The sequence below is a fragment of the Helianthus annuus genome, chromosome 15, assembly GCF_002127325.2.
Source record: "Helianthus annuus cultivar XRQ/B chromosome 15, HanXRQr2.0-SUNRISE, whole genome shotgun sequence".
Lineage (NCBI taxonomy): Eukaryota > Viridiplantae > Streptophyta > Magnoliopsida > Asterales > Asteraceae > Helianthus > Helianthus annuus.
Genome location: NC_035447.2, coordinates 138,825,418 through 138,897,506, shown reverse-complemented (window position 1 = coordinate 138,897,506; position 72,089 = coordinate 138,825,418). Strand labels below are relative to the sequence as shown.

The 72,089-nt window shown below is 39.6% G+C and overlaps 1 protein-coding gene across 1 annotated transcript; it reads left to right on the top strand.

The window, feature by feature from the left end:
- Positions 1–38,161: 38,161 nt before the first annotated feature.
- LOC110910546 lies at positions 38,162–45,703 on the top strand. The gene is made up of 3 exons (XM_022155180.2): positions 38,162–38,654; positions 42,871–43,262; positions 45,147–45,703. The coding sequence occupies exons 1-3, from the start codon at positions 38,223–38,225 to the stop codon at positions 45,535–45,537; spliced, it is 1,215 nt and encodes a 404-aa protein (XP_022010872.1). The 5' UTR covers positions 38,162–38,222; the 3' UTR covers positions 45,538–45,703.
- The last annotated feature ends 26,386 nt before the right edge of the window (positions 45,704–72,089 follow it).

The following is a 72,089-nucleotide window of genomic DNA, read 5'->3' as shown; positions in this document are numbered from 1 at the left end:
TTCTCTCCATCTCTCATCGGAAACACCATCGTGTGCCGCCACCACAGTGGTGGCCAGTTTATTAACGGAACGGACCGTCGGATAAACGAAATGACCGGCGGCCCGTGGCTTCTCCGGTGACCGAACAGAAAGCCGGGGGTGGCAGGTGGGTGTTTGGGGGTTTGACGGAGGTGTGAGAAGGCCGGTGGCCGGTCGGAGCTCTCCGACCACCGGTGCTCGGTCACGAGAGAGGAGCAGAGGGTGAGGGTTAGGGGTGTTGACGGGGGGGGGGGGGCACGCGCCGGAAAAACATCTCCACCGCCGCCATTGTGCCGCCGGAATTTAGAGAACGAGAGAGAGAATGAGGGATCTGTTGTTTGTCTGATTTGCAATTGTCTACACAAATGAAAAGATCAAGGGGTATAAAGTCCCTTTATATACTTGTTTAATGGGCTTGGGCCCAAGGCCCACAAGCCCAGTCCCCACGTTTAAGTGGCCCAAAATTCGTGCGAGACCCGTTATCAAAACTCGGGCTCCATGAAACGTCGAAATTTTTAAATTTAAATTTTAAAGACTCGTAAAATAGCACTGGTAGTCGTTTGTCATGTTCGTTCGCTGATTACGGTAAAAATTGCGTAAAACCGTGTCGTTGCCGTTTTAATTCGCTTTCTGATCCGGTTTCGAGTGTAGTTACTAAAATTTCATTACGGAGCTAAATATAGCGTATAATGTAAGTTCTGAAGGTGACAGGCGTCTCCGTCGCTTTCGTTTCGTTACCGATGCGTTTCCTACCATCGCGTTTTTAGTCCACGTTTGCATTCGTGTCGCACGGAAGCCCTGTAGGATCGTATTCTGACCCGAACGAGTCGTTCAGAGGCTTTCTCCTTGGTTTCAGGTGCGGAATAACAAGAAACTAAGGTAGAAACAGCAGGCAAATCACTTTAACTACTTGTTTTACTGATTTCAAACGTTTACAGCTCAAATCTCGCACCGGCAGAACTTCGGCACGATTTCTACAACTACTCTAACCAAGATCGCCTTTAGGGTATTTATAGGGATCTGGGACCGCTTATTGGACAGGCCCAATAAGCGGCCCATACAAGATGTCTCATAAGCGGTCCATAAGCTTTGCCGTTCGAGCGGTCCAAACTTGTTACCACTCGAGCGGTTCACCTCATTAGCCTAATGAGCGGTCCAGCCCATTAAATGACCACTAAAGCGATCCAACTATCTAATATGACTCTAAAAGCGGCCCAACTTCTAAAACCTATACATTTTCACTATTTCTCGTATTTCGAGCCCAGATCTAACGTTCTAAGACATTGACTCGATACAAGACGTAATCAGCAGATGCAGTGCACCAACAGACTCCCCCTCAGATGTTGATGGAGTCGACTATCGAGTCACACCAATGCTGTCTTCAGTTCTTCAGTCTTGATCAGTCTTTGGGCTTTTCTTTCTTTATCATTCTATCATTCTAAGACACGAACGAAGATGTAGTTGACAGACAACTGCACCAACAGACTCCCCCTTGAATGTTGACGGAATCTTTAGTGAGAGTCGTTCAAACAATCACAACTCTTCAATCTTGTTCGGCCTTCTTCAGGAACTTAGCCTGGAATAATATCTTCTTCAGGAATTCCTTCCTGGAATCACATGCCTGGATCATTCTCTGGCTCTAACTTTCATCAGACTCCCCCTATCATAATGCTAGGATCTCTGTCTGGAAATCGTTATCACCATTGAAATCAACTCCTGGCTTTCTCTGTTTAAGCTCACCTCTGGTTCTGATGTGTCTCCTGGCTATTCGTAGCAACAGGATCAGAAACCTGCAAAACTCAACCATACTATTACAAACTAATACAATTTGCAATTCAATTTAATGACACAACAATTTATATAAGAAAAATTATGAAGATCAAACTGTAGGTTACCATTCAACTTATTCATCAAGTTAATGAACCAAATTTGCATTTCAAATCTTCACAATTTTACACTCTCTCTCAAACCACAAGTTCAACATGTTTAGCACTTGTAATGTCAAATATCAGTTCTTCACACTCTGTTGTCGAAAATCTTTTTGTAATTTTCAAATATCTAACAAACAAACAATATTTTTGTATTTTTGCATTAAAAGAAATACAGAAATGAACACTATTTTTGAGAGATTGTGCAAGAGGATCATATCAGTTTTTAGACATATCACTAACACCGTTGATCTTGATTAATCAGCAAATGTTAAAAACAAATTTACTTCTGATTGTCAGTATTGTTGTCCACTTAAACCTCTACACAAATTTTCAATTGATTCAAGATACGTATTTAATGTATTAGCACTTAAACTTATTTGAGTGTCCCACCTCTTGAATATACTCCCGTATCCAGATCCCAATATTCTGATCTACAGGTAAGTATAACTACAAATGATATCTGTATATAAATTAGGGGAAAAAATGCGAGAACTGAGGGATCTCAGGTCAGAACTTCCGTTCAGCAGAGAGATATCAGCTTCGACTTAGCAGTGGGTCCCCTTTAGAGGATCTTTTCAGCTACAACAACTGATCATCAATTTTATTGTCTAATCAGCTGAGGGCTTTATGCTATGTTTCAAGCATATGAAGAAAGTATTAGCCAGGGACTAGGTCAGAACCACCGTTCAGCAGAAGTCCCGGAATAATACCCCAGACATTATTTGAGTACAAGAACCTAGTATTCCAGAATAAGAAACCTTTCAGACGAGATTTCAGGGGTTACCTATATATCCAAGTAGTGTTCCCCACAAAATAAGTAAGTTTTGATTTTGTGTTTATATCTCGAATACAATTTACTAACTGTGTGAAGCCTACTGACACATCATTAGTAAGACTTGTTTTAAAAACAATTTTGTCTTTACAAATCTCTAGCATGCTGTGATAGTCCACCGATGTACTATCATCTCCTCTTTTTGCAGCAAAACTCATTTTCATTTTTCAATTTTTTAAATTTTTTCAAAATTTTAATACTCCCCCTAAAATCAAAATATGTTTCAATTTTGATTTTCTGAAGAAAAATTGAAAACAAACTATACAAGAAACTTGACAACATTATGTGAATTACCTCAATTCACCATTCTCGTGCAAAAACAATCAGAACTCCCCCTCACAACAAACTATTTTCCCATAATGATTTCAAAACACTTAAGTTTGTTTCAATCAAAATGGTTTTTCCGGAAAAAATTAGTTTGTGTTCCAACCATTTGTAGATTTGGGGTTATCTCATCATCTTGTTTTCTTCAAACCTTTTAAAGATTTATCATTTCCAGTTTACCATAAACATTTGTAGAAAATCAAGTACAACTTAATGTCCCTGATTTACCACATTTGAGGCGAAAAATCACCAAAGTGAAATTTCTCAAGAAATGTGCCGATTCATGATCCACGATACCATCTTGGGATCTCTGGCAAGTCAGGTTTTTCTATTTAAACAATTTCACCCAAGCCTGACTGCCCTTGGGTGATTTTGAATTCTTGCTCAACAATGGTGGAAAATTTGCATCATCCATTGCTAAACCTGAATTCTCCTTTTTTACCTCAACCAAAGGCTCCCCTGGTTTTAACGAACCAGAATCATTGCCTGAAGGTGGCTTGTCCGACTTTGAACTGTCAGATTCATCGCCGACCTTCTCCTTTTTCTTCTCCTCTTTTGTCCCCAGATTTGTATCTGATGAATTCTTTTTGCTCAACTTTGCAGATGAAGGAGTAGATTCATCAGAATTATTAATCTGTTTGTCTCGTGAACCCGAGGACAAAATCTTCTCGAGATATTCTCTCGCTTTCTTCCTCTTCTTCCTCAGTCGGTCTTTCTGCCCCTGTGAAAGTTTAACTTTCTTTTCCTGAATTGATTGTACTGGAACTTTAGGTTTCAGAACCTTTTGCTCCTGGGGCTTGACTTTGACTGGAATCTTTGCCGATTTCTGAGAATTAGCCCTCAATCTTTCATTTGATCTCCTTGGGCAATCTCTGGCAATGTGACCTTTGATGTTGCAGTTAAAGCACCTCCTGGTCTCATAACTCCAATACCAGCAGTTAACAGCAATGTGTCCATGATATCCACAACTATAACACATTCTGTTATCGTACCTATCACCATTTTTAGTCCAAACGCTCAGATCAAAGCATTGTTTGGCTTGGTGATATTCCTTCCTCAACTTTGCTGAATTTGACTTTGAAGCACTGTGATCTGTCCTGCACCCAACAATTTTTGAATTTTCATTTTTTAAGTCTTTTGATTTCTGATTGTGATTGGATGATTTAACTGATGAGTTTTTTCCTTCATTTTTAAATTTTTGTTTCTGTTTTACAATCTTCTTCACAGGTTTCTGCTTAGAGCATTCTCCCTTTTCAGTCGAATGTAAAACAGTTTTCTGAAATTTTTCTTTTAATTTCAAAAATTTCTCCTTTTTCTTAATTTCAGCATCAGATTCTGTCTCAGACTCATCTGCTGAATAAAATTCCTCATTTTCATCATCAGTTTTCTCATCACAATCTTCAAATTTTTCACTTATCGGCACTGAATTGATTGGTTTTGGACAGGGAAAATTCAAACCGTCAGATTTAGTCACAAAACCTTTCAATTTCTTCTCAAGTTCATCAATTTTGTTCCTCGAATTCTCAGCTTCACTTTCAAGCTGAGATATTCTCTCAAAATGAGACTTGATAGTTTTCTCATTCTCAATCTTCAAATTTTCAAGAACAGATTTTTCATCCATCAAAACTTTTATCTGTTCCTGAAATTTTGATTCATTTGCTTTCAGGTTTTTGTTTTCTAACTTGATCCAGAAATCTTCATCTTCTGATGATTTCTGTTTGCTTTCAAGCTCTTTTTCCAACTTTTTGATTTTCACTTGAGCATACTCACCTTCTTTTTCAAGTTTAATGATTTTCTGAAGATGGGAATTTAACACTTTCTGTTTTTCAATGTTGTTTTTACTAAACACATTTCTCCCATCTTCAAGAATTTTCATTTGATTTTGAAAATCTTTCTCAATTTTTGATTTTTCAATTTCAAAATTCTTAATTTTCTCTCCAAAAACCTTTTCTTTTTCTTTCAATTTCTTATTTTCAAAAGTCAAACTGTTCAAACCATCCAACAGTTTGTCATTTTCAGCTTTAAGTTTCTCACAAATACTCTGAATCATAAGAATCTGTTTTTCATCAATTTGCTTTTCATCTTTCAGCTTCTTGACTTCGGATGTCAAACTTTCCACATTCTTCAATAGTTTGTCATAGTCAATCTTGAAGCTGTCACACTTAAAGCATACTGTTGCATTCTTCACAGATTCTTTAGCTTTTGAAGTGTCTTCTTCTTTTTCCCTGATTGTACCTGCACAAAATATTTTAATGAAATCAAGAGGATTCCCATTATTATCAATATAACAACCTCTTTTGATATCATATTTCATCACATATTTTGCTCCAAGACATACACATATTCTTTTATCTATTTCACCAATCACATTCAAACTTAAATTTTCTAGGTTTCCTTTTATTTTGTCAATCAATTCTCTTTTAATTTTATCATTCTCATAACTATGGGTTTTGAGTTTTTTAAAAAACTCTGATGAATTCAATTTTGATAACCCCGAGAAACCAGAATTCGATCTTATATTCGTCAAAATATCATCCCATTCTGTAGGTAAAGCATCTGCAATTTTTGATACTTTTTCACCATCTGTCAACCTTATCTCATATTTTTCCAATTTGCCCAGTAAATAGTTAAATCTGCTTTCCATCTTCTCCAAAGTCTCATTCTTTTTGCACAAAAAATTTTCAAGCCGCATAATCCATATCTGTTTATCATCTTGTTGTTCATAACTACTATATAAACCATATCCGTCATTTAATCTTTCAAGATGATAGTTCTCCTGTTCATCAAACACCATCGTCATGTTTCGCTAAAATCTGATACGTATTTGTTGACTAATACGCGAACCAGGTGTGACAGGAAAAGCGAACCAAACACCAATTTTGCCAAATAAGCGGTCCAGATAAACGAATCAAACTTGGTCCAGATAAGCGGTTCACAAAAGAATTGAATTTGGAGCGGTCCAAGATCAATTCGTCCGAATGAGCGATCCAAGATCTTGTCCGGATAAGCGGTTCAAAAATTTGTTGTTCGACCGAATAAGCGGTTCAGACTTGTACGGATAAGCGGTTTATACTAAGTCCAATAAGCGATCCAGAATGTTCCAGAACAACGATCCAACTTCGGACAATGATTTGACCCACTAATTCTTTGAATTTCAACCCCAAACTTTCAAGGGTTTGTCTTTATACCATCGCGCACAATTCCTGAGATTTTGAGCAAGTTTCGACCGTGAAAAGTATCTGAAACTGAAAAATAATGAGTAGAAGACAGAATTTTCAACAATTTCCAGCTATTTCCTGTAGAACTCCTCCTCCTGAAGCTCTGATACCACTTGTAGGATCGTATTCTGACCCGAACGAGTCGTTCAGAGGCTTTCTCCTTGGTTTCAGGTGCGGAATAACAAGAAACTAAGGTAGAAACAGCAGGCAAATCACTTTAACTACTTGTTTTACTGATTTCAAACGTTTACAGCTCAAATCTCGCACCGGCAGAACTTCGGCACGATTTCTACAACTACTCTAACCAAGATCGCCTTTAGGGTATTTATAGGGATCTGGGACCGCTTATTGGACAGGCCTAATAAGCGGCCCATACAAGATGTCTCATAAGCGGTCCATAAGCTTTGCCGTTCGAGCGGTCCAAACTTGTTACCACTCGAGCGGTTCACCTCATTAGCCTAATGAGCGGTCCAGCCCATTAAATGACCACTAAAGCGATCCAACTATCTAATATGACTCTAAAAGCGGCCCAACTTCTAAAACCTATACATTTTCACTATTTCTCGTATTTCGAGCCCAGATCTAACGTTCTAAGACATTGACTCGATACAAGACGTAATCAGCAGATGCAGTGCACCAACAAGCCCAATAAATTCCCAAAATTAATTTCATAAGCATAAAATTTTCGTGTAACATTTATACTTGTCGGCGTTGTCAGTATTTCGTACGGTATCAGTTCGTCGTCGCGTAATATTTAGCAGGTTTCTCTGTAAACCACCGTTCGCGCACTGTAAAGTCGTCTAGTCGTTCCTAGGCACTCCAAAGGCCTAATTAAGTTAATTTGCGTCTTAAACACTAGTTATTGTCGCGTTAATCATCTGTTAATCACGTAATTAGGAGCTGTAAATCACTGGTTGTCGCATTCTCCCCCTGTTAATAAAATTTTGTCTTCGAAATTTAGATTACGTCAACTCCTTAGAGTTACGTTATATGTAAGTAAATACGAATAATGTCAAAGGAAACGAGGCATACTGATACAGTCATTAGTGGGATCAAGTTAACAAGGGTCCAATAAAAGGGGAATTTCGACCAAAAGAATGCCAAATGGACATTTACAATATGTAAGTGAATGTTAGAAACAATAACATTCGCTAGGAGAAGCTTAGAATCAACAAGCCCAAACGAAATTGTTTTGTATGAAATGCTCGATCATGATTAGCTCAAGCTGCAAGTTCTACCGACGCCATAAGGTGTCGTAGTGATAAAAAAATAATTCAATAATAGTGGTGATCAAACAAGTATCACCTGTGTTTGAAGTCAAATGAAAGCGCAATAATAAATCGAAGCGGATTTAGTCTAAATCAATAAATAAATAATTAAATCCGTGCATTAGATATGTAAACGAGATTAGCGCAAGCTTTAATTTAGTGAAACGCCACCACAAGGTGTCGAAGTTAACAAACGACTTAATGGAGTCGTAGACCAAAAAAATCTACTACGAATCAGAGCAATGAAATGCTTGTTAAAACGAATTTGAACATGATGTTTTCAATACATCATATGGTGTCTTGAATTGAATATGTGTAGTGAACAAGTTCAAACAATTGAATTTGTTTTCGGCGCAAGCCGACAATAAGTACATGTATCGACAAGAAAACTTTCGGCATGGTCACAACGAAAACCATGTATGTAACTTGAAAAGAAAAGAAATTTCAAGAAAATGTGTTGACTTGATAACAAGGAAGCCAACAATTACAATAACGCGGGTCATTCGAATCACAAATCAATAATTAGATTTAGCGAAATAATATTTGAACTTTAATGAAACGCTTTATTCGAAACGAAACCACATGCGTAACAAACGATGCATGCGTAACGTATAAGTTTTCAAGAAATGAAGTAATGAGTATTCGCTATAATGAAAGAAATTATCGTGATACAATGACCATGTAAAGGAGTAGAGATGCGAAAATCTACTCACTAGATGCAAAAGTCGGAATTTCAATAAAGAAATTTAAGGACTTTACCTAGGGTTTCATGTGACAACTGGTTGTTAGGTGACTTTACCATGGAATGTCGAACATAGCGTATTCGTCGTTAATGCGATAGGGGGAATGCGAAGACATACGTCTTCTCCTTAGCATGACTCATGTCGTTTTTGCAGGATCGCGTGCCAAACTGCCGCTTCCTCGAATGTCGTATGTGACGTACTTCAACCTCCGTTGATGTATAGCTTAAGTTTCACGTATACCTGTGCACTAGCGTTTCGCTATGCGTAGGCTGCCTGCTCGGGAAGTCAAAATATCATAGACAATATGGGTAATGGTGTGTGCCCGAGTTAATATTCGCAGTTCCTACGTGATGACCTTTAATGAACTTCAACATGAGTTTCCAAAGGTCTTAAATGCATGTTTCCTAAACTCTCATAGTTTTGTGTACTGTATGCGACTGTTTTGTGTACTGTGTGTAAAATACCACTTTAGCGTATGTTTGAAAACAAAATTTTGACTGTTTGTTTTTCGGCAACGGTTGGAGACCTTATTCGAGTACTATGCTTTCTGTATGCATTCAGGTTTTAATATTCTATGTTCCCAGAGGATAGTGAGGTTAGAGCCTAGGTATTTCTACAGAAAATCTATTCGCTGTAACGTATAGCTCTGATACCAATCTGTCACACCCCGAAATATCAGAGCGTTGGCGTGACTGGACTGGTATCTTCATTGCACAGCGGAAGCAAATAAGCGAAGACTCTCAAGAAATTGAACGCCCGCTAAGTACTCGAATCCACAATGGTTCTCCTATTCCAACCGTGCCATGATTTCTGAAAGTAACCTCAGAAAGAAACATGCGAAAAATCAACATAAAGTTGAACAAGTGCATAGTTTGTTTGTAAAAGATTTGAAATAAATCTTTTTGTATAACCAGTTTTTGAAATATTGTTGAGAAAACGAATTTAAAATCATTTTCTTGTCAAGCTATATGGAAACTTTGTATGAAAACATGGTATGTATCATGTAAAACGTATCTGTAACTGAGTATGAATGTTTGTATGTATCTTGTAGAATGTATCTGTAACTGAGTACTATGAATGTTTGTATGTATCATGTAGAATGTATATGTAACTGAGTACTATGAATGTTTGAGATCGCTAGTGGTTTGCAAGGCCACTAACATGTGTCACGATATAGGAACCCACCAAACCTAGGCATTTTTGTCAACTTTGACTGAGACACAGAAGCACTCATTGGTAGAAGTAGGCCAAGAGTGGGGTTGCCTGAAACCCATTAGATCTAACCTTTTGTTCCGCGGTCTGAATGTATACGTTGATTAATGGTGCTTATGGTACCCTATTCGGGACATGATCTAGAATGTTTCACTTGAATGTTTTTGTACTCCGTCATACCATTTTGTAAACATTGTAAGCTCTTGTATTTGTATATTCCCGTAGATTAGAAACTAGAATTTGTGTGTATGCATATTTCGAAAAATACGCTTGTTTGAAAAACCGGTATAAAACATAAGCTTTTCGTAAACCATTTGTGTCTGTTAAAACTTTCTTGTAAAATGGTTTATGAATATGTAATTCTTGTATGCTTTGCAAAATGTGCATGTCTTTCCACCCTGAAAACATTTAGAAAAATGTAAAACAGTGAAAAAGTGGGCTCATGAACTCACCTGAATATTCCTGTGCAAAGCTAGTTAAATACGACTTCGTGATGTCGTTTCCAAGACTTGACTTGCTAGCGTGCATTCTGCAATATTCCTAACATGGAATATCTAATAAGTTTCTAATTAATGCGGTAACTAATCTACGTGTTACCGAGCTCTACCGAATCGAAGAAGCGAAGAAATTATACTTGTTTAGTTCGTTTACTCGTCGGTAATACTTAATAAGTCTTGAGAAACACTTAGTTCTCGAAAGGGTTTAAAATATAGAAACATTTATATAAAAATATACAAATATATTGTTGTAAACGTGTTGGCCGTCTCGTGAAGTCGTACGTGTATGTAACGAATGTTTTATGAAAAGAATATATAATAAACTCGTATTATATATATCGTATGCCGTTTAGGCGTTTGAAATAAATATAAAAGTTATATTTATTTTATAAAACAATCGTTGGGTCGTTTGATTGTTTGAAAGAAATATAGCAACTATATTTAAGTTTACAAAAGCACCTTTGTTTTGTTTGATGTTCAAGTCAATGTATAAACTATATTTCAAGTTATCGGGAATAAATATATAAAACTATATTTATTTATAAAATGATTCGAGTTTACGTTTGAAATAAATATAATAATAATTATATTTGTTTTGTAAAAATAGTTTGCGTCATCGTCGTCTTTCGTAAGTTATAAAGTATCGGCGGAATTAATATACATTTGTGTTTGTTTCTATAATAGTTGTTAGAATTGATAGTTTTCGTTTTAAAATAAAAACGCAATAGTTTTACGGATTTTATCGAAAAACGGGCAGAGTTTCCTCTGTTTTTGGGCGGCCCCGACAACTAAGGTGTCGTTATTTTGTCAAGATTCAACAAGATTCAATCATTATATATATCAAATTTGCCAAATATTTCGTAAACTATAATCACATTGGTTCGAGCTCGTTATCACGCGAAAATAAATAAAACTATAAAATAACGAAGTAATTCACGCCGTAAAATCTTTACCAATCTTCGCGTGTCGATATGCCGAACATGCTGACCGAGTTGACCGAGTCAACTGGGTTGACTCACGTTGACTGAGTCGACCCAGTTTGACCGAGTTGACTCGGTTAAACCGCTTCATGTTTTGACCCGAACCAAGCTGACCCGTTGACTGGCTTTGACCGAACCGCTGACCAAGGTTGACCGAGCCGAAACCCGACCTACTGACTCGACATCCGAACCGAATAAAAATCCCGAACCTGAACCGCGGTTGACCAGTTTTGACTGAGATCCGAACTGTTGACTGAGAAACCCGTGAGTGGTTGTCTGAGCTGAACCGAACGTATAATCTTCACCCCTGTCACCGGTACCACGGAGTTTTGTCGGATAATGGCAAGAACCGACGGTCGTTAACGCAGACCGCCGGGTAAACGAACCGACCATCGTTTCGAGATTCCGACTGTCAGTTCTCTCTTTCTCTCGTCGGAAACACCATCGTGCGCCGCCACCACATTGGTGGCCGGTTTATTGACGGAACGGACCGTCGGATAAACGAAATGACCGGCGGTCCGTGGCTTCTCCGGTGACCGAACAGAAAGCAGGGGGTGGCAGGTGGGTGTTTGGGGGTTTGACGGAGGTGTGAGAAGGCCGGTGGCCGGTCGGAGCTCTCCGACCGCCGGTGCTCAGTCACGAGAGAGGAGCAGAGGGTGGGGGTTAGGGGTGTTGACGTGGGGGAGGGGGCACGCGCCGGAAAAACATCTCCACCGCCACCATAGCGGCGGCGCCGCCGTGAACCTCCACCGGCTCAGCCGGTTTGTGCCGCCGGAATTTAGAGAATGAGAGAGAGAATGAGGGATCTGTTGTTTGTCTGATTTGCAATTGTCTACACAAATGAAAAGATCAAGGGTATAAAGTTCCTTTATATACTTGTTGAATGGGCTTTAGGCTTGGGCCTAAGGCCCACAAGCCCAGTCCCCGCGTTTAAGTGCCCCGAAATTCGTGCGAGACCCGTTATCAAAAATCGGGCTCCATGAAACGTCAAAATTTTTAAATTTAAATTTTATAGACACGTAAAATAGCACTGGTAGTCGTTTGTCGTGTTCATTCGCTGATTACGGTAAAAATTGCGTAAAACCGTGTCGTTGCCGTTTTAATTCGCTTTCTGATCCGGTTTCGACTGTAGTTACTAAAATTTCATTACGGAGCTAAATATAGCGTATAATGTAAGTTCTGAAGGTGACAGGCGTCTCCGTCGCTTTCGTTTCGTTACCGATGCGTTTCCTACCATCGCGTTTTTAGTCCACGTTTGCATTCGTGTCGCACGGAAGCCCAATAAATTCCCAAAATTAATTTCATAAGCATAAAATTTTCATGTAACTTTCATACTTGTCAGCGTTGTCAGTATTTCGTACGGTATCAGTTCGTCGTCGCGTAATATTTAGCAGGTTTCTCTGTAAACCACCGTTCGCGCAGTGTAAAGTCGTATAGTCGTTCCTAGGCACTCCAAAGGCCTAATTAAGTTAATTTCGTCTTAAACACTAGCTATTGTCGCGTTAATCATCTGTTAATCACGTAATTAGGAGCCGTAAATCATCGGTTGTCACAGAAGAAGATCGGATAGGACAACTGAAAAGAACAACATCTACTTCAAAGTATCATAAGTTGATCAAGAGCTCAACAAGATTATCAGAGAAGGTCTTTCTAATGGATCTGACTGATGAAATATCATCAGTTTCTGACGATTCTGATCATCAGATTTTTTGATGATTAGTTCACTAGAATTTCTCTGATGAAGTGGTTTATCAGTAATTCTGATGAATACCCCACTTGTCTAAAAATCAGCTCTATCCTGCCACAATAACCGAAGCAACTTGACATTATTGGATATCATGATGACAAAGGCAACTTGACAGTTGCATTCAATGAATATGTCAAATAACTACTTTATGCAGGACTTATACATGAATAAACAAATGTTTATTCATGTATTCAGCCGTCTATAAATAGAAGGCTCACCAAGCAGAGAACAATGAGTTAAGCTTAGCATTTAATACATACTACAAAACTCCATTGTCCTTTCACCCTCAGAATTCAAGTATTCATTTGTAATTGATAATAATCTTACAATCACCTTGTAAACCATTTTGTTTTAAAGTGATATAAACTTGATAATTCAAGTATTCCTGGGTGATACTTGATAGCACATTCGTAATCGTTAAGTAATTCAACCCATCGTCGTTGACGCATGTTCAAATCCTTCTGCTTAAGGATATGCTCGAGACTCCTGTGATCGGTGTAAATCGTGCACCTGGTACCGTACAGGTAGTGTCGCCATATCTTAAGCGCAAAAACAACAGCTCCCAGCTCCAAATCGTGCGTAACCCAATACCATTTACTGGCTTCCAGGTCGGAAGGCCACGCTGCGTAAAGCCTACGTAGCCCCCACGCGTACCACTGTCCTCGGGGAAGGGCACGTCACGTAAAGCCTACGTGACCCTGTACGTTTTCCTGTTCTCGGTAAAGAAGAACACATGGTCGGAAGTTAGTCTAGTAAGTACCGTTAATGAGAAGCCCTCATTAGCCAGGATAAACATGGGAAGCCCCCACCTTTAGTACACACTAGTATGGGAAGCCCCCACTAGCTATACTTATGCATGTTAGAACCTTACATTCTGTGAACTCGCTCAACTAGTTTGTTGATTATTTGCTGCATGCCTTGCAGGACCTTAGGTATACTTGGAGCTTGCACCAGAGGAGAAGCGGGTCGTTGTGGACAAGATCTCGTGAATGCTTATTAAACACTTTTACATTCATACATTGATACTTATGTTTTGGGTTCTACATTTAATGCTTCCGCTACTTAAACAGTGTTTGGTTTTGAACACCAATTATGTCTTTGATTATTATTAAATGCTATGTTTGATATAATTGGTGGCTTGATCCTGGTCAGTCACGCTCCCAAGCAGTGGTGCTCCGCAGGTGGATTTTGGGGGTGTGACAGATTGGTATCAGAGCCATTGGTTATAGAGAACTTGGTTTTAATATGGGAAAACGTTTTTATTAAAACCGGACTATAACCAGAACAGTGCTCTCAACGATCCACAACGACGCTTCGCTCCACGTGCAAGACTCGACATCCTAGGTAATAAGGTTATGTTTATTGCCTGTTTGCTAGAACTGCTTAGAACTTTGCTCGCATTACGCTTAGATACACATGCTTTGATTTCATGAGAACACCTATATGCCTACACTTTTCTGTCATCGCCCTACTCGCGAACCATTCTTATGTATGCTACTTGTTACTATGAAGATCATGTCTGGAAGAATCAACATGACACAAGCCCAGTTAGAGGCTCTCGTTCAAGCCCAAGTTACAGCGGCATTTGCGGCTGCTCAAGCAGGTAGGATAACCTGTAGTTATAACTTACGCTAGGATCTTTAGATCCTACACTCCTAAACTAGCTTTTGTATTTAAACTTTGCCCTACTCGTACACAATAGGTCAACACGCGCAGCAGCCTGTCTGCACGTTCAAGAACTTCATGGACTGTCGTCCAAACTCTTTCAGCGGCACAGAAGGAGCGGTTGGACTCCTCCACTGGTTCGAGAAGCTAGAATCAGTATTCAAAATGTGCGAGTGCCCTGAGGCTCGCAAGGTCAAATTTGCTACCGGTACTTTGGAAGGAATAGCACTGACTTGGTGGAATGCCCAAGTCCAGATCTTAGGGTTGGCAGCTGCTAACGCCACCCCATGGAACGACTTTAAGGAACTCATCAAGCGTGAGTATTGCACGCGGGAAGACATACACAAGCTGGAAGACGAGCTTTATAACTTGAAAATGGTTGGATCGGAAATCGAAGCGTATACCAAACGGTCCAATGAGCTGGCCGTTCTGTGTCCAACTATGGTGGACCCTCCGTACAAGCGCATTGAGTTGTATCTCAAGGGATTGGCGCCAGAGATTCAGAGCCACGTGACGTCGGCTAATCTCGAAAACATTCAGGAAATTCAGCGTCTCGCTCACCGTATCACCGATCAGGCAGTGGAACAGAATAGACTGCCCAAGCGTGTTAATGCTACCGCTAATGTCACCACCTCAGTTACTCCTGCTACATCTGGTGACAGTAAAAGGAAATGGGATGGAGATTCTAGCAAAGGTTCAGCATCTGTTCAGCCACAATCCCAGCAGCAGAAGATTGACCACTATCAGAGTCCCAGTCAGCAATCCTCTAGTGGTCACAGGCAGAGGAGATATCAGGGTAGTCAACCTAGGTGCCACAACTGCAACAGGCATCACCACGGCCCATGTAACAAGGGTCGTTGTCAAAGGTGTCTGAAGATGGGTCACGAGGCCAAAGACTGTAGGAGTCCACGGCCTGCAAATCAGAATCAGCAGCCTCAGCAATCAGCTCCACGGAACCAGCAGCAGCAGCAGCCACAGCGTGGAAACCGGGGATGTTTCCAGTGTGGGGCTGAAGGTCACTTTAAACGCGATTGCCCTCAGTTAAACCAGAATCGCAACAATAACAACCAGGGCAACGGCAACAACAACGGCGGGAACAACAACAACGGCAATGAAGCTCGTGGTCGTGCATTCGTGCTAGGTCGAGGTGACGCAGTGAACGATCCCAACGTTGTTATGGGTAAGTTTCTCCTCGACAATATTTACGTTACTGTTTTGTTTGATTCGGGTGCGGATACAAGCTATATGTCTGTGAAAATGTGTCAACTACTAAAACGTGCACCAACACTTTTACCCACCAAACATGTAGTCGAGTTAGCTAACGGTAAAAGTCTAGAAGCCACGCACGTAGTTCAGGGTTGTAATCTTATCTTAGCTGGTCAAGCCTTCTCTATTGACCTCATTCCCATAGTTTTGGGTAGCTTCGACGTCGTGATTGGGATGGATTGGTTATCCCAACACCAGGCAGAAATCTTATGCAGCGAAAAGGTTATTCGTATTCCTCGTTTGGGTCAGGAACCTCTAGAAGTTCAAGGCGACAAGAGTGGTGCTGTGGTTGGCATCATCTCTTTCTTGAAGGCTCAGAAATGCTTACGTAAGGGTCACACAGCCATTTTGGCTCTTGTTACAGACGCGTCAGCAAGGGAAAAGAAATTGGAAGATATTCCAATTGTACGTGATTACCCTCAGGTGTTTCCTGAAGACTTACCTGGCTTACCGCCTCATCGTCAGGTCGAATTTCAGATCGAGCTCGCTCCGGGAGCAGCACCCATAGCTCGCGCACCATATCGTCTAGCTCCATCAGAATTGGAGGAACTGTCAAAACAGCTGCAAGAACTCTTGGAAAAGGGTTTCATACGACCAAGCTCTTCGCCTTGGGGAGCTCCAGTACTGTTCGTGAAGAAGAAAGACGGTACGTTCAGGATGTGCATCGACTACCGTGAACTCAACAAGGTGACGGTGAAGAACCGTTATCCTCTTCCGCGCATCGACGACTTATTCGACCAGTTGCAAGGGTCGTGCTACTACTCGAAGATAGACTTGAGGTCGGGGTACCATCAGTTGAGAGTCCGGGATGAGGACGTCTCCAAGACAGCCTTCAGAACTCGTTACGGTCACTACGAGTTTCTCGTCATGCCATTCGGGTTAACAAACGCGCCTGCTGTATTTATGGATCTTATGAACAGGGTGTGCAAACCCTATCTCGACAAATTCGTCATTGTTTTCATCGACGACATTCTGATTTACTCCAAGAGTCAGGAGGAACACGAGCAGCATCTTCGTCTCATTTTGGAACTCCTTCGGAAGGAACAGTTGTACGCCAAGCTTTCTAAATGCGACTTCTGGCTTCGTGAAGTCCACTTCTTAGGCCATGTGGTAAACAGGGATGGGATCCATGTCGATCCGTCCAAGGTAGACTCGATCAGAAACTGGCCTGCACCGCATACACCGACAGAAATACGACAATTCTTGGGTCTGGCAGGTTACTACAGACGGTTTATTAAGGATTTCTCGAAGATTGCGCAGCCACTCACACTACTGACACAGAAGGGTGTCACCTACCGTTGGGGCAACACGCAGGAAACTGCTTTTCAGTATCTAAAGGATAGGCTTTGCAGTGCGCCTATTCTTTCATTTCCAGAGGGCACAGATGACTTCGTAGTATATTGTGACGCATCCATACAGGGTCTGGGATGCGTATTGATGCAGCGGGATAAAGTGATTGCCTACGCCTCTCGTCAGCTAAAGGTTCATGAACGGAACTACACGACGCACGATTTGGAGCTGGGAGCTGTTGTTTTTGTGCTTAAGATATGGCGACACTACCTGTACGGTACCAGGTGCACGATTTACACCGATCACAGGAGTCTCGAGCATATCCTTAAGCAGAAGGATTTGAACATGCGTCAACGACGATGGGTTGAATTACTTAACGATTACGAATGTGCTATCAAGTATCACCCAGGCAAAGCCAATGTTGTGGCTGATGCCCTTAGTCGAAAGGACACTTTACCACGGCGCGTGCGAGCGCTACAGCTTACGATTCAGTCTAGCCTTCCTGCTCAGATACGAGCTGCTCAGACAGAAGCACTGAAGCCCGAAAACGTCAAGGCTGAAGCCTTACGCGGCTCACGACAACAGATGGAACAGAAGGCAGACGGCGCCTACTATGTAACGGGCCGGATTTGGGTCCCACTCTACGGCGGTCTACGCGAACTTGTAATGGACGAAGCTCACAAGTCTCGCTACTCGGTACATCCAGGGTCGGATAAAATGTACCACGACATCAGCACTACTTATTGGTGGCCTAGTATGAAGGCCCACATCGCTACGTACGTTGGAAAATGCTTGACCTGTGCAAGAGTCAAGGTCGAATATCAGAAACCAGCTGGTCTACTTCAGCAGCCTAAGATACCTCAGTGGAAATGGGAAGAAATTTCCATGGATTTCGTTACAGGCTTACCCAGATCCCAGCGTGGAAACGATACAATATGGGTCATAGTTGATCGACTCACCAAGTCTGCACACTTCCTACCGATTAAGGAAACGGACAAGTTCTCCACTCTTGCAGACGTCTATCTTAAAGAAGTTGTCTCGAGGCACGGGGTGCCCACGTCTATCATTTCGGATCGCGACGCACGATTCACGTCAGAACTTTGGCAAGCGATGCATAAATCTTTCGGCTCACGATTAGACATGAGCACAGCTTATCACCCTCAGACGGATGGGCAGTCTGAGCGGACGATCCAAACACTAGAAGACATGCTTCGAGCATGCGTCATCGATTTCGGCAACGGCTGGGAAAAGCACCTCCCTTTGGTGGAGTTTTCTTACAATAACAGTTATCACACCAGCATTCAAGCCGCTCCTTTCGAGGCATTGTACGGGCGTAAATGCCGGTCACCACTCTGCTGGGCAGAGGTGGGGGATAGTCAGATCACGGGTCCAGAGATTGTAGTGGACGCCACAGAAAAGATAGCACAGATACGACAACGCATGGCGGCAGCACGCGACCGTCAGAAAGCCTACGCGGACAAGCGTAGAAAGCCATTGGAATTCGAGGTCGGGGACCGGGTTTTATTGAAAGTTTCACCCTGGAAGGGTGTGGTACGTTTTGGCAAACGGGGCAAACTAAATCCGCGATACGTCGGACCCTTCGAAATCATAGAAAAGGTTGGCAAAGTTGCATACAAGTTGAACCTACCAGCTGAACTCGGGGCAGTTCACAATGTCTTTCACGTATCGAACTTAAAGAAGTGCCTATCAGATGAAAACCTCATCATCCCTTACAAGGAACTCACTATCGACGAGCGGTTGCAGTTCGTCGAGGAACCAGTTGAAATCACGGACCGGGATATGAAGGTCCTCAAACACAAGAGAATCCCTCTTGTACGAGTTCGTTGGAACTCCAAACGTGGCCCAGAGTACACCTGGGAACGCGAAGACAGGATGACAGAAAAGTACCCCCATTTATTCGGGAACCAGGCAACCACTACTGAGGCTGAAGCTACTACTTCGGAATTTCGGGACGAAATTCCAGATCAACGGGGGGAGGATGTGACACCCCAGGAAAACCAGTGAACAGTACAGTTTACCTAGCTTCCTCAGTGAGTGCATACCAAATTTCGGGACGAAATTTCCAATTAGTTGGGGATAATGTGACAACTCGAACTTTAGACTCGCTTTGATGTAACGTTTATGGCACGACTATGTGAACTTGATTGATTAAGCGAATATTATTGAATGTAATGTGACTTGTGTGTTTTAATGAATGTTTTACTATTACGTGCATGTATGTATGTTAAGTGAATGATTACGTGAATGATATATCTATTTGTTGCGTGTGTTGTGTAAACGCATGTGTATGTATACAATGTAGCCCAATCACACAAATACACACTCACACAAGATCACACAAGCTAGCTATTTGGGCCGCACATCACGTGCTCGGATCAAGGGCAGCCCAAGTAAAGGGGCCGGCCCATTGCTTTATGCGTACAAGCACACATGAGGGGGAATTGTATCTCAATTGTTACAAACGTATCACACACACACACAAGTTCTAAAAACCCTAGCTCCTCTATCTTGTCTCTCTCTTTCTCTCGGCTTGATTGGAAACCCGGCGGCACAAGACACTCCCCTATTCGAATCAAGCTTCTTGTTAATCGGTTAGTAGTTTTGTCATTGTGCTCTCGTTGATTGATGATATGTGTTCGCACTAGACTAAACCGATTAAGATTGTTCATGAATTATTTATGTTAGAACCGATTGGATGTTGATATATCTTATTTGTTGATCGATGATGTGTATATAGTTATTGTTCGGCTATTATGAATATGTGATCAATCGTTTGTTGTTTACGAGTTAGATTTGTATGATGATCCGTATGTTATAATGCTTCAGCCACGATATGATCGGCTTCATGTTGTTAAAGTGATATGTTATTCAAGGTTTTGATATGTGTTCATATGATTATTAGGGTTCATGTGAGTTCTTGATAAAATACCCTACTTGATTCGATATCTTGCTAAATGGTTTGTGATATGGTGTTAATTGATAAAGATAAACACGGAAACCGATTAAATTGTGATTAATGGTGTAAAGGATGGAAACTGTGAAGTTGTAACCGATTGCATAGTTTCCGGAAATTGTTAACTGATCGCACAATTGGACCACACGCACAAGCTGACTCGATCGCACAACTGAGCTGGTCGCACATGCTGGTCCAATCACACAAGTGCAGCCCAGTCGCACAAAGGCAGCCTGGTCGCACAAGGCTGTGTATTGGGCCGGACAATCCAATTGTCCAATCGCACAAGAGTCCACAATCATGCAAGCCCAATCGGAGCGCACAAGTGTATCATTCGTTGGGCCGTGTTTGATAGTGAAACTGTTGGGCTGGGCAGCCCAAATATTCTAGTCGCACAAGCCCATTTCCTGATCGCACAATATCAGCTGGATCGCACAAATTGTTATATGTTATAATTGGGCCATAATCTGAATTGGGCCGTAAGATGTTAAAATTGGTTGTAATATGATGGACCGCACAAGTCCACCACTAAGCTTTATTCATTTGGGCCGATGCATATATTGAATCGTATGATATAGTTGGGCCGGGTATCATGGGGATTAGCCAGTCGATCGCACAAGTGAATGACTATTGCATGCTTTTGATTGTTTACGTGCATACATGATTGCCATGTTGTATACGTGCATTATTGAACCAAACCTGACTTGTATTACAACCATGCTAGGACGTGATTGACCATTTACTAGCTTATCTATACTCTTTGTGTATCTGCCGAGCAAACCAAGGTGAGTTCACACAGCCAAGGCATGGGATTCCCGGGTTGGGAATTGGGTTGGATATGATGAATGTGGAATGATTACTCGTACTTACGCATATACCAGACTATAGACCATCGTCCTCAGGTTAGTCAGGACACGTTACGTAAAGCCTACGTAACCCAGTATATTTGCCATATGTCTCCCGGGTCGGGAAGGACACGTTACGTAAAGCCTACGTAACCCAATACCATTTACTGGCTTCCAGGTCGGAAGGCCACGCTGCGTAAAGCCTACGTAGCCCCCACGCGTACCACTGTCCTCGGGGAAGGGCACGTCACGTAAAGCCTACGTGACCCTGTACGTTTTCCTGTTCTCGGTAAAGAAGAACACATGGTCGGAAGTTAGTCTAGTAAGTACCGTTAATGAGAAGCCCTCATTAGCCAGGATAAACATGGGAAGCCCCCACCTTTAGTACACACTAGTATGGGAAGCCCCCACTAGCTATACTTATGCATGTTAGAACCTTACTTTCTGTGAACTCGCTCAACTAGTTTGTTGATTATTTGCTGCATGCCTTGCAGGACCTTAGGTATACTTGGAGCTTGCACCAGAGGAGAAGCGGGTCGTTGTGGACAAGATCTCGTGAATGCTTATTAAACACTTTTACATTCATACATTGATACTTATGTTTTGGGTTCTACATTTAATGCTTCCGCTACTTAAACAGTGTTTGGTTTTGAACACCAATTATGTCTTTGATTATTATTAAATGCTATGTTTGATATAATTGGTGGCTTGATCCTGGTCAGTCACGCTCCCAAGCAGTGGTGCTCCGCAGGTGGATTTTGGGGGTGTGACAGCTGGCTCGGCTCGGCTCGGATTTGAAACCGAGCTGAAAATCTAAGCTCGGACTCGGCTTGGTTTAAACCGAGCTGGCTCGGCTCGGCTTGGTTTGGCTCGATTTTAAAAAGAAAAATATAATATATAGCTCTCAAAATTTAGTAGCCTAAAATATTACTCAATACTTCAAAAAAACATATTCAAAATAAATTTATCCTAATACATTACAAGCCAAAATTATGTTCAACAACGGAAAATAAGTTTTAAATTTCAATGAAATTCAATATTAGTTGATTAGCAAGGTAATTAAGATTCAAATATGCCATGCATATCAAATTTCAAGCCTAAATACATATAAATAATAACAAGTTTTTTGTAATATATTATAATGTATTTAAAAATAAATATATTATAAAGACAATAATCCGAACTAAGCCGAGCTGAGCTACCAAGCGAGCCAAACCGAGCCAATTTGGCTCGTTACGAGCCGAGCCGAGCTGGCTCGGCTCACTTTCAACCGAGCCATATCGAGCGAGCTTTTTCCGAGCTAAATCTGAGCGAGCTCTGAGCTGCGAGCTTTTTTGGACAACCCTATTAATACAAACTCTATTATGCTAATCTATCTAATATAATAAAAGAAACCAACTTTTGTACACGTGTCATTCATTGCAGGTATCCTCAAGTCTATACTTATCTTATATTAACTAACTAAATAAATAAATAAATATTAAATCTTATCATACTTTAATACAATATTATCCTCAAATCTAAATTGCTAATATAATATATTTTTAAAACAAATACATCTCTTTCCTACTTATCTTATATTAAATATATAAATAAAAAATTAATATTAAATGTTATCCTAATTTATTAAAAATATAACTTTTTTTTATTATTTGATATACAAAATTATATTTATTCAACTCGTGTAAAACGCGGGGTTTTTAAAAATATTTTTTTATTATTTATTATTCAAAGTTACATTTATATAATAATTTTTTATTATTTAAAAATATTTTTTATTATTTAAAAATATTTTTTTTATTTATTATTCAACGTTACATTTATAAAATAATTTTTTTTATTATTTGGTAGATTTTTCAACCCGACCATACATGGGTCTTTTTAAAGATACGGCGTTTTTAGTATTGAAGGGGTATGGTCCCAAAAATCTCGCGCAGGCACGTTGGACCACACCACATCTTCACCACAATAAACCTCTTTAAGGGAACTTTGCGCGGCATCACATTGGTTCTAAAAGAAAGAATCTAAAAGAAAGCAGTCTCCAACATCCGCGCGCTGAGATAAAACTGATAACACATCCTTGCGCAGTCTCGTGCAACTGAACAAGTTAGGATGGGTGTAAAATACCTCCGCGCAAATACCACCCATACTTGAACAGCAAGTAAACTTTCTGTTACAACAGAATTTGCATGGGACAGAGACACATAGGATTACAGCTGTAAACCTTCTAGAAGGCTTTATCATGCACAACCATTCGGTTATAACCGAATGGCCACGTGGCATCATCCCAAGCACCCCTCAAAGTCACGATGGTGGCATTAAATTGAAGAAGGATCCATGATCACTCACTGTTCACGTGGCATCTCCCCAGCCGTTGATCATGCCCACGATCCGTGTGCCTATACACCACATTAGTAATTAACGGTGAAGAAAATAACCGCTCACGGAAATTACTTTCCATGAAACATGTGGCATCTCCCCAGCCGGTAATAAATAAGGAGCTTAGCCGGTAATAAATAAGGACAATTCAGGTATCATTTCTCAAGTTACTCTCACTTCACTTTCACTATTACTTCTTCTTCTCCATTGAAACATGTACTTATTCTCACGCCGGAGGGTGGTCACGGAGAGAACCCCCATTCTCCTTGTGGCGAGTCTAATGACTGTTTTTGCAGTTATCACTCAGAGAAGGAGCTTAGCCAAACCCTGATTCAAACGAGAGGACCTAACCCTTTTATGCAGAACTAAACCCCTGGTTCAATCGATTTCGATCCTTTGAACTAGTGTTTCTTCAAGTATTTAATATACAAAATTACATTTATTTAATCTGTGTCACATGGTTTTTAAAGATAAAACTCTTTTTTAGATCTATTCAATAGGTGTAATTTTAAGGATGTAATTTTTTTTATTATTTGGTAGATTTATTCAACCCGATTATACACGGGTTTTTTAAAGATACGACGTTTTTAGTAGTTAGTATACACAGGGCCGGCCCATTAAAATTATTAGGTAAGCCTTGGGCCTAGAGCCTCTAAAATACAGTGCCTCCAAAAATTTTTTTGAAAGCTTTTATATAATACATGTATTGGGCCAGTTGTGGTAAGGATTTGGCTGTTTAACCATTTGCAAGTGAGCATGGAATTGGAAATTCTATAAACAAATGTAAATTAGAGTGGGATTGGGCAAAATCATTGGAAATAGGGAAACTGTCGATTAGAAAAAGCAATCGTCAAGATGACGTCAGCCAAGTACTTGTAAGTTTGCGATTCTGACTTTTTTTCCTCCAAACTACAGTTTTGATTTCTGGTTTCATAGTTCGATTATTCATCATTCTTATTTCGTCTTTGGTCATCAGTTCATAGCAAATCTTGTATTTAATAGGGTAAGTTTTAATTGTTTATTTGTTTGCTCTTATAATCAACAATTGTTAAAACAGTTGATAACTTACGATTTGTAATTTGTTATGATTTTCTTGGTATATTGAATCAATCTTCAGGTTTGTAATCGGATTGATTTTATTTTTTATGATAAAAGCTCAGAGTACTTAAAGCTAGAATTTTGTCTTGATACTTCAGGTTTGTTTATTTCCTTTTGCCAATGGTCTTTATTGTTTATTTGCGTATTGTCATTAATTGTTTGATTATTGATTATTGGTCCTTGCCGTTTTATAGATTCATAGTCATATTCGTTATTTATTTTAGGAATAATATGACATAAGGTGGTTATACGAATATTACGAATTAACTTTTTTTCTTTGCTTATGTCTTTTAAAAGTTATATACTTCAGATATATAATGTTTAATACAAACCAAACATACAATTCGGGTTATTTAAAAAGTAAAAAAAAGAAGAAAATAATAACAACAAAAAAATAAAGTGAGAAACTTCGATTGAATCACAAAAAAAAAAAAAAAAAAAAATCACACATTGACACGTAGAAAAGGCCTCCAAATCTTTTTTCGCTTAGGGCCTCCGATATGGTTGGACCGGGTCTGAGTATACAAAATTACATTTATTTAATATGTGTAATACATATGGTTTTTAAAGATATAACTTTTTTTTATTATTTGATATATAAAATTACGTTTATTTAACCCGTACAATATGCGAAGTTCATAAAGATATAACTTTTTATTATTTAATATATAAAATTACATTTATTCAACCCGTGTATACTTGGGGTTCTAAAATAGTTATTAATAAAATAAGTTTAAAAAATATTTTGTAATTAACAACTAAAAAAATAGTTCATAGTTAAAAATATTTAAGAGTAAATTACAAGTTTTGTCCTTTATCTTTACATCAAATTTCAGGCGCTGTCCTTTAGCCAAAAAGTTGTCAGGCGGTGTCCTTCACGTTTCAAAATCTTGCAAATTTTGTCCTTTAAACCAAACCAGGTTAGAATTCTCAGTTAAAATACCCCATGTACAAGGCACATGAGGGTAAAATGGTCATTCTCTCTCACCCCTTTCAATTCCCTTCTTTATATCCCATACCAACCCCTCAAATCATCTCATAAACACACTCGCTGTCCCTCTTCTTTCACAGTTAGGGTTTTTAGCACAAATCAAAGGCGATCAGCAAAAGCAATGTCTCAAGACGATGATGGATGGTATGTTCTTAACACTCTTGACAATGAGCAGGTCGTTGAACTTTACGGTAAGTTAAAAGTTTTGATTTTGTAACCCTAGTTTAGTTTTTTTGAAATGTTTGGATGTTGATGATGATCAACAGTTGATTAACGACAATGGTAGTTGAAATTTTGCAGCTGGGTTTCCTAATTTCTTCAGCATATGTTTTCATCATGGTGGTAGGCTAACAACATGTCCTGGAAGAACATATGTAGCAGGGAGGATTGATTTTGTGGACTTAATAGACATAGATAAGTTCTCTGTTCATGAAGTTGATCTGAGGTTGGATCAGTTGGGGTATAATAGCACAAACCCAATGTATTACCAGTTTTTAAATCCTGAAAAAAACCTAGATGATGGTCTTGAACACCTAAGTAGTGATCAAGACTGCTTGAACTTGGCTAAGTATGTTGAACAACACAAGGTGATCAATGTATATACCACACATGGTTTAAAAAACATGAAGGAACTGTTTTCCTCACCTATTAAACCTACCAAACCTGCTATCACCATTGAAGAGATTGATGAACCTGGACCACATGTTGTTGTTCCTTTTAACCTAAATGCAAATGCTAGGCAATATAGTGGGTTTGTGCAATCAAGTGGGGCTGTACAAGGTAACAATTTGGCTACAAATCAAGCTTGGGTTGAGACTGGAGTGACTATATGTGATGACATTGAAGGTGTTGATGATTATAGTGAGGATAGGATTGATAATGATAGTGAGTGTGAGGATACTAGTGACAGTGATTATATATTTGATGCAGAGAACAAACCTAGCTAATAACCAAATACATTTTCAATTTTCTTGAATTGGCTTCAGATTCTCTCAATTTGCCTTCAAGTAACACGTTTGAATGGCCCAGGTTCTGCACATCGACTTCCAACTTGTTCTTACCCTTAAGCAGTCCAGGTATGATATCGACACACCTTTGACACCTTTCTTGATCATACCATTCAATAAAACCACAGTTTGAGCCCTAGAATGCAAAAACCCATGATTGATTGAAAGATGAAGAAAACCCTAATTTGAAGAGGGATGATATTACCTGGACTGGACAAGCATAAAAACGACGACCAGGATTCTTGCTTGTCCATGACGTCTGTATTATTGCATCTCTTCCACAATGGCAAAAAACCATGATCAACGATGCTTTGGAGGTTGAAGAAACCCTAATTTGATGCTCTGCAGAGAGATGATTTTGTGTTGGTGGTTGGTGTGCGATATAAATGAGGAATTAAATGATTTAAGAGGGAATGACCATTTTACCCTTATGTGCCTTGCACATGGGGTATTTTAACTAAGAATTCTAACATGGTTTGGCTTAAAGGACAAAACTTGCACAATTTTGAAACGTAAAGGACACCGCCTGACAACTTTTTAGCTAAAGGACAGCGCCTGAAATTTGATGTAAAGATAAAGGACAAAACTTGTAATTTACTCAATGTTTAAAGTTAAGCTAAATTGAAAAACAATATAGAAGCAATATCTTTGATTAAATAAAAACTATAGAAAATAGAATTAACTTACCATTATATTATATAAATATTATATAAATATTGTTAACGAAGCACGATGAATAGGAATTTTATTTTTATAATAATATATTGTTTTTTTAATATATTATAATAGTTTATTATTATATTTACTTTTAATAACATATTTTTAATTTTTTCCTTTTTTTAAAACCATATATTTCCTATACCATTTTTAACAATTCTTTTTTCTTTTCCTAGAACATATATTAATTTATCGATTAATTTGATACTTCTTTAATAATTTACGTTTACAACTTTTTTTTTAAAAAATTAAGTACGTAGTTGTGCTTGATTCTTCCCTAACATTCTGTTATAAGTTTTGTTAAAAACGAAGTTACACTTTAAATAAAGTATTTATTTGGTATCTGTTGACGAAGAACGTTGAATTTTTTTTAGTAACTCTATTTTTACAACAAAGTTTTTTTGCTTTTTTTTTATTTAATATATTATAATAGTTTATTATTATATTTACTTTTAGTAACATGTTTTTAATTTTTTCCCTTTTTAAAACCAAATATTTTCTATACCATTTTTTTAATAGTTCTTTTTTTGATTTTTTAGAACATATATTAATTTATTGATAAATTTGATACTTTTTTTTTTATAATTTACGTTTATAACTCTTTTCAAAAAAACTTAAGTACGTAGTTGTGCTTGATTTTTCCCCGACATTATGTTATAAGTTTTGTTTAAAACAAAGTTGTACTCTAAATAAAATATTTATTTGGTATCATAAAACGATAGAATGATAAACTAAACCGTTCTAATGGTTTGACTTTCTAAACAACATGCTTTATTTTTAAATAACGTTTGTTTTACATTATTATTTGTTCGGTTTCACCGCAACGCGCAACCTAAAAAAACTAGTATCTTAATTGTAAGTGATGAGGATACGTCCCTGACCGGACCGAATCATGCCATAAACAGAGCCGAACCACGGCATACTAAGATCAGACCGGACCTTGCATCATAAAACGGGCCGGACATTATGATGGTGCGGTATAACTAACTGGGTCCCACCTCCATAACCGCCATGATAGCGACTGGTCCGACTCTAACTAACTTGCCACATCAGCACACCCAAAAGCTATAAATACCCCGCCAAGGCTTCCAGCAATGGGTAATCGCTACTCTCCTCTCTCTCTCTCTCTCTCTCCCTGACTTATTTCCTCCTCACAAATACTTATTCTCACGCCCGAGCTTGGTCACAGAGAGGCCCCCCTCCCTGTGACGAGGCTAACGGTGTGCTTGTCTCTTGTGATCTTGCAGGTTTCTTGCCGGGTCATCTGAAGCTATACTCTGACCAGCTCGTATCAACTGGTTCTTGAGTCTTCAGTGGCGCCATCCCCTCGAATTCACATAATTCATTTCTTTGTTCTCATTTTTTCGAAGTCATGGCAGAATTACCAACAGCAGTCTCCACCAGTCCTTTCCCATCTTACAATGATATATGGGAAGGAAACGCTAACTCCACAATTGCTCCAGCAGCAGTTGTCGCCTCAGCAGCCTCGATAGGCTCTGCGTCGGTTCCTCCAGCTGCAAATCCTGTGGGAGGAAGTTCTGTCACCACGCTGTCTGTTACTGCTCCAGTTGTCACGCCATTACCGAGCTTCGACAACGCTTTCCTTTTGAGGAACGCTGATTTGTTGCGACAGTTACAGCAGCAACAACAGCGAGATGAGATGCTGCAACGTCTCCGAACAAACTTGTTTACCAATGCCTACTCAGGGGGAAACCCTGTCTCCGTCGGCCCTTTCGTTTCCGGATCTCTGGTAAGTTCTATGATCTCTACTCCTATACCACACGTTACACAATTTTCCTCGGTAACAAGTGCTCCGATGAATAACGGTCTAAACGACCTGTTTCTCCAGGGATCTCTGGGTTTAAACCCCCAAGACCAAGAGCTACTCATGCCATACCATCCCACGTCTATGACTTCGCAATCAAAGTTTACGTTACGGATTGTCAATGCCCCACTCCCAGCTAAGCTAAAGATGCCTCCCACGTTGAAATTTTACGATGGTACGTCTGACCCGGACGACCACATGTTCACGTTTGCCGGAGCGGCCAAGGTCGAGCAGTGGCCAATGCCGGCTTGGTGTCTTATGTTCGCCCAAACTCTCACCGGATCGGCTAGAGTTTGGTTTGATGGGTTGCCAGAGGGGTCGATCGACCACTTTGAGGATTTCCGACGCATATTCTTGCAAAACTTTTGTCAGCAGCGTCGCTGCAAAAAAAATATTACTGAGGTACACCATATAAAGCGCCGCGATGGAGAATCTGTGGAAGATTTCATAGACCGTTTCAACCGAGAAAGCATGCAGATAAGCGGGGCGGTTGATCAGCTCCGAGTATCGGGATTCTGTCACGGAGTACGGAACAATCAATTGGTGGAAAAACTTCACGAAGATCTCCCAAAAACCATGGAGACACTCATGGAAAGGGCTCGAGCTTTTGTTCGAGGGAAGAGTGCTTGCGGCCAACCGAATGAAACAACTGCCAGGAATTCCAAAGCGCGAACCACATCATGGAGACGGAACGCATCACCGCCAAAGGATAGGAACAATAACTGGAACAGAAACCGTAGCCCGTATCAAAAGTCCGATCGAAGCAGTTTTCGGACAGGAAACGTACGATTCAACAGTTTCTCCGAGTTAACAAAGTCGCCGAGCGAAATCCTCAGCACGGAAACTACTCGTTTCCCTACGCCATCGAAGCAATGACCCACCTCGGATAAGCACTCCAAGAAATATTGTGAATATCACCGAGACAAAGGCCATACAACTGATGAATGTTGGGCTCTAAAGCAAGAAATCGAAAAGGCCGTTCGATCCGGTAAACTCTCGCATCTTGTAAAAGAAGTAAAAGATGGAAAGAAGCCAGCAACAGCAGTTGATAATCCGAACACCAAGCCTGGAATCAATATGATCCGGTCAACCGAACCAAGAGGAGTAAAGCAGTCGAACCAGCATATGGCAGCATGGATGCACCAGCCGACATATTTTCCTCCGGTCGATCCCGAAGATGCTCGGGACGGACCGATCACAATTTCAGCTGTTGTCACCGGGCACTTGGTCCGACGCATTTACGTGGATGGAGGAAGCGCCTTTGAGATCATGTATATCCAGTGTTTCCAACAGCTGAATCCCCAAACAAAAAGGAAGTTGATCGAAGTATCTACCCCACTGATAAGCTTCTCAGGAGAGGTAGTCAGTCCGATAGGACAGATTACTCTCCCAACCACATTCAAAGACGGTAACAAAAGCAGGACGGTACCACTAACTTTCCTGGTTGTTCGAACTCATTCTTCGCACAACATAATACTCGGGCGGCCCGGATTACGAGCTCTTGGAGCAATCAGTTCGACAATACACGGAGCTATTAAGTTCCCTACCGAAGCCGGTGTTGCAACCATCTGTTCAGAATCGAATTCATTTGTCGCCGAAGTAAGACATGCGGCAGAAACAAGCTCCAAAAAGTCCGAAGTACCTACGGAACTGTGGGCAATCAACCCGGATTTCCCCGAACAACAAGTAGCTATTGGCGCTCAGCTCCCCAAACGAACGAAGAAGCTTTTATGGGAATTGTTAAGCAACTCGATAGATGTCTTCGCGTGGAAGCACTCCGATATGCAGGGAGTCCCCAGATCTATGGCACAACATCACCTAAATGTAAAAGAATCAATCAAACCAATAGCACAAAGAAAAAGGCACATGGCGTCGGATCGAGCCAAAGCCATTGCAAAAGATGTTAAAAGCCTCCTAGATGCAGGAATCATTCGGGAGGTTCGGTATCAAACATGGGTATCAAACCCCGTTATGGTACGAAAAAAAGACAATTCATGGAGAATGTGCATCGATTTCACCGATCTAAACAATGCGTGCCCGAAAGATTGTTTTCCCCTACCGGAGATTGATGAGAAGATTGATTCCGTTGCAACGTTCAGGCTAAAGTGTTTTTTGGATGCCTACAAAGGCTATCATCAAATACAAATGGCGGTCGAAGATGAGGATAAGACGGCCTTCGTCACCAATGAAGGAGTGTATTGTTTTACCAAGATGCCGTTCGGTTTGAAAAACGCCGGTGCTACGTACCAGCGTCTGATGAACAAAGCTTTTAAGGACCAGATCGAACGAAACGTGGAGGTGTACGTTGATGACATCGTGATCAAAAGTCACGACGAGGTCGCCATGCTAAAAGACATACTCGAAACATTTACTCGACTCCGAAGCATCAACATGAAGCTAAATCCGAAAAAATGTACATTCGGGGTAGAAGAGGGCAAGTTTCTCGGAGTCATGGTCGGGTCAAAAGGCTTACGAGCCAACCCTGATAAGATTGATGCTGTTCTTACAATGAAGCCTCCGACGTCGGTTAAAGAAATTCAGTCCTTAAACGGACGATTGGCTGCTCTCCATCGGTTCTTGTCAAAAGCAGCAGACCGATCGCTCCCGTTCATGGATGTTCTCAGAAAAAGCTTTAGATCAGAGTTCAGATGGACGGAAGAGGCCGCACGAGCTTTCGAAGAGCTTAAAACGTGTTTGGGCACCTTGCCAACTCTCACCGTACCAGAAGAAGATGGCGTGTTAACGGTATATTTAGCCGCATCGTTCGGAGCCATCAGCGCAGTATTAGTCGCCCACCGAACTGGAAAACAAATCCCCATCTATTATGTAAGCCGAACGTTAAAAGATTACGAAACAAGATATTCAAACTTGGAAAAATTAGCCTTGGCCCTGGTCCATGCTTCAAGAAGGCTTCGCCGATACTTTCAGGCCCATCCAATTGAGGTACGAACAGACCAAAGAATCCAACACGTTCTCCGACGACCTGAAGTCTCGGGTCGAATGGCGAAATGGGCGATTGAATTGGGCGCATTCAACATCACCTTCCGAACTAAAGGTCCGTTGAAAGGACAGGTAATAGCTGATTTCTTGGTCGAAATACCGGAGGAGAAAGGAACCGAAGAGGCAGAAAAAGCTCCAGAAAAGCCGTGGTCCTTGTATACCGACGGCGCTTCTAGTGCCGAAGGAGCAGGAGCGGGCCTAATTCTCACCGATCCAGACGGAACGGATATAACGTATGCACTCCGGCTAGAATTCAAGAGTTCAAATAACGAGGCTGAGTATGAAGCCCTCCTAGCTGTCCTACGCCTAGCACAGAGAGTCGGAGCAAAGAATGTTATAGCCCATGTAGATTCGCTGCTTGTAGCAAATCAGGTAAACGGAGAATATGAGGCAAGGGAAGCAAACATGATCGAATATCTTGAATAGGTAAAGCAGGCAATGGCATCATTCGAAGCATGTAGGGTCGAGCATATCCCCCGTAGCAAGAACAAAAAGGCGGATGCGTTGAGCAAGTTGGCATCGGTATCATTCAGTCACCTAGCCAAAGAAGTGAGAGTGGAAGTTCTAGCTGCACCTTCAATCGCAGCTCCGCAAGTAATGCAGGTCGAGGCACCACCACAAACATGGATGACGCCAATAATTAACTATTTGGTTCATGACGTCCTGCCGACCGATAAAGCGGAAGCAAGAAAGATCCAAGTCAACTCCCTCCAGTATCAGATGCAGAAAGGAGGCTTATACCGAAAGACCTTTCTCGGACCATTGCTAAAGTGTCTGGACCCGGAGCAAGCAAGTTATATCATCCGGGAAATACACTACGGCATCTGTGGTATCCATGCCGGACCCAAGATGATCGTGAAAAAAAGTCAAAAACGCGGGGTATTACTGGCCCGGGATGCATGAAAGCGCCGTGAAAGAGCTCCAACAGTGTGACGAATGCCAAAGGCACGCACCAATCAGCCTCCGAGCTAAAAACGAAATGATACCAGTAACCGCTGCATGGCCTTTCCAAAAATGGGGCGTTGATATCGTCGGACCTTTTCCAAGATCAAGCGGAAGCGCTCAGTATCTGTTAGTCGCGGTGGATTATTTCACCAAGTGGGTAGAAGCTCGACCGTTTACAACCATCTCCGGCTACAATGTGACACGATTCTTCTGGGAACAAATAGTATGCCGATTCGGTCTTCCACTCTACATCATAAGTGACAATGCAAAGCAGTTTGCAGAGAACCCCTTCAAGCGATGGTGTGAAAATCTAAAAATCAACCAAGTCTTTTCCTTGGTTGCTCACCCTCAGGGCAACGGACAGGTCGAACAGATAAATCGACGCATCGTCGATGGTATAAAAAGAAGGCTAGGTTACGAGGGAAAAGGCTGGGCGGACGAGTTGCCAAACGTCCTATGGGCGCACCGAACACTGCACAAGACCAGCAACGGAGAAACACCGTTTAGTCTTACCTACGGTACTGAAGCAGCGATTCCTGCCGAGATCGGACTCCCAAATCAGAGGTACAAGAATTGGGAGGAAAATGAACGTGAACTCCGGTCCGACCTCGACTTGTTAGAAGAACGCCGGAACATCGCGGCAATCAAAGAGGCCCGATACAAGAAGAAGATTGAAAAATACTACAACGCTCGGGCTAAGCTCTACAAGTTTAAGGTCGGAGATTACGTACTCCGAAACAACGACGCGAGCCGCGCCGAGGCTCCCGGCAAGCTAGCCCCAAAATGGGAGGGACCATACCGAGTTAAAGAAGCTAGCGATAAAGGCTCGTATGTGTTGGAGAAGATTGATGGAACGCCAGTACCCCGGACGTGGAACGGGGTGCACTTGAAGAAGTGCTTCATGTGAGCGGCTGTACTACGGCTTAAAAAAAAAGATCGCTGTCTTTTGATTTTTTATTTTCCAATTTCCGTATGTAATCCGGGAGGGTAATGCCCCGGTATTTTCTCCGTTCACTTTGTAACCGGGAGGGTTTTGCCCCGGACCAACAATTCGCAAATTAATGAATAAAGCGATCTGTACTTTTATAAGTATAAAATAGCATATTTATAAGTTCGAACAAATTCTAAAAACGTGCACAAACGGGCCTCGACCCATGCCTCGCGCCGATCGAGAAGGCTCAAATAGTTCAAGAAATAATAAAATCTATTGAGCAAAAGCGGTCCGTACCTAAAACGGTCCGACTACAATCAGTAAACTAAAAACCTGGTCGAACAGTTTAAGTTTGGATGCAAACTAAAAACCAAGTAGCCAGCAATGAATAAACCAATGGCAAGATCCTATCCCGTACAAAACATGACAGTCGAGTAGTTCAAGCAAAAGTTGTAGTAGTTATATGACAAAGAAAGATAGATGTTTAAAAATGTACGGTTACAATAGCAAACAAAAGCCAAAAGCTATATGATGAGAAAGATCGAAATTTCAAACTTCCAAGTCTTCTTTCACTATGGGAAGTTCGCTTTGCTGCTTGATGACGGACAAGGGTTCGTCCACCAGATCAGCAATCTTCCCAAGAACAGAGATGTTGAAATTCTCAAAAGCCTCCACCGCAGCATCTAACTTGTCCTGAGCATCCCCATCATACCCTGGAACTTCCTCGAAAGATCGAGCAGGCCCCTTTGCGGCTTCAAAGCCATGCTTAATACCTTCGTTCGCCCCGAATGCGTTGACACTGTTCACCAAATCCGCAACAACTTTCTCCAATTCTGGGCTTTGATGTACCAGTTTGACAACCCATGCAACCCCGTCTGTTAAGAACCATTGCTTGGTGAGTTTAAGCTCTGATAATTGGGCATACGATTCAATCATGTCACGCTCACACCGAACCAACATCCCCTTTGCCTCATCGATCGTCGCTTTATGTGACTCGATCTCCCTGTCACGAGCTCTCTCTACTTCATCCTTAGCTGCAAAAGAAACACGATTCAATGGGTCAAAAAAGGGGAGTAAAAAAAAAATAAATAAGAAGGTTGTGAACATACCATCAACTAGGCGGTGATAATCAGCCAGAAGTTGATCATGAGATGTCTGCATTTCCTTCAGCTCGGCCGCATGTTTTTTCTCTACACCAGATAACTTCTTCTCCAAGTCGGCAAATTTTGACTTAAAAGTTTCCAAATCTTGAAGAGCTTTATCTCGAGCCTCATAAGCGGCCGCAGTCGAGGCTTGGGACGATTTGTTAACTTTCTTGGCTTCTAAGTTTTGCTCTTTTAAACGATCAACTTGAGCCCGAAGAGAGCTCAGTTCTTGTTTTGTTTTCGAACGAACATTATCCTCCTTTTCCAAATTGGCAATCTCGCGTCGAAGTTTATTACAAGTCGATTCCGACTCGATCCAACGCTTATACACCTCCACCACCAACGAATTAGATTGGGCCTGGTTCATCATAAGGGCATTTCCAAGCTCCGGGCCACTCATCTTCCGATAATGAGAGTGCTCAGCCGGAGTCCCAAAATGGAATAACGCCATTTTCGCTGACAAAGCATCCACTATCCGGTCCTTATTTGTCAACGACCACTCCGGAACATACTTCTCCAATGCCCGAGCTGAATCCATGTCCTCAATGCCGCCCAAACCTAACTCCCGTGATAAGAAAACAGCTTCAGTGTTAAACCATAAAGGGGATGAAGAGGCACTGTCCCCACCATCAACAGGCTTGGGACTCGGCCTTGACACATTAGAAGCAACCCCCGTGGTGAACTTACCCGAAGGAGAAGGTTCGATCTTCTTAGGATCGGAGGTACGAACATCAGCAACAACCTTGATGCCCCCTCCCCCGAAGGACAATGGGCTCAACGGAATGTTTTTCGGATGGTCCCTGGGGGTACGACCCCCATGAAGATGAGCATCTAAGTTTTCTAACACACCTCCAGCAGCAGAGAATCCAGTAACTTGGTCATCATCGTCATCCAGAGTAATAGTCTTAAAATCCATCTTCATTTTCTTCTGCCTAGGTTTCGGACCAGATTTAGACGAAGCTCTCTTCCTTTTCAAGGAAATCTGAGGCTCCCCATCTTCGTTCTCCTCTTCCTCATCACCATCATCACCCTCCTCCAAATTCGCAGCACGTTCTTCTTCATCTCCCACAGATAGGTGAACGCCCTCATCTTCAATCACAAACCTGGAACCCGATCCCTTCGACCCGATCGAACCAGTCCCTTTACCTTTACCCTCACCACTGCCGGTCGCCATCACAATCTGAGCCGGAGCAACGCTCGCTGTCTGTGCCGAAGGATTTGGGCCTGACCCCCTTGGCCGGTTAAACCTCCTTGATCATTCGGAACCTCCGGTTCTCGGATCTGATAAAGATTCTCGTTCACCACGTTTAAATACGGAGGGTCACCTTTCGGCGTCCTCGCGGCTCGGATCACAAGCTCCTTGGAGTCGAAGGATTTCAATCTTAACGCTTCCCTCAAACCCATAACTGCAAAAAAATAAGCAAGTAGCATCCAAAGTCTGGTATAATAAAAAAAAATATATGTATATATAAAAGAAGAAAGTAAAATAATTATGCAAGAGACGCGGCGAGCATCATAACAAAAGTAAGAAGCATGACTAACCCTCTCCGTTCCACCTAAGGGTAGGATACCACGCCAGCTCGGACCAAATCGTGCTGATCCGTCCCATAACAAGAATGTGTTCCGGATAACTTTGTATGCGACCCGCTTCCTTAATCAAGGTTGCGTATAAGACTTTATTAAATTCAAAGTCCTTAGGAAGAGAAGACGGGAGTTTCATTTTCTTGGTTCTCCAGACCATGAACTCCGGAACGCACCGGTCATCAACGTAGAAAAATCGTTCTTTCCAGTCCTTTATGCTAGTGGTAATCCATGTATAGCAGCAGGAGTCCTTGTCTCTGACCTCAAAGGTGTACCAGTTACCGGACCGATTCAATTTGTAGAAAGCCCGGAACACATCCAAGTCCGGGTCGGATCCCAAACCACGACAAGCCAGCTCAAAATGACACACCTTGGCAAGGCCAAAGGGGTTCATCTGAGAAATATGAACCTCGTGGAACGTAAGGACCCCGATCAAGAACTTCGTCAGAGGGAGACGATAGTTACAGTAATCGAACAAACGTGTATAAATCCCTATTTTCCCCGGAGGAAACGGAAAAATAGGCTTGTCCTTTTCGGGGAGAACAGGGTGTAGAGATGCAGGGATTGCATATCTTTCAATATACCAAGTTAAACCGTTTTTAGTCAGAGTATTAAAGCAACCGGACAGGTTGTTTTTCGACGCCATGTAAGGAAGAAGCTAACCTGTTTTGCAGACCGCTTGTTCTCAGAGAAGAAGGAATGAAAAGGGTGAAGAAGATGAAGAGTGAAAAAATGAAAAGTGAAAAGTAAAATCAGATTATTTTTCCCCCTTTAAATAGGGATAAGGGAACCGACTTCGAACCACCGATCAGACGGTGACACGTCATGACAGCTGACGCCCACCAACCGTCACATCAGGCGAAAAACGTAAAAACGACTGTCGATTACCCAACTAGGATCACCGCCTAGAAATTTAAAATTCAAAATATTTCTACGAAACAGCAAATCAGAGACTTTAAACCGCCAAAATTACGCCGTTATAGTTCGAAGCTGTTATCTAAGAAACACCACGAACTAGGGGGACTTGATGAGGATACGTCCCTGACCGGACCGAATCATCGCCATAAACAGAGCTGAACCACGACATACTAAGATCGGACCGGACCTTGCATCATAAAACGTGCCGGACATTATGATGGTGCGGTATAACTAACTGGGTCCCACCTCCATAACCGCCATGATAGCGACTGGTCCGACTCTAACTAACTTGCCACATCAGCACACCCAAAAGCTATAAATACCCCGCCAAGGCTTCCAGCAATGGGTAATCGCTACTCTCCTCCCTTAATCTCTCCTCTCTCTCTCCCTGACTTATTTCCTGCTCACAAATACTTATTCTCACGTCCGAGCTTGGTCACAGAGAGGCCCCCCTCCCTGTGACGAGGCTAACGGTGTGCTTGTCTCTTGTGATCTTGCAGGTTTCTTGCCGGGTCATCGGAAGCTATACTCTGATCAGCTCGTATCAACTGGTTCTTGAGTCTTCAGTAAGTAAATACATTATAAAATATTTAATTGACGTCTAATAGCATATCTGCTAAATCAATTATTTCATAGTAAATTTTCTAATAGCGATTTGAACGACACTATTTTGAGTTGAGAAAAGGGTGGTGACACACGTGCTTAAATTTGTATAAATTTATTAGGTAAAAGATTTTTTAATGTTTAACTTCTGTAATACACGGTTTTTAATTGTATATAATCATATCGTTTGTTTCACACATATAGACATATAGTAAAATATCATAATATGTCTTCATTCTCGCAAGAAACAAATTAAGCACACTACAACCACCATGAAACTCCTCTCCAATTTCACACACTTTTTATCCAATCTCCACCGGCGATTCATCCTCCTTCTAATCCCTTCAATCTCTCTCCTCCTCTTCCTCTTTTTCTCCACCAACGAATTCAACAACAGCAACGTCACCGAAAACAAACGGAACTTGAAATCCGAGTTGCTCCAATCAAGAATCGCCGTTTGTTTGGTCGGTGGGGCCAGGCGGTTCGAGTTGACCGGACCCTCAATCGTCGAAAATGTGCTTAAAGTGTACCCAAACTCGGATCTTTTTCTCAACAGTCCACTGGACGAGAATGCGTACAAATTCTCTCTGTTAAATTCGGTGCCGAGAATCGCCGGCGTCAGGATTTTACCGGCGAGTCATGTGCCGGAGACTGATGCGGCTGGCCGAGTTTTGACTCGGATAGACTCGCCGAATGGCATTCAGGTAAATTTTTTGTTGGATATTAAAGTTGTTGAAGCGTTTGTTGTTTCGTGTTGTGAAAACATAAGACATGCATGATGCACGTGAGGCTGGTTCAAGTGTCGTTGCCTAATGTACAAGTTCTACAATAGGTTAGTGGTTGAATTACTAAAATTAGGGTGAGCGGAGTGGAGCTCGGTTTCAGGCGGTAAACCGCTTTACTGGAACGGTAAACCATCGCCAACACTCCTTTTACCGATTTTGGTTGAGGAAGTCGGTGAACCTTCACCGATTAGGTGAGAGGGAGGGAAGAGGGGGAGAGATGGGTTTGTGGTGGGGTTCATTCCTTTTCAACCAATCACATATATTTTTTTTTTTAAATATTTTACCTAAACCCTATTAGGTAAACAACCGCCAACGTTTTTAAGCATTATGTAACTTATTTATGTGAATTGACATAGCAATGTGTGATTTGGTGAATTAGGAGTTTACCTATTTGAATAGGTAACCACTCCCTTCACCCTAACTAAACGAGTTGTATTCTCAGGTTATTAGGTTAACGGGTCCAATGAAAAGTAGACACATGAATCTGAACAGAACACGTTACAAACTCAAAAACTTTGTTTGACGTATGAAACAAAACACGACACAAATTTTTATGGGTTGACACTAACCATTTAACCCAGTATATATTATTTCCATATTACAATTTTAAAATTACAGTTTAAAAAAATAGAAATTACAAATTGTATTTAAGACAATTTTATATCAGTTTTTGTTTGAACTTTAATACTTTGATATAAAATACTCAACTGATTCAGTTGATGAAGTATATTTTTTTAATATTTAAAATAAATGCGTTAAATAGGTTTTTTTTTTTTCTTTTTCTTTCTTTCTTTCTTTTTTTTTTTTTTTTTATAGAAAACGGACCCACAAAAAGTTGTTAGTGATTATACAAGAATCAACTGGATGGTAAAAACATACCCTGTTTAGATAAATGTGCTTAGGATTTTATACAAAACCGACCCTAACCCAGTTCCACAGATTTTAATTTGTGTTAGGTTTGTATTGTGCCTGTTACTAGGACATATATGGCAATCTATATTGTGTGACGCGTGGATTCCTATCCTCAATCTTATAGGACTGCGCATTTTGGTACTAGGACGACGCATTTTAGTATAGTGATTATACATCGCTAATTTTAGTATAGTAACAGGTGTCCTCTATAACTTGCTTATATTAATGTGTGAATATCTTTAACAAAAAAATAGTCAGTAAAATTTTTTTTCACTTGCTTATAAATGTGTGAATATATTTGATAAAAAATTAAATAGTTACAATATTATTTCCTTTTGAATTGATTACTTTACCTAATCTTATTAATGAACATTGATTTCTGTAGACAAATTTTATATGCATTATTTAGTTATAGTATCTATTATATATTTTATATGTCTGTGTTTTATAACCAAATAAATTAACAAAATCCATAAATAATTTTACAAATCTGTTTTTCATACTATCTTTTTTCCCTAAATTAACTAATAGCTTCCTTTTTAACATAATGTTCACATTCTCAATACATCCATTTTAGAAAAACGTTCAATAATGCCCTTGCTGATTGTACTGACACATGGCAGAAAAAGCCCAAAGGAAGGGTATTAGAAAGAAAACGTATGTATTAAATGATTGTCATGTTTAAATGCTATTTTCTTCATTAACTATAATCTAGGCAATTATGGCATTTAGTAATGGGATTAGCTATAATTTACATTAAATATGGGTGTAATATGTTATGTTATTTAAAGATAAGAATTTAAAAAATATAAAAATATTTTTAAGATTTAAAATGTAAGAGATGATGGGTTTTAGACTTTATATCGGTTTATATGTTACTAGGTTAGAACCCCGCGTATTACACGGGTTGAATAAATGCAATTTTATATACCAAATAATAATAAAAATATATCTATAAAAATCTCGTTTATTACACGGGTTGAATAAATGCCATTTTATATAATAAAACAATATATATTTAAAAATCTCGTTTATTACATTAATAGAATAAATGTAACTTTAAATGTTAAATAATAAAAAAAGTTATATCTTTAAGAACCCCGTGTATTGTACGGATTGAGTAAATTTAATTTTATATATTAAATAATAAAAAGTTACATTTTTAAGAACCTCGTCGAGCTGAGGAGCAAGACTAAATTCGACCGTTAGGGAGACTAAAGCGGGAGGCTGTGTTATACGGGTTGAACACATGTAATTTGATATACCAAACAATAAAAAGTTATATCTTTATAAATCGTATGTATTATATTATATGTATTGAATAAATCTAATTTTATATACTACATAATAAAAAAAGTTATATTTTTAAAACCCCGACTATTACACGAGTTGCATAAATGTAATTTTGTATAGTAAAAAATAAAAATGTTATATATCTTTAGAAAACCTCGTTTATTACACGGGTTGAATGAATCTAATAAAAAATGATATCTTAAAAAAAAACTAACGGATATACTCGATATACGATGGATGGGGTGATTGTGGTGATTGTTCTTATAAATGTCACGTAAACATAGTGATTACTGTATTTGAGTTGAGAATTGAACACGAAAATATAAGTATAGAACCAATAAACACCTTTTAAACATTTTTGAAATAGATTCTACCATTAACTATTTTAGTTTAATAAAATAAATAAATCATTTAAATTAAATGAGTTAGGGCTAAAGGACATAACTTGCAAGGGTTTGCAAACATCGAGTACGTTTTCTGTAATTATTGAAGACAAAGGACACAATTTGCAATAAGTGACATACATAAATGACGATTTTTATAATTTACTCTATTTTAAATTATTATATATATATATATATATATATTATCTTCTATATGAATTGTTTAAATTTATATTAAATTTAATTGTATAATTATCTTTTAATTGATATTAATTATCTATAAAAATAGATGACTTTAATGAATGACACGTGTACAAAACTTGATTTCTTTTATTACAGTAGATAGATGTTATTTAAATATAAGAAATTAAAAGAATATTTTTAAGATTTAAAATGTAATAGATGATGGGTTTTAGATTTTAGTGTCGAAATTATTTACTGGATTAGGATCAAATACAAAAGCTCCTAAAAATAAGAAGTGTAAAAAGGCTTCTAAAAATAAACCAACTATAAAAAAAAACCTAAACACCACCACCACCCAAAAACCTAACACCCCCCCCCCCCAATCACCCACCCAAAAAAACATTTTTTTTTTGCCGGGGGGATGTTTAGGTTTTTGGTTGGTGGTGGGGTGGGGGGGGGTGGGTTTTTAGGTTTTGTGTGGTGAGGTAGTGGGTTTAGGTTTCAGGTTGTTGGACACTTATCACTCTATAAAGTCTTCTTACACTTTTTACAATTAGGAGAATTTGTAAAATAAGTTAACCTTACCTACCTTAGCTTTACTATTAGTGAAATATACTGAGTATGATGATGATGTAGAATAACTTAACCCATTATTTACATTATAGCTACATTTCAGAAAATGAATTAAAAAATTTAGGTAAATATTAATTCTCAATTTTGGTGTTGACACTACACCCAACATTTTTATCCGTATAGACTTCACGATAGTTTTAAAATTAACCTGTAATGGACATAATATGTTTTGAATTAAAGGTGGATTTTAAAAAATGAAATAATTTAAAACTAACTTAGTATTAGGCTGTGTGTAGTGGCGCGTCATGTGTGCCTATAAAGCCCCAATGGCGCTTAACACACTACGATGGTGGGCGTTATAGGTCAAAAAAAGGGGTCAGTGCTATCTCCATAGCAGCGTGATAGAGGGAAGTTTTAAAACTTTGACCAATCAAAAATTAGTTAAGGGTTTTTATAATTATTTAATAAAATTAAAAATTAATAATTAGGTAAAAATAGGTAGGGGCTTTATGACTACGGGCTCTAGTGATATAATGCTCTATAAAGCCCTTGTGTGACGTGACACGACACGTGTCACATAACGCACACAAAGGGGCTTTATGACTACGGATGACCTTAGTAGGAATCATTTTGATATGAAGGGTCTTCGCTACAAGGTGTATAGCTAACCAGTCATAGTTTTAGTATTTTTTTTTGTTGAAAATCATATTTTTTAAATAATTTGTTAAATTATTAACAAAAAAAAAAAATGATACCTTTTGTATTTGACATTACACAATCATCTCTATCAGGGCCTATTGCAGTATTTCAATCTGGTGGAGGGTTGCTTAACCATGATTCAATCATACCAACACCAACACAACTTCACGTACAACTGGATAGTTCGAACCAGGGTCGATGGCTACTGGTCGTCCCAACTACCACCCGAACTATTCATCCCAAAACAATATGTCGTCCCATCAGGATCCTCTTACCACGGCTTCAACGACCGTTTTGGCATCGGCGATTACAACACCTCCATCGCCGCCCTCTCCCGCCTCTCTATCATCCCAGAACTTGACTCGGCTGAGTTTCGTTACCTCAATTCCGAGTCAGCGTTCCAGGCCCAACTCAGCGTTCGTAACATCACATGTGTTACAAAGCGGTTGGTCCCGTTTTGCGTCATATCCGACCGGAGATACAGGTACTATATTTTTTTTGAACGGTGATTTTCTTTTTGAGTGACCCAATGTCACACCGCCTAAACGGCGAATAGGAGTCTAGGGGTTATTATTCGAACCATATTCGAAAACTGAAATTATAATATAGTTTTTGAATTAAGTGTTTGGATTAGGTTTTCAAAATTCTGAATGAGATTATCACTCAAATCGATTCATGGGTATGGTTTTCGAATCTGTTTCGTGTTAGTGAATTTCAAAACTGATCTAACTTGAATATTTGAATTTATGAGACGTATTTTTATATGAACATACATATACAATATTTTTCTTAGGACACAGGATATTTGAATAATTTTCTTAATACATAATTAGAGCATTCGCAATCAATTTCTTGTTCTCATCTATATAATTTAAATAGAGCAGGTTCTCTATCTCTATCATTATAATTTAACTAAAATACACATTTTGTTCTTAATTTTGTTTATTTATTTAAAAGCTCTCATGTCAAACTCTGTATCTCTAATTCTATCTTCGGTTTATTTAAGTTATACTTAGATATGAATAGTGATTCTCAATACTTAAAAAATTAGTGTAGGTTTTTAAAACCTAATTTCTATTTTAAAGATGTTGATGAAGTGTACAAATAGAAGAAAATCTTACATTTTTTTCTATAATTTTGAGAAACAGACTTAATACAGAACCTAATGTGAATGCTCTACAAACCAAAATTATCCTTAAACGTTTCCTCAACTTTTAAATCTTCCAACATCCCATTCCCATATTTATCACTATTTAATTAAATAAAAATCTTTTATTTAAAATTTTAAAATCTTTCTTCCAATCACGAAATATAGGAAAAAGGACGGGAATGAATGAATAGTAAAATCTGAAATATAGGGATTTACTTCAGTTTTCCTTTAAAAGTTAGAGCATTAACTCTTTATTTTTATTCAATATTCCATTAAAAATTACTATTTTTTTTCTCTCTTTTTTTTAATTAAATAATTCTTTTTAATACCTTTATCATTACATTTTATCTTTCTTCCATTCACAAACACTTTCAAAATATATTAATAAATTATAAAGGATGAACAGTGTTCACTCAAATTTAAAGATCAATAGTAATATTTTCTCTCTACTCTACTCACAACCACCTATAACCACTTTTCATAAAATAAAAACCCCGTTCACATAATTTGGTGGAAGGGTTGTGAATGCTCTTAGGGATGGGAATGAAATATTGTATTTTTGATGCTTTCCTTACATTTTCCTAAATAAATTTTTGAATACGGAATGGGGATAGAGAATGGGTTAATGATCATTTTAAAAAACTGAAAATCTAATAACCTGATTCGAATAACGGTCTATTTTCACCTTCAAATAAGTTTGATTTATAGGCATGGTTGCAAAAGTCGCTAGGCGCTCCCTAGTCGGTCGACCGGGGAGTTGAGAGTACTCGGTCTAGGCGGAGAGTACTCCGGGAGTACTTGGACATGTTAAATTATAAAAAAATTACTATTTTGGAGATTAAATATATGTCAAATAACATAAATTTACTAATATTTATAACAAAATACGTGAAAATGATATTTATTCTTTAATATGATAGGCACAGAAATTATGTTTTTATTATTATTTAAGGCAAACTAGACCCGACTTGACCTACTTGATCCAATTCTGGTTGAGGTTGACCGTGTTTGACCGACTCCGAGTAATTAGGCGGAGTCGAAGAAAGTCGGCTCGACAGCCTACCTTGTAGCGACTACTCAGGGAGTACTTGGCATTGGAAACCTTATTTTACAACCATGTTTATAGGAGATTATTAGTACTTATTATAACATCAACGCAAATAAACTCTAATCTTGAATCTTGATACAACCCTAACGTACGTCATTTTATAATAACAGGTTCCCGCCAATACGTTCGGATGTACCGGTGGCGGCGATTTCAAGTACAGGGCCATTGAACGGGGCTAAGTGCAGGCCATGTACACCGGTATGTTCAGGGCGATGTGCAGAAAGGGTTATGAGTGGGTTAGATAAGGGGTGGAGCTGGGCGGACGATGGTGGCGGTGGGATTGAGCTTTGTGATGCTCATGAGAAATGGGAGGATGGCTGGCCTGAGAATTTTGATCGGGTTGTCGGAAGTAAGATGGCAGCTGAAAGGAAAAGGATGTGGGAACTGTCGGTTAGTCGATGTGTGGCGGATTTTGAAGAGATGAGGCGGAGGGTGCCGCAATGGGAGGTTCCACCGGCTGTGAATGTTTGTAGCTATGGTTTGGGTTCTGTACTTACATAGAAACCACACTACAATTGCTGGTTGTGATCGTTTTTAACTTGTAGTTTAATGCAAGAAACATGAGATTTGTAAAATGATTAGAAAACAAGTCAAGCTCGAATTTTAAACATATATCTTGAGTACTTAGATCTTGAGACAGGACGGGGCTAAGAATTTTATTTATTTTTTAATCTCGGATGTCTCTTAGCTAGACGTTCGAATTTTCATTTCAGGTTGGGTTGCATAAATAATGATGTTTTGCCATTGCAACTAGTAAAATAAAAACTTAATTAATGTGGTTTGGACTTAACGAAGATCAATGGCAGGCCCATGGTTTTAGGATAATTTTTTCACCATTGTTGGTTTTTTCGACGTTTGGACGCATCTTAACTTGACATCTAAACTTTTGGTTCGGTTCAGATCTGATCAAGTCACGTAAATAATAATTTATCATTTAAATAAGTAAAACTAAGAGCTATAAAACAGTAATAATAGTCGTGAAAAAGGTAATGCACTGTTCATTAACCTTTCAAAAAGAATAATTGAAGTATTTAATCAAATTCGATATTCATTTCTTGTTTTTCACTGGTTTTTTTTAATGAAATATGTATAACTGATTTTTTTTTTTCAACTAAGTTCAAAATTAATGGGGAGGTATTTGAAAATCTTGGGGATCGGTGTACAAGTGCCAAGGTAATCACCATTTAGCAACAATTTAGAGATAATAATTAAAGTACGTATTCGAATTCAACACTTTATTTTTAGCCTTTTTACTTTGTTTGAATTTTAGCCTTTTTACTTTGTTTTTCAAATATAAACTGATGTGTTTCAAAAGACATATATATTGCCCTATGTTTTGAGTTGTTTATATTGCAAATTTGATAAGAACTGCATAATCGAGTTTACCTTTTGATTTGCATGCTTTGATGTTGACTAAAGACTTATGTGAAGTTCTGGAGGGGAAGAGAAGAAAAGTCAAAACCCATGATCATACATCATATGAAACAGAAACCCTGACTTTGCTTATTAAAGCAAACATGTGCCCATCACTTATTAGGCTATGGGATGTGGTTATGACCCTCATGACTATCATAACCCTTTACGTCAGTGTCATGTCACCCACCTCTAATCTACCATTCAAAACCATTACCTTAAGGGTGTGGTCATGACCAAAACCACTAGCCCCTTATTTATTTTAATTTATCTTTGTCTAAAGAAAAAATGAAATGATTTCTTGAAAAATGGAAAGGAGAACCATGGTTGTCCTGGTTTAATCCATGCAAACCATGGTGGATCAAGCAAAGGGATGGTGTAGCCTTTCCATTCATGTTCCTAGGTGGCGAATCATGTCCCAACCATGACTCCCACACCCTTTAGCCTTAGAGAAGAGGAGATTAAGGAAGCTAGGAGACTTGGAAATTGAAGGGCGGCCTAACCCTCGGTTAGCCTTTATTCTTGTCGTTCGGTTCGAACTATTTTCGTTTTCAGTTTTCTTCACCTTTTTAATATGTTTGGATCTAGTTTTGTGTTCTTTACATTACCATGTCCGACTAAACTTCTTATAGCCATTTGGATGAGATGATTCTTTTTTATTTGATTCATGGATTGATTTGTGTATTATTGCGTACTTTTAGTAAAGTATTGGTTATAAATCTGGTTTGTGTGGCTGTGTCGATCTTTCTATGAGTTTATGCATGTTAGATTTGATTCATACTATCTTTAAATTATATAGTCTGACCATTTTTCTGAATGACAAATATCACACACCAATAATCCATAAATACTCCTCTTCTCCAGGTTAGAACCTAAGACCTCTCCCATACGAGGCAAATGTCTCTACCAAGTGGGCTACCCCACATTGACATATAGTCGACCATCTAGGGCTTGAAACTTTGATTGATCAATAATTTAATTGGTGAAACGTGTGAACTACTTAGGGAATAGAACTAAATAAAAAGGTCTTAGAACTAGTTAGGGTTTTTTGTGTTAATCTAATTACGAGTTGCAAATCACTAATCGCTAGGACACTTATTTGTCCAGTCTATTTGTGTTATGCCATTTTTCCCATTACAGCTTGGAGATTATGTTTAGCTCGAGATGAGAAGGTTGTTAGCTCGAAATGAAAAGGTGTTTAAAGGGGTGGGTGACTCGTGTAACAACCCGACTTTTTGAAGTCAAAGTACAAGTCAAATTCAAAGTCAAAGAAAGAAAATATTGCTAATCAGATCTTTCATTCCTTGCTTAATTATTACTTGTACTCCTTGACTTGATAATCGATACCTTAGTTTACGTTGATTTCGTTGTATTATGTGAAGTAACAATGCAATAAACGCTATTAAACGCTAACCTACTTAACGCTAACTCATCGCTATCGCATCGCAACTTGAATCGCAGTTCTGGATATTGTTTTACGTGTGTGTGTGAAATTATGTGTTACTTGTTCATGTTTATTATATGTTTTGAGGTGATTAATCGCAAACGCAATCGCAACTCTATCGTAACGCAATCTCATCGCGAATTGGAAACACAAGGTTACTTATGTTGTTGTATGTTAGTTATGTTATTTGTGTAACTATTATTTAAAACTATCGCATCGCTTATTCGACACTCGCTAAAACGCATCGCAACGCTCAACGTACGAAACGAAAATCGGAAAACCAACTCACTCGAGCCATCCGATCGGATGGCCATCCGATCGAAAGGCCCTCCGATCGAACCACACTACACCGCCTTCCTCTCCTTCCCCTATAAATACTCACCTGTCACATCACTGTTCTTGTGAAGTGACAGCTCTCCTCCGACCAGTGCATTCTCGGCCCTTTTTCTCTCGATTCCTCGCGAGTCTTGTAAGTTTTCATCTCAAAACTCGTACTTCCTCAATCAGCACACACTTTCTCATCAATTTCACCCATAAATCACAACTTTTAACCATGAAATCATCTGATTTCGGGCTGTTCAAGGGTGACGTCATCACGGGTTTGTATAAACTTCGGAGAATGACTTCATTCCAGCAAGAACAATCCGAATCTAACAGATTTCTACAATTTTTAAACACTGATTTCACCTAAATCTAAACATAGCTCAAATGTTTCAAACTTTTCTTCAACATTCTTAACTTTCTACATAAAACCGATAGAATCTGAGCTCGTTCGGGCCCTCTACTCATTCTCTAGTGAAGTGCCGGTTTGAGAACGGATTTCTATCAAAGAGACAACCGATTCACGGGTTGAACATGGAAAACCGTCATAAAAAGCTAGTTTGGATCGAACGGGGTGATTCCCGTCCGACCGGATGAGTTGGGCCTGATGGGGTTTCCGTTGTTTAACACGTGTCATACCACCTCGGTTAAACCACAAACTTTCTAAACTTAGCAAATTCTACAAGTTTTCAAAACGAATAGGTTACCGAACGAATCGCCATCCGATCCTGTCGCCATCCGATCGAACGATGATCCGATCAGGTGACTTGTGATTTCCAATACTTAACCATTTTACAAAACTTCGAAGAATATCAGTTCCAAACGAATAATCATCCGATCGGATGACCATCCGATCGTATGACTATCCTACCAGGGGACTTGGATCTTTGAAACATCTCACTCGAATGGATCGCCATCCGAGCGAACGGTCATCCGTCCGGATGACCGTTCGACCGGACGACCTGATAGGTAGAGATACTTCTCATCTTTTAAAATGCTACAACGAAAACTTCAAAGTTCACATTGTTGGTGCATATGTCTGTTGACTTTGTCTTGTATCGAGTCATGTAACAGAATAGATAGACCAAGACACGTAGTTCGAGAAAAATGGGAAACAGGTCTGAACCAGCAGGTTCACACGAAGTGACCAGTTCGTGCGAACTGGACATGCTTGGTTCATGCGACCTGGCAATCCCTATATATAGAGGGTCTTGGTTCTTCATTTGTAACTTTGTGATTCAAGTAGCGAAGCTCTGCTGAAATGTCTCCAGCTCGTGTAAAGTTGTTATATCAATACAATCGACAGTTAATCTACTTCTAAGTGCATATCAAGCTGAATGAAGATCAAATCAATGAATTTCGCCTCTGATTTGGTCTAGAACTCTTCTGATCGACTCATTTTGATCAATTCACCGATCCTACAAGTCGTATCAGAGCTCAGGAGGAAGAGTTCTTACCATTTCAACTTGTTTTCAAGGATAAAATCTGTTTTCTACTCATTTCTACTCATTTTCTATAATTTTTCTTCAAAATTTCAACGAATTTACGGTCAAAATGATCTGATTTTGGGATATAACACGTAAAACTAAGTTTTAATCAATCCTTGAGCATATCAGAACCTAATTCAACCTAAAACTTGATAAAATTGACCAAACCGCGTGAAAAACTGTTCAGATTGTTCGGAATTCATTCAGTTCGTGTGAAATATAGTCAGGTTGCACGAGCTTAACAGTCCAGGTCGCACGGATTGATTCAGGTCGTTTGAAAAAGTAACTCAGTCCGCACGGTTTGGGTCAGACCGTGTGAAAAACCTTCAGTTCGCTTGAAATTTGCTAAGATCGTTTGAACCAGTTCGTACGAAGTGATCCAGGTTGTACGAAGTAGTCCAGGTCGTTCGAAATTGAATCAGGTCGTGTGAAAAGTGTATCAGGTCTTTTGAAATCGTTTCAGGTCGCACGGATTGAGTGAATATCTTATCAGGTCGTACGAAGAGGGTTAAGTTCAGATCGTTTGGTTTTGTGAATCCAGTTCGCATGAAGTGGTACAAACCGTTTGAAGGAATACCAGTTCGTTTGAAAATTCTGATTTTGTGAACTTTTAAAACCGAATCATGGAAAACGAATTCTACAACGCATTTGCTACCCCGATCACTATGGCTCAGAACGTGAACTTAGAGAATGAAATGGGCACCATGCAAAAACCGCCCAAGCTCATGAATATCGAGGAGTATAATGGATGGGTAGAACGTTTCGAAAATTGGGTTCAAGCGTATCACTTGGAGGCGTGGGAATGTGTTGAAGAACGATATGTTAGACCGATTGATGAATACGGAGAGATTGTTGTTATTAAAGATTTAGATAATAATGAGAAAAAGAAGTACAAAAGTGAAAAGATGATGATCAGTATATTGCAACAAGCCATTAAGGAAGACATCTTGATCTTATTGCAACACAACGGAAGTGCACACTCAATGTGGAAAGCACTAAAAACAAAGTTTGTTGGAAGTCTAGACATGATCAAGAACAAAAAGTCACTTTTGAAGAAAGAATTTGATCTATTTCATGGATTGAAGACTGAAAACACCAAAATGATTATAGAAAGATATTGCAATTTGGTGGTTAACATGAAGCGATTGGATATCAAGAAAGATAGAGAAGAATGGGTTGAAAAGTTGGCCGATGCATTGGCCAAGTACTACAATGCAACATTGCATTACATCTTCAGAATGGTCAGAATTTCTCAGAAGATGTTGCTAAAGGTCATATGTCTTTGTTGGTGACCGTTTTAGAGTCTTATAAAGTTTGGTTGCGGGAAGAATCGGAAATCCTATGTTAACAAAAGAGGATTACGATCAGATTGATGCTGAGGAAATGGAGCTTATGGATATAAAGTGGTGTATGGCTTGTGTGTTGAGAAGAGCTGAGAAATTTAAACAGATCACTGGAAGAGATGATTTCCGTGATGCTGGAACTTCACCTTTAGGTTTTGATAAATCTAAAGTTACTTGTTTTTGTTGCAGGGAAAAGGGGCACTTTAAGCGAGAATGCACAAATCGCGAAGCAAGTGGAGCTCAAAATCCATTCGGCAACAATGATTATCATCGAAAGGAGATTTATCATCAAGTTGCTCCGCATCAACAACAATCGGCACAAACTTCACATGCTAGGAACGAACTGATCGAAGAGCCATCAAAGAAAGCTTATCTGGTTCATCAAGAAGATGAAAGGATTCCAGAAGGTTTTAATTGGGATAATTATGATCCTAACAGGACTTCAAATTCTAAAGCATTTATTGCTCAAATTTTTGAAGATTCAACTGCTGAAGACGAAACGACATATGTTTATTATGAATCTCAGCAATACAGTCCTAAAAAGAAAGAAGAAGAACCAGTTTCGACAAAAGAGGCTTCAGAAAAAGCACCAATCTTTGATCACTCATCAGATGAAGAGAGTGATAATGATAGTGAAGAAATTCAAAAACTTGAATATTATAAAAGAGAATTTTCACCTGACAGGTATAATTTGTATTTTGCAGGTAAAATGGAAGAGATCAAAGAAAGACAAGTTGTGAAAAAAAAGAATCATAAAGCAGCAAATGTTAAAGAAAATGTCAAACCTGAGGAAAATGTTCGAGTGGTGAAGAAGCAGGTTAAAGAAATTCCAGCTATCAAGGTTGAGAAGAAAGCTGATACTGAAAAGATGCCTGAGAAGTGTGAAAATTGTGATACTGTGAAAAGGCACAACAACAAATTGATTCATAACATGAACAGACTGAAAGAATCTTTTGATGTTTTAAACAAAGCTATGAATCAATATAACAAGTCAGGCAATGAAAGAGAGATAGCTATGAAGACTCTCAATGGAGCGTTCATGACAAAGCAGAAAATCATCAATCAGTACATTGAGATATGTGCTGAACTTGAACAAAAATTGGAAACTCAGAGGATAGAAACTGAGAGAGTAAACAGGTTATTGAAAAGTTATTCATGTGCTTCTTATGTGATTGACAGGATTTACCCTACAGTAGAAGGCATGGAAGCATTTGAGGAGAAGAAACCTGAAGAAAAGAATACTGGTAAGAAACATAGTACCGATTATACAAGGTGTCCACCTCCGCTTGAAGAAGGACATTCTCCACGAAATCCTAATTCAGAAAGAGTAAAAAAGGCAACCAATTTAAAGTGGGAATCTGAACCTTCAGATGGATTGCCAGATAATATTGACATCACATTCACTGCATATGACACTGATCATGAGTCCGAGTTAATAAAGAAAGTGGTCGATCAGGTGTTAGATAAAGATGAAACCGAGGAGTCAAAGTCAAAGTCTGACACTTCAAGTCCAACAGTTGAAAAGAAAAAAAAGGGTTTACAATAATGATTTTCTGATATCAAAAAATAATTTGAATGACGAAACATTCAAAGTAGCATATACTTTGAATGATTCTGACAAATTATATTCTGATGAAGAATTTCCAATAAGAGGTGTTAAAACTAATATGATTAAAAAGGTTTTCAAAATAACAGAAATTAATATTTCTGAAATAAAATATGTAAATCTTACTGAAAAACCTAAAAAATACACTTCAAGAGTTCAACAAAGATTAAACAAGAAAAGGGTTACAGTTCTGGTTCTGGTTATCAAAAGAAATCAAACCATAACAGTAATTTCAAAAAGAAAGGATTAGGTTTTATTCCACCAGAAAATTATAAAAATGAGAAAATTTATAAACCAAAAACTAAATTTGTTTCAGGAACATCTTCTAAAGAAGAAAAAGAGAATTTGTTCAGAAAGCAGACGAACAAAGAATTCCTTGCTAAGAAGCAAGAGGGAATGAAGAATGATGTTACTAAGAAGAAGGAAATGAGAACCTGTTATCAATGTCAAAAAGTTAGGCACATTGCATGGAACTGTCCAAAGGCAACCCAAACAAAACAGGGAGTCTCTGAAAAATTGAAAGAAAAGTTGGTTGATAATGAACCACCAACCGAACAATTTAAAGTGTTCAAAAATTCAAAATTTGAGGTTGGTGAGAGTTCAAAACGTTTCTACAAAAGAAATGTGAATCTGAACAACTACAAGTGGGTTGTTAAGAAACCAGAGGTTAAATCTGGCGATGAATTTGTTTCTTTGGAAGCAAAGGAGCCACTTTCTGGCGATGAATCTGACTCTTCAAAGTCAAAGGAGCCACAAGTTGAGCTAAAAAGTAATAATTCCGCTCCGACAATGGATGATGCAAATTTTCCACCATTGTCAAACGGAAATTTAAAGCAAAAGATTGGTAAAATTGAGATTTCAAATCAATTTTTTTCTGAAAAGAAAGAATTTGATGTTGAAAAAGCCTTTAACCCTAAAGTTCAAAATATTTTTGGAAAAATGGTTGACGGGAAGGTCAAAGGGGTAAAGGAATTCTATAAGAAGAAAAAGAAAGGAAAGAAATCGAGTGATGATGACTCGAAATCACCCAAGGACCGTCAGGCTTGGGTGAATCTCTTTAACTGAAAAACTTGACTTGCCGGAACTCCCAGGTTGGTAATTGGGGTGTAGGAATCGGCATCTTTCTTGAGAAATTCACAACTGTGATATATCGACTTACAAGTGGTATTGTTGATAAGAACCTACAAAGTGTCATATTTCTTGAAAAATGTTTGTGTGAAAAATCTTCAAGTGATTGTTCCTACAAGTGGTTAATCAAGGTCATTAAATTGAACTTGATTTAACTTTCATACAAGTAATTGAAGAAAAGGAAAAATGATAGTTTTTACAAGTGGTTAAAGAACAATGTGATGAAACCCCATGATGTATGAAATCAACAAAAATAATTTTCCGGAAAAACCATTTTGATTAAAACAAACTTAAGTGTTTTGAAATCATAATGGGAAAATAGTTTGTTGTCAGGGGGAGTTCTGATTGTTTATGCCAAGTGGATGGCGAATTGAAGCAATTCACATCAGTTTGTACAGTTTATTGCAATATTTTCAAATTTTCCCGGAAAATCAAAAATTGAAACATATTTTTGATTTTAGGGGGAGTAAAAAATTTAGAAATTTTGAGAATTTGAAAAAACCAAAAACATGATAAAATCTAAAATCCAAAAACATCGAAAAATAAAAAATAAGTTTTGTTGTGAAAAAGATGAAATGATAGTACATCAGTAGACAATCACAGCATGCTAAAGATTTGGAAAGTTAAATATGTGATAAACGGTCTCACTGATGATATGCCAGTAGATTTTTATACATTCAGTAGATTGATTTCGAGATATAAACCTAAATACGAATAACTTACTTATCTCGTGGGGAACATCTCTCGGATATATGGGTAACCCCCGAAATCTTGTTTGAGAGATTACCTATTTCTGACATACTAGGTCTTTGTGCGTGATGATATCTGGGGTATTATACCAGGACTTCTAATTTTGCGGAAGCAATAGCCTAGTCCTCGTATAATACTCTGCACTGCTTTAATCATAAAGCCCACCCTCAGCATAAAAAAATGATGAAACATTGCAAAATGCTAATCATGTGCTGTTGAAGAAAAGATCCCCAAACGAGACACACCTAAAGTTGAGCCATCATCTCTTTGACTGAACGGAAGTTCTAACCTGAGCTCTCATGGTCTCGCATTACCCGTTTACAGATATCATTAGTGTACATTCACCTGTAAGACTGAATATAGGAATCTCGATATGGGAGTATATTCTGAGGTGGGACACGCGAATAAGTTTAAGTGCTTAAAACACTAATCTCGTATCTCGAAACAGTTGAACTTTGTGTGAAAATTTAAGTGGATCAGTATACTGACAATCTAAGTGAATCGTTTAGAACTTAAAGTCTAAAAAGGTCAACGGTGTTAGTGATAAGTCTCAAAAACTGATATGATCCTCTTACACAAACTCACAGAAATATTGTGTGTAAATATTTCTTTACTGCTTTTCATTAAAGAAAAAATCCAAAAAGATTTTATTTCATTTTATCTTCGACATCTGATGTTTGAAAAACTGATTTTCGAAATTCCGAGTGCTAAACATGATGAACAACAGGTTTGGGAGAGCTTGTTTGAAAAGAGAAATGATGTTGAAATGATTAAATGGTTCATTAATTTGAAACCAAATTTGAGTGTTACGAATACTAGTGGTCTAGCAGAGATCATAAATGAAAGATCATTTTGATTTGAAAATGTTTCAAGTGGTTTCTAAATTTGTTAAATCTTAACGATTGTGAAATTTACTTTTGGGTAGAGATTTGTGCAGATCCCCATGTCTAAGCCTGAGCAAAGTTTGAGCCAGGGTTCGATCCCGGAACAACCCAAGGGGGAGTCTGTTAGCAAAGGAGATAGAAGCTGCTGATGCTGAAGAACTTAAAGAATCAAGAGATCTAATCAAGAGAATAGAGTTATGTAACACCTCGAAATTTTGTGTCCAATGATGTGTTAACACGTGTCATTTGATTACACGTGGCATCCATAATAAATAAAGGACTAATTTTGACAAACCTTGAAAGTATATAAATTCGAGGGTTATAAATGTCAACAAGGGTAAATATACTGTATAGTATCCCTAAATAATGCTTAAACCTTCAAACGAATAAATTGTAGATCGTACAAAAAACAAAACGCGGAAGAAAGTGAGAGATTACAAACTACAGGAGTTAACTTTGTCAACATGTTTAATAATACCTCTGAGTGACCCTTTAACGTTCCAAAGACTTTGTAACGGTATTATACACTCACTAAAATAATATATATAAATTTCGCGAAGTTTCGATATGAAACGAGAAAGTTACGATCGAATTCGTAGAAGAAGGGTTAAAAGCGTCAACAATGAAAGTTAAGGCTTTCTGAATAATTTATAAATAAACCGGGGACTTTATAACGCGGGAAAATAACACGAGGCCCCTATCGGTAAATAACCGAGGGCCAAACCGCAAAGTTACCCCTTCAAAACCGAAAGGTCAGGTAAATCATTACGAAAGATTTCGTTATTAATGGCCAGATTCTGTAATCATGATAAAAGATTTAAGAATTTTTGAAATCTTAACCCACGCGGCCCGCATTGCATAATGGGTTAAGTTGAGGCGGGCCGCGAGCCTCCTCAACTACGCGTCTGATCTTTAAATCCCAGGCGGCCCGCATTGTAAACGCATGGAACCTCCATGCGGGCCGCATTGGACGCCCAGATACAGAAAAATTGTGTTTTCTTGACTTTTGAGCATTGTGAACGATCAACCTCCAATAAATGAGGCATGGGTGCCCCCTACTCGACCCATACACCTCTGGGACACCTACCCATCACCTCTGGACTATTGTGAGTGTTGCAATGATCATAGTTGCATGAAATTTGCTATAAATAGCCACCTTATGCAACATAAACATTCACAACATCAAAACACACACCTCTGATCATTTCAAGAGCTCTCAAGTCCTTTTCTCTGCTCCATAAGCAAGAACACAACTTCTGTAAGTGATCCAACCCTTTGTGGTTTCACATTTCCTTAGTTTTTAGCTAAAAACCAAACCGTCATAACTACGGTTTGACTTTACAATAAATCAGTAATGGTTCAGTCTTATGACGAATCAAAAGTGGTTATGAGTTGGTATTTATGTGGGTAATAAACCTCTAAAATGGTTCCCCCTGATCACCACTCTAACTATGTCAAATGTCGAGTCAAACGTGCGGTTAAAAAGTCAACAGAAAGCTATTTTAGCGATTTATGCATAATCTGTAATATGTATGTTATGGAACCTGTTTTGATAATCATAAAACATGATAATAAGTATATAAACCTGTTTGCGCTCGTTTGAATCGATCATTTACTATATAGAACCGGTTCGGAGCCGAATGTCGCAAAAGTTTGACTTTTGCTTTGACTTCAGTTCTGACCCGTTTTAGTGATGTATAAATATACCTTAGGACTCTCTTAGGACCAGGTCACATGTTGGTATACGCCTCTGTGGTCGGTTCATGAGTTATCCGAGTCTTTTACGTATTTCCGTCATTCGCCTAAAAGTTGACCGTAACGGCCTTTTAAAATTAAAACGAGTATTTCGGACACGTGAACGGACCAAAACCTTGCTTGTTAAATTATAAGCATGTCCTTAAAGTTTCACGTCAATCCGAGGCCTAGAATGAGAGTTATGCTAAAAGGCGCACTTTTAAGAAAATTTTGTAATTAACGGCGCAATTAGCATAACGCCCATCTAACCCAAGTTTTCGTCACCAAAACTCTTACCCACTGTGGTAAAATAATATTTTGGGAATTTTAAAGATTTTTAATAATTTTTACCTTGCTCATAACCTGCGGTTATGGCTACGGTTCGGTTAATACCGAATATGCCCTTTTTGGCCAAAACGGGAGTTCTACAAGGTCTTTTGACCCGATTCTAGTTGCTACTGGTTTTAAATAATAAATAAAGTATTTTAAGCTTTATAAGCTGTTCGGGAAACTCAGATTTCCTGTAGAACTCGAAAAGCCCTTTTAAAGTCTTTAAAATGACCGAAAAGCCCCTACGGGGCATAATATTAACTTAAACTCGTTACGGGCATTACGGAAGGTATCCTACTGATACCAAAATACTTTTATGGCCTGTTGACTTAGGAAATAAGCGTAGGACACTTATGGTTAACCGTTTCGCCTGTTTGCGCACACGGTACGGCTCATAAAACTAGTTTTCGTGCAATAGCCGATATGGGTCAAATTATATTATTTGAACCCCAAAATCTAGAGTATGAACTATAAACCCATATAAAACAAGTCACTGAACTTGTTGGGTCCAAATCATACTCCATTCTCGGTTTTCGCCTTTTCGTGCGAATTAACCATATCTATATATCAGAATCAACCGGTTTAAGCTACGACTAATATAAGGACCGTTAGGATTCTAAGAGGTTATTTAAAACCTTCGTTCCAGATTAGGAGCCCCAGTAAAAGCTATCGGTGACTTGATCTAAATTAAGGATTAATACTTGCAAAGGTAAATACTTTAACTTATTTCCCCTATATGGGCTTGGGTTACGGTATATTAATACCGCTTGATTGAGCATTATATAATTCCATCGCTTAGGTGGTTAATTGATTAAATATGATCGGCTCATTTAAACAGTTTTGTTGCTTATAAGCCTTTGGGGGGTTTAATGACCGTTGTCCCGGATATCCTTGGCATCATTTTACGAAATGGCCACGACCATCGACATCCCGGTGTAGGCGTACACCCGGTATAAAGTGTCGACATTAAAACTAAAAGACGTAGCCGTTGATTTTTATACTACGGTTTTACGCAAACGTGGTGTGTCTATAAATCTTTAACCCGGCACGACCCGAGCTACTGAACGCATAAAAGAACATGTAAAACGTTCACAAGATCATTACGAATTTTCCCAAGTTATATAAAAGAGTTTGTGCCTTGTGCATTCAAATCAATTTTTAATAAACATTTTCAAATGTGTCAGTTGAATGTATTTACCAGTGTAAACTGACGTATTTTCCCCAAAAAAGATTAAGTGCAGGTACCTAAACGTAATTGGCTGGTATTAGCTCCCTAGCGTCGGGATAAGCCTCGCAAGCTTGATTGCAGTATCTGATGGAACAATACTTTATGTTTACTTACGATCCACTGTGGATATATTCAACCCCTGTAATACATTTTGATATTACGATCAGAGGTTGAAATTTATATATTTATCTTATGCTTCCGCTGTGCATTATATAATTGTGTGGTTTGACTATATTGTTGCCAACATCGTCACGGTAATCCCCCACCGGGCCCACCGGTGAGACACGTGGAAATCGGGGTGTGACAAGTTAGGTTGAGATGCTGGGAGAGTGAGAAGAAGATAGATTTTGATGAGGATGCTTACAGAGAAATACATTTTGGAAAAGAGCAAGAAGACTGATCAAGACTGAAGACTCGACACACTGAAGACTCGTCATCATCCAAGGGGGAGTTTGTTGGTGCATATGTTTGTTGACTTCGTCTTGTATCGAGTCATGTAATAGAATAGATAGACCAAGACACGTAGTTCGAGAAAAACGGGAAACAGGTCTGAACCAGCAGGTTCACACGAAGTGACCAGTTCGTGCGAACTGGCCAGTTCGTGTGAACTGGACATGCTTGGTTCGTGCGACCTGGCAATCCCTATATATAGAGGGTCTTGGTTCTTCATTTGTAACTGTGTGATTCCACTAGCGAAGCTCTGCTGAAGTGTCTCCAGCTCGTGTAAAGTTGTTATATCAATACAATCGACAGTTAATCTACTTCTAAGTGCATATCAAGCTGAATGAAGATCAAATCAATGAATTCCGCCTCTGATTTGGTCCAGAACTCTTCTGATCGACTCATTTTGATCGATTCACCGATCCTACACACATCATACACAAACACATCCATCCCAAACGGACGACCCTCCGACCGAATGGCCATTCGTCCGGAAGGTCATCCGATCGGATCACCCTTCGTCACTCATCCCACCGACACGCTATTCCACACACTGTTCAACGCTTTACTGTCATTATCTGATCAGGCTAATCTCACCAGCGCTCCCTTCAATCCAAGCTTGTGTTATTTACTTAACACAAACTGTGAGTATACTCGAACCCTTTTTGCTTTATGCCCTTTTGGGTGTTACATACGTTACCTATTTCAAATCACATTCGACACACAATGCAAACACTTTTACACGCTAACCGTCTTTGCATGTTATACGTGTTATTCGATGAATGCTTGTATGTTATGTTTACACAGTGATTGTTGCCTGACACCTTAGCAACGATAGTTCTATAGTTTGGATTCAGCACCTGTCGTGGACAGGGGTTGTTAAGGGTATTACTTCACGTGTCGCAGTGGCGATATGTGTTGCGCATTCTATAACTCGCAGTCATGTCTGTGCATATTTCATTGTCGATAGCTTACATGCTTCACTTTTCAACATGTTACATGCTAGTTATGCGTAAATCGCTTTCGCTACTATTATACTATTAAACTTGTATGCTCACCTTTACACTATGTGTATTGACTTTTATTTTAACGTATGTGACAGGTGTTTAGGATGCTTATGCTATGCTTGCTGTTCAAGAATTAAGTTAGGAGGTCTAGAAACGTCACATTTACTTCTGAGTTGTCGAAACAATTTAATTGTCTTTGAGATACTATGTCTGTATTAACTATTTTGCTGAGTATGTTATGGTATGGGACGTAACTTTAAATATTTGGTAATAATAATTGTTATGGATTTCTCCTGGACAATCTGTTTCGCTCAGTGCCGCGCCCCGATGTTTCTGCCATCGGTTGGGGTGTGACAGATTGGTATCAGAGCCATAACTATAGGGAATTAAGCAAGACTCGACCTAGTCCGGGTCAATGTCTTAGAAACGACCTAGTCCGGGTCAATGTCTTAGAAACGACCTAGTCTATAGTATAAGTACCAACAGATTGTCTTGTGCGAACCCAATAGGGGTTCTGCACGAGCCTATTTCTGTTATGCTCTCTCGAACTTATTCTTGCACGAACATCGCATACTACAGCTTCGTGCAGGATCGACCTTTCCTAATGTCGGATTCGATCACTTTGCCTTTCCTAAGGCAAGCACACTACACACGACTTTTAAAAAATAAACGAGTGATTGGATCGAGACTAGGTGTGAAAACCGCAAACTCTCGATTAAATCGTTCGTTTGACGCGCATTTTTACTATAAACACCAGAATTTGCGTTGAATTAGGAGTGAAATCCATACTTCGACGCAAATCTCCCTCTCTATTCTATCACACAAACAGGAATAAAGTCGTTAAGTTAGGGGTGAAACCTGAACCTTGATGACTTAGTCCGCCCCCTACTATGGTTTTACAAAACTCTCACCAAAGTCTTGATGGATTCCAACGACTCGAGCTATGTGAATAACCGAAAGGATGTGCGCCACTCACCGTATGCCGGTGAGGGAGTACAGTTTATTAGGCCAAAGCGTGAACTCAAAGTCCTTGAGAATAGTTGAATCACTTTGGGCAGTCGATGTCCCGCACCCAGACGCTCTAATCGCTGATTTTATGTATTTATGTGTTTCGATTCTGTCACGCCCCGAATTTCCACGTGTCACCGGTGGGCCCGGTGGGGGAGTATCGTGACGTAGTTGATATCATCATAGTCAAACAACACAAATTATAATGCACAGCGGAAGCAAAAGAAATAGATTTATTTCAACCATCGAATGTAATTTAAGTATCACAAGTAGTCGAAATAGATCCACAGGCGGATCGGAATAAAAGGAGAAAATTGTTCAACAGATAAATGCATCCCAAAGCTTGCGAGACTCTATGATGCTAAGGAGAGACCAGCCTATTACGTATAGCACCTGCACTTAATCTTTTTGGGGAAAATACGTCAGTTTACACTGGTAAATACAATTTAACTGACTCATTTTAAAAAAGGGTTTTAAAAATTGATTTAAATGCTCAAGGCACAAAACATTTTATAACTTGGGAATAATTAATCAAAGTTAAACTTGTAAAAGATTTACATGTTTGTTGTGCGTTCAGTCGCCCGAGTCGTGTCGGGTTTAAGGTTAATTGACACACCACTTAGTATAAGTCCGCGGCGGGAAGCCAACGTTTATACCTTAATAATGGACATAATACCGGGTGTACGCCTACACCCGGGTGTCAAGGTCGTGGCCAAAAATGATGCCAAGGATATCCGGGACATGGTCAATAAGCTCCCAAAGGCGTAAAAACAAACAAAACCAAGTTTTCAAACGGGTCACATTGATAATACCCAACTACTAATGAGTTGGGGTCAATTGCCCAACCAAGCGGTATTTTGTATACCGTACCCCCAAGCCCGTATAGGGAAAATAAGTTAAAAGTATTTACCTGAGCAAGTATAAACCACAAAAGCAAAAATGCAAATGTCTTTTACTGGGCTCCTATTCTGGAACGAAGGTTTATAATAACCTATTAGAATCCTAACGGGTCTTTAACATAGCCTAAGCTTAGACCGGTTAGTTTTGAAGAATAAATATGGTTTAATCGCGAGGAAGGTGAAAAACCGAAAAGGAATGTGACTTAGACCCTACAAGCTTGGATACTTGTATTACATGGGTAAACTAAACACATTCTGGATTTAGAGACTAAGATGATACGATTTGACCCGTTTCGGCTAATATGCGTGAACTAGTCACATAAGCCGATCCGAACGCGAAAGTGCGTAACGGGTAATCATATAAATCATATACATGTTTCCTGAGATTATATGCACCAAATATGTTGTAATATCAGTAAGATATGTCCAATTATGCCCCAAATGGTTTTAAATTCAAATTACGCCTTATAAGGGCATTTTGGTCATTTTAAAGGGTATAAAAGAGTTAGACTAAGATTCTGAGTCTTATATCTGAATAAATCAGTAATTATACTTAGTTTATCAAGTTATAACAGTAGGGTATCATATATATGTGAATTTTATTGATTACAACCATCTTATGTACCAAAAGGGCATTTTGGTAATTTCACATAAGCTTAAAGGGTCAAAACTGGGAATCTGAGTTTCTAACTCGGGTTTACTGTTTTAATATAAATTTTTATAAAATATATCAGCAGGTATTAGACCTTTTATATAAAAACTAGTTTTGACATATACTATGTCGTAAAAATGCCTAAAAAGGCGATTTGGAGCCATTTCCGGGTTTTAAAAGAAAAGCTGATATTTTTATAATTCCAGAAGGCTCAAAATATTATATATAGCATAATAAATCAGTAGGAAAAAGTTTGGGGTCAAAAGGTTTTGTAAAACTCATTCTATGGCCGAAAAGGGCAAAACCGGCATAAGCCGAATTAAGCTTAAAACCTCTAGTTATGCACATTCTAAAAATAAATAAAAATCTTTAAAATTCCCAAAATATTATTATATAACAGTGGGCATAAAATTTTTGTATAAAATCTAAGTTTAAATAGGCTATGCGTTAATTACGCTAATTATTCACTAAGAAGGCTTCTAATTACGCTAATGAGCATAACTCTTAATCTAGACCTCAAACTGATGTCAAATTTTGGGAACAAGTTTATATTTCAGTGACTAACATGTCTACCCTTTTTATTTTTCAAAAATCATGATTTTTAGACCTTTGGGCATAATGGTCAACCTATGTGCATTTAACAGAATCATGCATATGAACAAGATATCTAATGAACCGAGTTGTATAATCACTGGAGGATATACTAACATGTTATAAGGTCCAAAAGAAACTCTAAGGCAATCTTAATCTTGACTAAAACGGGTCAGAACTGAAAGTCAAAGCAAAAGTCAAACTATGCGACTTTCGGTTCCGAACCAGGTTTAAACAGAAAATTGTCAAGTTGAACATGTTGGAACATGTTCTTATACTTATTACCAAGTTATATTAATGTTCAAACAGGTTACATGCAACCTACATTGCTAATTATGTATTAATTTGAAATTAAGCATCTTGTTGACTTTTTATAGTTAGCTTTGACTCGACAATTGACATGCTTAGAGTGGGAATCTGGAAATACCCTTTTAAGGATTTGTTACCCACTTAATTACCTACTTAAAGGTATCTTTAATTCGTGATTTGACAGAGCACATTATGATTAATCACGAAGTCAAACCTTAATTACGATGGTTTGACTTTTACTTAATTAGTTAAGCTAGAATGGATTAAAGGAGGTTAAGGACACTTACAAGAGTCCTAAGAAGGATTATGGAGCCTAAGAAAACTTGGTGTAGACCAGAGGAGTTCCAGAGGTGCCTTGAATCAAAGTCCCAAGTGAGCAAGCTCAAATGGTTACAATTCAAGTCCTTATATAATGAACCAAGAGGTCCAAGATTGTGACAAACAAGTCTATAATGGTTGGGGGATCATCCCAGGTGTCCCTAGAGGCTAATTACTGCCTAGCAAGCCCATGGTTTCAAAATTTTACGTTTTAAGTCGGTTAAACGGGCTGGACAGGCAGCTGTCCAAAACCTGCTGCCAGCGACGGTCTTACGGACCGTAAGCTTGAGGCCTTACGGTCCGTAAGGACCTCTTGCGAACCGTAAGCTGAAATGGTTACGGTCCGTAACCGACCTTGCTGAAACATGCCCAGATACCCCCCTTACGGACCGTAAGCCTATGGCTTTGCGGTCCGTAACCGATGGCCAGAGGACAAAAACTTGTGAACATTTAAGTCTTGACCATGCACTCAAACCAACTCCGAATTCAGTCCCTCTTTTTCAGATGTGGGACCATCTTGATCAGCCATTGCATGCCTAGCATGCTCTTACATGTTTCCCATTCAATTTCAACTCACAAGGGTCTTGCAAAGTGACGGAGATTACCAAGAATGAGTCTTGGATTCTCATAATAGTTGGCCAAAGGAAATAACTATATTGATTCCTATTTACAAGGATTTTAATTAACAATTTCAGTAGTAACAACCTATAATTCCAAAGTCTTTAATAAAGATGCAACTTTATTTATTTGAGAGCAACCGGTTATCATATAGGATGATTATCTAATGATTTAAGGATCTTGGGATTTATAACAATTCGGGTCGCTCAGAGGTGTTTTAATAACATGTCGCCCTTGGGTCGTTCAGAGGTATTTTAAATAACATGACGCCCTCTTTAAAATCCTACCATACATCTCTTTATTTGATCCGGGTTCCTGACACGTGTCCTCCATGACACGTGTCCTTATTTTATTGGACAGGAATTTTCGAGGTGTTACATCCTTACCCCCTTAAAAGAAATCTCGACCTCGAGATTTACTGAAACAATTGAGGGTATTTCTCCTGCATCGTGGATTCTAACTCCCACGTATAATCAGGACATCTGCGGCCCTCCCATTTGACCTTGACAATGGGTACATACTTCCTTCGAAGCTTCTTTACCTGCCGGTCCTCAATCGACACAGGTTTTTCTATAAACTTTAAGCTTTCGTCTATATGCACATCCGTATGCGGTATGACTAGCGATTCATCAGCTAGGCATTTCTTCAGATTGTAGATGTGGAACACGTTATGAATACCACTAAGCTCCTCTGGTAAGTTCAACTTATAAGCCACCGATCCTATACATTCGATGATCTCGAAGGTCTGATATACCTCTGGCTTAACTTACCTTTCTTGCCAAATCTCATTACCCCTTTCCATGGTGATACCTTGAGCAAAACTTTATCGCCAACCTCGAACTTGAGGGACTTTCGCTTACCATCAGCATAGCTCTTTTGCCTATCACGGGCAACTTTTAGGTGCTCACTAATCTGGGTAATCTTGTCCGTTGTCTCTAGGACTAATTCTGGTCCTGATAACTGAACGTCTCCTACCTCTGCCCAACAAATGGGTGTTCTGCACTTTCTACCATATAATGCCTCAAAAGGCGCAGCCTTAATGCTGGTGTGGTAGCTATTATTGTAGGAAAATTTGATCAGAGGTAGGTGCCTATCTGAACTTCCTCCTAGGTCAATCACGCATGCACGAAGCATGTCTTCCAAGGTTTGAATAGTACGCTCACTTTGCCCATCCGTCTGGGGATGATAAGCTGTACTAAAATTCAATTGCGTACCCAGAGACTTTTGGAAACTCTCCCAGAAATGAGATGTGTATCTGGTATCCCTATCAGAGATGATAGATACTGGTACGCCATGCAGGGATACAATCTTATCCACGTACAGTTGGGCTAGCATGTCGGAACTGAAAGTTTCTCTAATGGGTAGGAAATGTGCTGACTTGGTCAGTCGATCAACTATCACCCAAATAGTGTCATTTCCTTTCTGCGTCTTAGGCAACTTGGTGATGAAGTCCATTGTTACCATTTCCCATTTCCAAGTGGGAATTTCAGGCTGTTGTAGCAAACCTGACGGTTTCTGATGCTCGGCCTTAACTTGAGCGCACGTCAGACATTTAGCCACATGGGTGGCTATAGACTTTTTCAAGCCTATCCACCAATAATTTGCCTTTACATCCTGGTACATCTTATCCGCTCCAGGATGGACGGAATATCTGGAACTGTGGGCTTCCTTAAGGATGACGTCTTGAAGTCCTCCATAAACAGGAACCCATATTCTTCCATTTCTCCTAGCTTTTCATTGGGGTAGTTAGCTTCTAATACTGCCTCTTTCTGTGCGGCTAACAACCTTTCATTTAGACTGTTCCTGACCTCAATGCTTTTGGCATTGATCCTGATTGGTTTTACCCTCTCCTTTCTGCTTAAGGCATCTGCGACTACATTAGCCTTGCCTGGATGGTATCTGATTTCACAATCATAATCGTTCAGAGTTTCCATCCAACGTCCCTGTCTCATGTTCAATTCTTTCTGGTTGAACAGGTGTTGGAGGCTTTTGTGATCGGAATAGATCACACATTTGGTACCATATAAATAGTGTCTCCACAACTTTAGTGCAAATACAACGGCACCCAATTCCAGATCATAGGTGGTGTAATTCTTCTCATGCACCTTCAACTGTCGTGAAGCGTAGGCAATGACCTTGCCTTTCTGCATTAACACACAACCCATCCCGGTGTGTGATGCGTCACAGTAGACTACAAATTCATCAATCCCATCAGGTAAGGTCAACACGGGAGCGTTACTCAATTTCTGCTTCAAAGTGTCGAATGACTCTTGCTGCTTAGGTCCCCAATTGAACTTGCTATTCTTGCGAGTCAGCAAAGTTAGGGGTGCTGCAATTCTTGAGAAATTCTCGATGAATCTCCTGTAGTAGCCTGCTAAACATAGGAAACTGCGGATTTCCGTAGGCGTCTTTGGCTCCTGCCAATTCATGATAGCTTCAACTTTAGCGGGATCCACCTGAATACCGCGCTCACTGACCACATGTCCAAGAAATTGGACTTCTCTCAACCAAAATTCACATTTTGAAAATTTTGCATATAGCTTTTCTTGATGAAGCAATTTCAAAATGCAACGGAGGTGCTTCTCGTGGTCAGCTTGATTCTTGGAATATATGAGAATGTCGTCGATGAAGACGATGACAAATTTGTCCAAATATGGCTTGCAAACGCGATTCATGAGATCCATGAATGCGGCAGGCGCGTTAGTGAGCCCGAAAGGCATCACTAGGAACTCGTAGTGACCATAACGAGTCCTAAACGCAGTCTTGTGCACATCTTCATCCTTAACCTTCAACTGATGATATCCCGACCTCAGATCTATCTTGGAGAAATAGCTTGCCCCTTGAAGTTGATCAAACAAATCGTCGATCCTGGGCAAAGGATACCTATTCTTGATAGTAACCTTGTTAAGCTCTCGGTAATCGATACATAAACGCATCGAACCATCTTTCTTCTTGACAAATAAGATCGGCGCTCCCCAAGGAGACGAACTAGGTCTAATGAAACCCTTGGCTAGCAAATCGTCTAGCTGTGTTCTTAATTCCTTCATCTCCGTAGGTGCTAGTCTATAAGGTGCTTTAGCGATAGGTGCAGCTCCAGGAATGATATCGATCCTGAATTCCACTTGCCTGTCTGGTGGCAAACCAGGCAGTTCTTCTGGAAACACTTCAGGGTACTCCGAGATAACGGGAATGTCCTCAATCTTGGGCTTCTGTTCATCAATGGTCACTTGTGCCATATAGATAACACAACCATTCTTCAAACATTTAAATGCTTTGAGCATAGACACTTGCTCAGGCAATCCATGATGTGTATCTCCTTGAATGGTGAGAGGCTCACCGGATGGAGTCTTGATTACTACTTGCTTCCTATTGCATACAATCTGGGCTTGGTTATGCAATAACCAATCCATGCCCAATACTACATCGAAACCGGCTAACTTAAAGGGTAGCAGGGAAAGAGGAAAAGAGTGGTTCCTAATGGATATAGCACATCCATCTAACACAGTCGAGACGGTTTCTAAAGTTCCATCTGCCAACTCTACCTCATAATTTGCACTTAAGGCTTTAACAGGAAATCCTAACAGCTCACAGAATTTACTATCCACAAAAGATTTATCTGCTCCAGAATCAAACAATACTCTTGCGTAAACGTCATTAATGAGAAATGTACCAGTTATGACGTTATCGTTTTGGATGGCCTCCTAAACATTCATCTGGAAGACCCTGGCATTGGTCTTCTTCCTATCTTCAGTCTTCTTGACATTCTTTGGGCAGTTGGTCTTGATGTGCCCCTTTTCATTGCAACTGTAACAAGTTGCATCTTTCAACTTCTTGCACTCAAGAGTTCTGTGCTCAGAAGACTTACATATCCCACACATCTTGAGTTGGGATTTCTGTTCGAACCTGCACCTCCCAAAATGGTGCTTCCTACAAACCTTGCACTTGGGCCTATCGCCCGACTGTTGCTCGCTCCTCCTGGCCTCAGATCCCTTCTTACTGTCACGGTTTCCCCTATGTTTCTTGCTCGATCGACGTGAATTATCATCTTCACGTTTCCTCTTGTCAGAATCCGCATTCTTCAAGGTTCTTAGTCTCATTGCATCTTGAGTGAGGGACAGAGATAAATCGGTTACAGATCTGAATGTGATAGGTCTAGAGGCCTTCACACTAGCCTTGATTTCTGGGGCTAAACCCCCAATAAAACGCGCGATTCTCTTGGGTTCAGGGGTTACCAGGTAAGGAACCATTCTGGACAAGGTGTTGAAACTGGTGAGGTATGCCTGGCAGTCTAGGTTTTTCATAACCAGAGATAGGAATTCAGATTCTATTCGTTCAACCTCATGCTGAGGGCAGTAGTTATCCTTGACAAGAGCAACAAATTGCTTCCAAGACATATTGTACAAGGCAACCTTTCCAGAAGCCTGGATCAACGCTCCCCACCAAGCTAGAGCCTCACCCTTGAAAGACTGGGACGCAAACTTAACCATATCCCTTTCAGCACAACCACTGATGTCTACCACTGTCTCTATCTCATCAAGCCATGTCATGCAGTCTACTACCCCTTTTTCTCCAGTAAACTCCCGAGGTTTACATGATACAAAATACTTATACGTGCAACCCTTAGCACGTGGGGCTTCATCAAACACAATCTTCTTGGGGTGAACACTGTTTTCATTCGAGGAGTGTCGGTCATCATCTTTCTTAGATCTGGGTGGAGTAGGTGGTGGTTTGTTGTGAGCTTCAGAATGATTCTTTGGTTTAGCATGCGGTATAGGTAAGGTTCTACTACGGGTCTCACTGTACTCACTGTACTGTCGTTCTAAGGCTTTTGCAACCGCATCATTGACAATTGCTTTTAACTCAGCACCAGTTACTAGGAATTTTGCATCATCACGGTTCCCTACCGGATGGCTATTGACTTCCTTTGATCCAGCCATGTAGCTTCAATTGCTACATATAAATGATGGACAAGGTTTTAACTCAAAGGCTCTTATAGTATTTTATGTTTTATTAACCAAGGTTTTAAATTGCCATTTTAGGTTAACTCGTTAAAACATTAGGATTTTACTATTATCCTATGATACTTTATTATTGGCACATAAGGCCTAGTCACAAGGACAGTTAAAATAAATAATCAATATTTTATAGTATCTAAGTGTGTTAGGTTGAATCATAGTTCATTTCCATTTAATAACAGGGAGTCATAAGCTACCACTGTCCTTAGTCACGGAGGACATTTAATTATTGCCCACAGGCACTTCACTTCAAAGAAATGGTTAAATAATTAAGGGAATTTAAAATTAACCCTTTATGAGAGATGGCCTGTGTGACTTTACTGATTCACAGTTTGCCAAAATCATTAACATACTAACATATGTTAATAATTGGAATCTATTGTGTGGGTTGTACCATCTTGGCCAGGTTTGCAATAACACAAAGGCTTGGTTTTACCTCCAAGATTCTTTAATAATCAACGCAGAACAGTCCTAAATTGAGATGTTAATTTATGGATCTTAACCTAATTATGGAACTACCATCTTGGCCTTGTTTTATAACCAAAAGGCTAGGTCTTGGTTCTCTTTAGATTTTACCAAATTTAATATAATGGCAGATCTTTTTAAATTTTCATTAATTTTCATATTTCATGCAGATAATTAATCAAAATGAAAACTTAATTAAACCATCCCATAAATTGTCTTAAACAAGTACAACATTTGCCCAAACGGGACTTCTACAAAAACAAATGCCCACGCAGGGGCGAATTCAAGAACAAACCCACGCAGGGGTTAGCTAACCAAACATGCTCACGCAGGAGCAAAGTACAAAATAACAAGCTCACGCAGGAGCTGAATACTGAAGCAAAAAGTCCACGCAGGGACTGAATTACAACTAACTAAAAATAACAAGGATCTTCAATAGTCCCTCCTTTTGGACTTTCCCTTGATCAGATCTGATAGTCCTTTGAAGAATCCTCTGTTGTGTCTGCGCTCAGTCTGAATTTCCCGTTCACAACGGTCTAGTCTCTCAAGGACTTCTTGCTGGTGTTCTGGAGGAATTATCTGTGGCTGTGGCGGCTGGTACACCGGTGGAGGAGGTGGCGGATGCTGGTACCCAAAAGTCGGGTAGCCAGTAGTCCATAGGCCACCATAAGGCCCCTCTGGGTGACTAGCGTTGTAATCCCATGCTTCCTGATATGGATCCGCACTAGCGTAGTTGTAGTTGTAGTGGGTATGCGCCGGTTGCTCAAAAGGATTAGACGCCGCTGAACCGGCGTAAGCAGGGATTGGGTTATCGAAACCCAACGGTGGTGCCACAGGTACTGAGTTGATTTCTGGAATGGGGCTTGATGGACCCCCCGATGGTGGTTCTTCTTCTTCCTCCTGAAGTGGCGGATAATGGCTGCCACTTGATGGTTGGGGTGTGCTGATACGGACACCCCCTCGCACGGACATCCGTGCGTTCGACCTCCTCCGCCTCGGTGGCTCCGGAGGCGGCTGCTGTTCCACTGGTGGTGGTGGTGGCGGGGTAACTGCCACGAAACGAGAATCCTGAGAAGGATCCTGTTGCTGCTGCTGTTGTTGCTGCTGATAGGGGGACGAGTGGTGTGAGGGGGTAAAATACCAGTCGATGTTTCGGAACCTCTCCTCGTAGCTGTCTGGACCGTGATAAGGTGACCCGTGGAAAGATGATCCGTCAGAGATCTCTATCGGGTGGTTGGGCGTCCCCATAGCAGGCTCCATAGGGTCAGTATCCTCGTCCATATCGTTATCCGCAGAGAAGTGGTCTTCCGGTCCAAGTGGGTTAAAACCCACGGGTTCTGGAAAAACGTTGGTCGGATTGAACCGGCTCTGGAAGGTTCGTGCAGGATCGACCTTTCCTAATGTCGGCTTCATGCAGGATCGACCTTTCCTAATGTCGGATTCGATCACTTTGCCTTTCCTAAGGCAAGCACACTACACACGACTTTTAAAAAATAAACGAGTGATTGGATCGAGACTAGGTGTGAAAACCGCAAACTCTCGATTAAATCGTTCGTTTGACGCGCATTTTTACTATAAACACCAGAATTTGCGTTGAATTAGGAGTGAAATCCATACTTCGATGCAAATCTCCCTCTCTATTCTATCACACAAACAGGAATAAAGTCGTTAAGTTAGGGGTGAAACCTGAACCTTGATGACTTAGTCCGCCCCCTACTATGGTTTTACAAAACTCTCACCAAAGTCTCGATGGATTCCAACGACTCGAGCTATGTGAATAACCGAAAGGATGTGCGCCACTCACCATATGCCGGTGAGGGAGTACAGTTTATTAGGCCAAAGCGTGAACTCAAAGTCCTTGAGAATAGTTGAATCACTTTGGGCAGTCGATGTCCCGCACCCAGACGCTCCAATCGCTGATTTTATGTATTTTATGTGTTTCGATTCTGTCACGCCCCGAATTTCCACGTGTCACCGGTGGGACCGGTGGGGGAGTATCGTGACGTAGTTGATATCATCATAGTCAAACAACACAAATTATAATGCACAACGGAAGCAAAAG

What these genes read in the sequence shown, in the direction of transcription:
- LOC110910546 (XM_022155180.2), top strand. Translation starts at nt 38,223, where the DNA reads ATGAAACTCCTCTCCAATTTCACACACTTTTTATCCAATCTCCACCGG. An exon ending in ACTCGCCGAATGGCATTCAG is followed by an intron (nt 38,655 to 42,870) that starts GTAAATTTTTTG and finishes CATCTCTATCAG; the next exon opens with GGCCTATTGCAGTATTTCAA. An exon ending in ATATCCGACCGGAGATACAG is followed by an intron (nt 43,263 to 45,146) that starts GTACTATATTTT and finishes TTATAATAACAG; the next exon opens with GTTCCCGCCAATACGTTCGG.